Here is a 72,089-nt window from a genome sequence, read left to right on the forward strand (position 1 = left end):
GTGTCAAATAGTTACATTTTGTTACTTTTTCCAACTCAGCTTCTGGACTTGAGTTTCAATGTTAATCTGTCAAGCACAACTAAATGGGGAAGAGAGGGGATGATGTGAGAAGAGAATTTCTTGTTTGTTTCCATATTTGAAATTATTGAATGCATATTTTTGTTTCAATTTGCTTAGAATTCAATTAAAAAGAATTATTTCAGTACCAAATTAATTTTTTCTTGTTTATTCATTCATAAAATTAATCTCAAAAATTTTTCTTTTGACAGATCAACAAAATGTAACATTTAGTCGTTCCTAAATCAAAGTTAACATTTTGTAACAAAATGTAACAAAAACAAATACAACGATTTTTTTGACATAACAACAATAGTTAACATTGTTCAATAAAAGAACGGATCACTGCTGTTTTGCTGCAGTAGATGTGTTTGTGAAGATGTCACTTCTGCGTTTTGCTTTTTGATTTTACCGATTCTTGCAAAATAAAAATTTAATTTTCTATTATTTTGTACATTTTTCGTCTGTCGATCAATTTCAAAGTAAGTATTTTCTTTACACAAATTAATCTATTGTTTACAATTTAATTAAATAAATGCATAATATTTAAATATTGTATTGAATTATTATACCTCAAAATAAAAGTGACGTTCTTCACATCCAAATAAATTAAAGATACACTTGTTTTTCTTCTGTGCTTTCAAGTTTCGCCAAATCAAAATCCAACCAGAACCTACGACGAATCGGAATCAGTTCAAATTGATCGGCAAATCAAAGTTGACGTAGCCCAACGAAACCACCTAGACGTTCAATAGTCTGAATTCTAATTTTTTTTTTATTTTCTCAAGAGTTTAAAATTGAGTGGAAAATCATCTTTTACAAATCAAGTTTAAAAGTAAAGAAACACAATGGCAGGTAAGATTTAGGAATTAAAATATTTAACTTCCATTGCATAATCATGAGTCTTCCTCTCTCTTTAAAAAAAAAGGTGCAAATCCATACGCTCACTTCCAGAAGACATTCAACTATGAAGGAACAGACTACAAGTATTTTGACCTGGCTTCCCTTGACCCAAAATTTGGTAAGTATTGACAACGACGACGATGCACGGGAAAGACAGATAATTGTTATTTGTTGCAATTCTAGTTAAATTAACTTTCACTTAAAATTCTCATTTATCATGTTTTTCTACGTGCAAATTAGTGATAATGCTTATTTTTTTTTTTATTGATTATGAAGCTGAGGGTTGGTTATAATCAAAAAATTAGTCTGGGTTCTTATTGGTGTAGGTACACTGCCGGTCAATAGAATAGGTTCACCCTATAAACGATGCGCCCACAAAAACCGAAGGAAACCCTTTTTAATGATTCAGTACCTGGGTGACCGAGCTTTGCTCGGTATCCTTAAATGTTATAACTTTCAGTGAAAAAATTCAAATGCAATTTGCAACAGCAATTTTTTTGAGTGGGTTTGAGTTTGCAATGACCAGTTTTTTAGCGGGTTACAAAACACCACATTCCCACTTTATAATCCAGTTTATTTAAGTTTGAATATACGATCAGCAATGAATAGAAGGGTTACAGGAATCTGCATTATCGAAAATGCTTACAGCTATGAGATCTCTTTTTGTTCAAACTTTAATTTTCGGGTCAGAAAGTTTTGGATGGTGAATATAAAGTTAAGCTTTTTTTCAAGTTTAGCCTTGTATGAAGAAATACTATTTTTATCTCTGTTTTTTTTTTTTCTGTATCAGTGGATGCTTTACTCCTTTCTTTTTTTTTACTTAGGTATACAGGGTGTCCCAAAAGTATTGGATCAAACGAAATATGCTGATGTGGGAACTTAAGGGCTCTCAGAATTTGGAACCTTGTTCATCCCGAATCCTTACGGTTTTCGATTTAATGCCATTCTTGTGAAATTTCGAAAAATCCCTACTCCCTACCATCCCTCAAAAATTTATTGAAATCGTTGAATCTGTCTCCGCTAAAAAAAAAAACTAATATAAGAGAAAATACTTCCAAAATGTTGTATTTACCTAGAGGACCAGACCCTCAAAATTTCATCGAAATCTTTAAAGTTGTTACCAAAAAAAAATTCTATGTTTAAAAAGTGAGCTTAGCAGTGGGCGGATTTTTCCAAAAAAAAACTTCCAAAACTTTTTACTTTCTTAGATAAACAAACCCTGAAAATTTCATCGAAATCGTTAGAGCCGTTTCCGAAAAAAAACTTTTATGTTAAAAAAGTGGGCGTGGCAGTGGGCGGATTTTCAAAAAAAAACTTCCAAAACTTTTTAATCGCTTATACACACAAACCCTGAAAATTCCATCGAAATCGTTAGAGCCGTTCCCGAAAAAACTTATATGTTAAAAAAGTGGGCGTGGCAGTGGGCGGATTTTTCCAAAAATACTTTCAAAACTTTTTACTCGCTTAGATGAACAAACCCTGAAAATTTCATCGAAATCGTTAGAGCCGTTTCCGAGATCCCAATTTTATATATATATATATATATATATAAACAATTTTAGCTCGTTTAAAGTTATAAGATATTCAAAGATATCCCTTTTTCTAACTTATGTAGATTTTTTCACATCCGCAGATGCAGATGCGGATTTTTGAAAGTTAACATCTGCAGATGCGGATGCGAATGTTTAAGATATTATATACAAAATTAATATAAATGAATAATAGTTATAAATTACATTTTTTTTATTTGTATTTAATGAGAGAAATTAAAAATAGGTGCATTAGACTTAATAAAAAGTAATACCGCCATCTTCTGTGCATCAAGTCAGTTACACAGAGGTTGGTTAATTAAGCCCCACTACTAAATAATTGTTCCCTAGGAAGACTGGCTTGTAGAGTGGGTAGATATTGTCGTTAAGTTCTTTATTGGCACTTTTTTTTTGTCCGCAAAGAAAGATCTTTATTAACCCTCTACTGCATGAATTAATATTAGCGGACGAAAAAATTAAAAAATGCTTTACATGGGTTCTTTGGGTTGTTTCAAAACGGTTTTCATTAAAAAAATTTGTTTAAATTAATTTGTTTAAAAAAATTGTTTATAAGCCAAATTTGGCTTCGTATGCATTAAGGGGTAAGAAATCTTACAAATTTCATTTATTCAGATTATGTAAAAAATACAATTAAAACATCAAAAGATAAATATTTATCATTTAAAAACAAAATAAAGTAAAAAAAATACATTGTATTTCAAAAGGTTACGAATTAATTCAATTCAAATTTGGCTCATTTTAAGACATGGAACCGAGAAAAGCAATTTGTTTTCATCCGTTTTAAACATTTCTTCTGGTTCACATTCTTTCCACTGTCGAAGTTAGTCTTGCTCCAACATTTTCACCCACTCCCAGATCTTACAAAAACTATAAAGTAATAAAATGATTGAAAAATATTATAGGTGAGCCCCCCTCCCCCTAAAATTTTAAAGGTTACGCCGCTGGAAATTTAGTTAACATGAGAAAAATGTCTCTAAAGGCGAAGGGGCTCCATTTCTGAAGCAAAACATAACTTCCAAGCAAAATAACAATGTAAAGAAACAAAATTTTCCAACAAAAAAATTTAAAAAATTGTGTAGATTTACAACTCATAATGCATACGAAGCCAAATATGGCTTCCGTACTTTTTGCCCTCCCAAGACCAGGCCAATAATTTTTTTTCAACAAAAATTGGTTCATAGCATACACAATTAGACAATCGATCAAAAATAAATTTTTAATTCCACTTTACTTTCCAAACAAACGCAGTAATTAACACTTAAAGTATGAATATATTCTACATTTTCGATTTCAATGCACACGACTGATCGACTCACCTGTGATCATAAAATACACCTTTATTTTGTGTCGGACACACGAAAAAACTATCTCTACGGGTTCTCAGAAACTTAAAGAAGAGGATTGTATTTAATCTTTACCATTTTTTTGTGACAGAGAAGAGAAAAGTGCATACAAACAGACAAAACCATATTTGGCTTCGTATGCAGTAGAGGGTTAATAGCCTGCTTTCACCCCAAATTTTATAGTTCGAATACCAAATTCTAAAAATTTCGTAGACAATTTGAAATTTGACTTAAGGCTCTAGTGAAAATGGACTATGTATATTTAAGACTTGCATTTGTGTTTTGTCTAAAAAAAATCAGTAACAGACGTATTACTCGGTGTGACTCCCACTAGTACGCGCCATTCGCTCGCTTCACTCAACTTCTTTCTTGTCGCATCTTCTCTGCATCCGCATCCGCATAAAAATCCGCATTGATTATTGCGGATGTCCCAAATAATAATAAATAAATAAACTGTTCCGACGGTGTGAATACCTCTTTATCCTGCGAAAAAGTCTACCTAAAGGGTCCGAATAAATCACTAAACTCTGAAAAAGTCATTTTGAGAATGAGCTTGCATGAATTTGCATTGAAAGAAGACGATGGAAAATTAAGGTCATTATTATCAAAATATGGAATATCGACTATAACCATTACTTCGATCTAATGGCTATAATCTAGCTGCAAAAGCAGTTCGCCCCTTCCTAAATGAAATTAGAAATGATTTAAACCTTTTAGAACAAGTAAATCATATTTAATTCCTCGGAAAGAACAAATCAAACCAAATCTCTTTTCTAACTCATGTGACACTTTTCGAAATTCAACCTATTTTCGATTCTTTGAGGTTTTAACGGAGTTTCCTATTGGTTTTTAATTCGATCTAGATTTGGGCACTTCTCATCAATCTTTCTACAGTTCAAAGACTAAGAGTACTTGCAGGGGAAGATTTAATTTAAGATTTTAATACGGAAGAGTCGAATACCAACCAGAGGATAGTGCGCTTTTCTTTTCATTTTAGGCTCTTTTCCCCTGCTTTTTTTTATTTTTCATTTGTTCTCGATTTTACACACACACCTTAATTTTGTTCCGTCTACAACTTGATTTTTATTTTTTCTTCGAAATTAAGGCACTTGGACTGTCTCATTTTGCCTTTAAACATATTTAAATAAACCTCACTTTACTCCACCAAAATACCCGCCCACTAATCTAAGTTCCTTTGAACCCAAACTTAATTTAAAGTGGGTGAACCTATTCTATTGACCGATTAAAATAAGCCTTTTTTTAGAAACATTCAAATACATTATATACATTTACCGTTACAATAGTTTTTCAACTACTTCTTTCTGAATTATAGTAAGGAAAAAATACATGCTTTGAAACTGCATTCTCAAAAATGTTTTATTAAAAAGATTTCTTTAAGCGAAAAAAGCTCTTCATTGCCGTTTACAAGGTGAACCTATCCTATTGACCAGCAGTGTACGTGTTGTTGATTAATCTACTCGCGCTCGAGATTTGTACTCAGCGAGTCGTCGTCGGCCATATCTTTGGCTTATCAACAACCTGGAGAATAAAGATTCAAGTGAATTTTAAACTTGCCCAAAAAGATTGGACTTTTAGCTTTTATGATAGCGATACCTTAAATTGTAGCTAGAAGTATGAGTTGTATTTTTTTTTTATTGTTGATATCAATTAAAGGGGGTTTACTTATGAGTTAGTATGCATGCATGCATAATTATAATTCAATTGAAGGCAAATGCAAAATCGGGTTCTATTTGCTGTCTGGATTTGGAATATTTATGCAACAACAAATCAAATAGTCTTCTATGCCATCAACCGTTATAATTTATTTTGATTGTTATGCGGCACAGCGCACTGGCACAAGCTTAAGACTGGTTTGCAAGTGTTTTGTTTGTTGATTAAGGTTTTTAATTGAATGCTTGTTTATTTTTAAATAAATTTGTTTAAGAAAGACATATTTTTTTTTTTCAATTTAAATTATTTAAAATTTTAAAGAGTTAAGAATGCAAATTAGAAAAAAATGTGTTTCTGTTCAAAGAAGAATAAAGCCTGTACTCTTGTATTGGAACCATATCGCATTGATGTTAAACACTTTTGAGTTGTTATAAAAGCCATTTCGTTCAATTTTGAATGGAATTAATTTTATTTTTATGGAATTAACTGGATTTTTGTATTGCTTATTAGAAGTTAAACAAATAGAGTTCTCCAGTACTTATGTGATTCTTATTAAGCTTGTGATGTTCTTATGTTTTCCCAGTTAAGGTAGGTCAGTTGGTCCAAGGTTTACTGATGAAAAAATAATGAAACTAGGGTTTAAAAAAAGTTCGTTCCCTTTGGGTCGATCAATCAATCAATATTATAAATCATTTATACTATTTGGTATTCCCAAAACAAAACTGCAGCGGTTGGGATTAAATCCATTAGCTGTAGAATTAAGTCGCACAGTGCGTCGATTGTATGGAGATGTTGGAAAAAAAATCAAATTTTTGAAAATAAGTTGAGTTTGGAAAAAAAATTGTTTTTAAATGTTATTACAACACGTTTTACAAACTTTAGCGAAATTTCCACGCCCCCTGCCACGCCCACTCCTGAGTGTGCATATTTATATCTAGAAAACGGCTTGCACAATTTGAATAAAATTGAAGAAATTTGATTATCTAGGCGAGTTCAAAAATACAAAATAGTGTCGACCCTATTCGCCCCCTGCCACGCCTACTTTTGTATACATTATTCAATCCAGGAACTTGTATGTATGGGAATTCGGGAAAAAAATAAAAAAACAAGTGTTTTGCTAAGATGTCTTGATTTTCAGGCTCTAAATTTGATTGCATATTTAGTTTTGACTTCATTAACTGCAAAACACCACGCAATCGGGCTGTTGGGTTGGAAAAACAAGCATCAAAAAGCTCCCTAGCGGAACACATTATGTAAAAAATACTCGTAAACAAACACTTGTTGCAAGAGAAAGAGCAGGCTTCTGCAAAAAAAACTTACTTTTTTTAAAAGGTATAATTGTTTACTTTCTTTAAATAAAAACACTTTTTTCCCATCGGACCCTTCCAAAAATATATAGCTTATCGAAGTTAGTACTTAACACGCACAAAGAAGCTTTGATTTGGACTCTCAAAAAAAATATAAATTTACATGCAAAAAAAAATAATGCAGTTAGAATAATTATATTTTCTCTCCTGAATATGAATCTAGCAAAAAAAATATCATATCTTCTTTTTTTCTTCAACAAATGCTCTTTTGACCGTTAACTAAAAATCTTACTCTCATTATTTTTTTTTTTTTATTGATCTTCTGAGCATCTCTGACAACAGAAGATTGAACTTTATCATAAATTAACTGTTGATTCATTCACTCAGACTAATTACCTTGAATTTGGCATACTTGCTCCACATTTTTGGCAATTTTTTTTTTTTGATTTTTTTCCACTAGTCGCCGCACTGTGAGTCGGTGGGATTATTTACCTAGTTTCGGCAAGCAATTGACAACAGGGTGTGTGCGATTTAATCCCTAGCCGAGGCAGACGATAATTACTTTACTTTGTTTCAAAAAAGCCAACGGTGAGAAAGGAGCGGAAATTTAACGACCGAATGCAAAAGTTATTTGGAGCTTCTTGTTGGGCTTTAACACAAAATCATGCTTCATTTTTATAAGCGTATGAGAAACATATTTTTAGTTGGTGGCCAAGTAGACGTGGTGTTCACTGATTTTGTCAAAGCATTTGAAACCGTTTCACATGACATTTTAATAAGTAGATTATATTCTTTTGGAATCCAAAATGGATTTCTAATTATTTAAGAATAGAAAACAAAAAGTTAAATTAGAAAATGCTTATTCAAGAACTATTAAAATGTCATGTGGCGTTCCCCAGAGAAGTCATTTGGGCCCATTGTTGTTCAATATCTTTATAAATGAAATTCCATCACTGTTGAAATTTTCATCCTGTTTAATGTACGCTGATGATTTGAAGATATTCTTACGTGTTAAAAATGTTCATGATTGCTTTTTGCTTCAAAATGACTTAAATGTTATAGTTGATTGGTGTGATCGTAATTGTAATGCTTTAAATGTAAATACATAAATGCCAGTCTTTTTCTGTTCATCGCAACAGAACTCTTCTTGAATTTGAATATAAAATGTAAAATAATGTCTTAGGTTTTCCTAGTATGGTCAAAGATCTTGAATGAGAACCAATTTAAAATGCCTCTCTATTCACCTTTTCTTTGTTCTCTGAAAATAGACTGAGTCTATTGAGATTCAAATGCATGATGCACTCAAAACTGTAAGAAAATTGCCCCAAGCGTTTGTTTATCCAACGATGTTTTCCATTAAAAATGATTACAAAAAATGTAAAGAAAAACAAATCTAATTTGAAATTTATTTTGCGGTTTCATTGTGATTTGATTTTTTGGTTTGGCTGATTAGGTGCGGCTATATTACTGTGTGAAAGTTATTATTGAGATAAGATTTGTATTAAGGAGAAAAAATGTTTAAAAAAAAAAATGATCATAAGATATCATAAAAGGAAATGATAATCTAATAACTAACGAACAAAGTCTAAAGATAACATTTATGGGAGTTTCGGATATGATAGCATCTGTTTAAATAAAATGAATTTATTTAAGAATACCTTAAGATTTTGTGATTGCACATTTCGCGCTAAATGAGATCATTATTGTATGCTTGACAACAATCTAATAATGCTTATTTTATGTAGTCAAAAAATAGGCGTAAATTGGGAAGCAGATTTATTGAGTGAGAGGTTAGCAGTTTATTTTAATATTAGAAGAAGGTCCATGTCGGTCCATAGCGATAAATAACGGCTAAGCCTCTCATTGTTTTGGGATTGTATGTATATAATATGTTTGTACCTTCTGGAATAATGATAGGTACCACAATAATGGAGTTTAAATCGAAACATCCGTTGAAATTGATAATCACCACATCCCTCCATCTGATTATGGTCTGTCGAAATGTTTTTTCTGCTTATTCAAAGATATTCACGTTGTATATACTACGTTCCCCCGAAAGTCGACTACACTTAAGTGAATACAACCAAAGCGTTTGTTGATGTTTAAAACCAGTCTTGAGGGTTTTGTCCACTTCTTAACTGTAAATACCTGAACATATCTATTAGCCAATTCATTTTTATGAAGTTGCAACATTGAAAAAAAAAATGCTGAGGAAATAAATGTAACGTGGATTAATCGATAACAAAAATTCCAGATCAATTGCCCTACTCTGTTCGTGTTCTATTGGAATCTGCTGTTCGTAACTGTGATAACTTTCATATCTTGGAAAAGGATGTTCAAAGTATTTTGGGATGGTCTCCAAGTGCCAAACAAGGAGAAAATGATGTCGAAGTATCATTTAAGCCAGCCAGAGTTATCTTACAAGTAAATTAATTAAAATGTTTGTAAGAAAAAAATAAATATAAATAAATATTAATTTAAAGGATTTCACTGGTGTACCAGCAGTTGTCGACTTTGCTGCTATGCGTGACGCCGTACTAAGTTTGAAGGGAAATCCAGAAAAAATTAATCCCATCTGTCCAGCTGATCTTGTTATCGATCATTCTGTTCAAGTTGATTTTGCAAGAACGTAAGTCTTAAAAGGAAAAGACAATATGATAGATAAATTGTTTCTCTGTTATAGAACTGATGCTTTGAGCAAGAATCAAAATCTTGAATTTGAACGCAACAAGGAAAGATTTACATTTTTGAAGGTAACATTCGATCTTGTAAAATTTTTCCATTTTGATTTTTAATCTTGATTGATTTTAGTGGGGAGCTCGTGCATTCAACAATATGTTAATTGTTCCACCTGGTTCTGGTATTGTACATCAAGTCAATTTGGAATACTTGGCACGTGTTGTTTTCGAAGATGATATAGAAGGCGGAAAGATTCTCTATCCCGATAGTGTTGTTGGAACTGATTCACACACCACCATGATAAATGGTCTTGGAGTACTTGGTTGGGGTGTTGGAGGTATGTTTTTCTTTTTCAATTAAAATAAAACTGTTTAAAAGAAAGTGATGGCAAACTTTCTAGATTTTATTCAAAAATTCGAAAATTCTCTACAAAATAGTTCTTTGAATTGTTGTTTTCCAGGAATTGAAGCTGAAGCTGTTATGTTGGGTCAATCGATTTCCATGTTGTTGCCAGAAGTTATTGGTTACAAATTGGTTGGAAAATTGAATCCACTTGTAACATCAACTGATTTGGTGCTGACAATTACCAAAAATCTCCGACAATTAGGTGTTGTTGGTAAATTTGTAGAATTCTATGGTCCAGGTGTATCTGAGTTGAGTATAGCTGATCGTGCCACAATCAGTAATATGTGTCCTGAATACGGTGCTACTGTTGGTTATTTCCCAATTGATTTGAATACTTTGGCTTATATGAGACAAACAAGTAAGTTCTGCACTTTCTTCAATACCATAAACGATCTCTAAAAAAAATATATTTTGTTATTCTTAAAATTATAGATCGAGCTGAAAAGAAAATTCAAATTATTCAGCAATATTTGGAGAAATCCCATCAATTGCGAGACTTTTCCAATGAGTCTCAGGATCCAATTTATACAGAGGTATGGCAAAATTCTTCTTTTAATCAAATTACTTCGAATAACATTTGCAACTTCTTAATAGACCATCACCCTCGATCTTGGAAATGTGGTCACATCTGTGTCAGGTCCAAAACGTCCTCACGATCGAGTCTCTGTTACTGACATGAAGGCAGATTTTCAATCCTGTTTGACCAGCAAGGTAAGCTAATGAGATGAATAACTTTTCTATTATGAGATAAACAAAAGCCCAGTGATGAGTAGCACTTTAAAAATTCACACCAACTAGACTTGGTTTATCCCATAATCTTGGACTGACTTCATAAAAAAACACTCGGGGTAAAATCTTCAAAAAACAAACTACTGCAAATATTATCGATATCCAATGAAATTGATTGTAGTGCACAAAAGAGCTATCTAAAGGAAACAGCAACTGTGATATGAAAATCAGGATTGAATCACGGCTACTATTTCCTTAGATAACTCAATATAAGTACATTTGTGTTGAATTTGCAGGAGGCTTTTTTCAATCCATGATTGATTGTGGTGAATTCGCGAGAAAATTGAATGAATATAAAAGTTGGTTCCATCAACGAATTGCATTGATGTTCTAGCTTTATGATTGCTTAAGACCATGACCATCATAAACTAGTACACCAAAGCAACTAATTGCAGAAACTCAAACACTTCAAATAACTGTTTCGTAAAATATACAACACTTTGATTTTTTATTTCAATCAACAAAAAAAAACTAAACACGCGAAGATGTTTACAGGGCGCACGAGCAATTAAAACTGTTGACTAACATACCAAAATGAGGTGTTTTTATAAAGCTATAAGGCTTGATTGATTTTTGTTTTAAAAAATTTTATTATTAATACCTAGAATAGGAAAATTTTCTGTAACCCAAATATTTATGTTTTTTTTTTTACTTTATGATGAGTAAGCAATTCTTGAAGAAAATTGGGAACAAGAAGTAAGGCAAATATAGAAAAAAAAAAAAAAAACAACAAAAGGAGGTGCACACTTATGAATGTTAAAATGCAATTGATACAAAAAAATGTTTTATTTGTAACCTAGTTTGTGTTTGTTTACATTGGGTTAAGTCAGTAGAGAGAATCCTCAGATTTTTTTTGTAACTTGAATATTATCTGAGGAATAAATAAATAAAACATTTTGTGTTTTTCGAAGGGATCGTATTTCAAAACAAATCATTTTCAATGTAAATACCACTTTTTTCGAAGCCTTGCAGCTGATTTGGTAATCTTTTTCTCTTCGATTTTTAGGGAAAACTTTAACTCTAGGGTCGAAATCATTGAGGTACAAAATTTGTGTGAGTCGAGTCAATGAAGGCTTCTCTTTGGAAATTCTCAGAACAAATTTTGATGTTTTTTTTTTATTTAAATAAGAAGGCTTTTGGAATGTAGTCTTCTTAAACCGTCATTTGACCTGGTGCGCAAATGCGCTATTTTAATATTATAAATTCAATTCTAAGTGGGCTTGAGGTATAGTTTTTATCATTTCTACATTTTGAGTGTGTTTACACTTTTCTTCAGAGATTCTATTTTATCCTAATTAATCTCTTAATCTTAAGAAATTGAAATCTTTCCTAAATCGTTTAAGAATTAAGTATTTTTACAATGGTTTTTATTTAGAGAAAAAAGTTTTTTGTTTTCGTAAATATACACATTTTGGAGGTATTTTTGAACTTAAAAAAAAAAAAAACTTTACCAAATGTAGTTGTCCTGGAATTGTGAATTTCTACTCATTTGTGAATGTTTCTAGGGTCTTTTACTCTGTTAAATCGTCGAAGTCTTGCTGATTTCACAATTTTTTACTTTTAAGAAAAAAACAAAAACTTTTTACTTTAAAGTAAGAAAAGTACCTTGAATGCATTTCGGAATGTTGTCATTCCATCCTCCATGTGAAATCAATAAGGTGTCGACTAAAGTTGATAATTAAATAGTTTTGTTCTTATGTTGATATACATATTTTGTATAGAAAAAAAAAAAAAAAAAAACAAATAGAAAAAAAACAGCTCTTTTGTAATTCCTTTTTATACAAGAAATCAAAAGGAAAATTTCATTTTGGGGTCACCATCATTTAAAAAACAGCTTTAAATTTAGTCTACGTTACTTATGAAATTCCATTATTTTTCTTCCCTTAAGCCTAGAACATACTTGTGAAGTAAGTCGTGTAGTGAATTCATATAATTTTTTTTGTTTTCAATTTTCATATTAATTTTGTTCGAAAAAATATATAAGGGGAGTAGATTCATGAATGAAAGAGATTCCCGTAAATTTTGCAAGTGAACTTCTTCACGTCGTGAAGCAAAACTCTCCAATTTTTTTTTGTCACCACGAAGGCCAACAGGAAAATTTACAAGTGACCAAAAAAAAAATGTATGGATTTACTTCACGACTTGCTTCACAAGTATGTACTAGGCTTTATTTTATTTTTTCTCTAAATCTTTAGCTTTAGAGATATTACTTGCCACCACTTTGAATCTAGGTAGAAGTGGCTATCACAGAGGAGTAGGATGAATTATGATAAATTAATACTTTTATCTCTCCGTTGTCAAAATGAATCTGAGTTAAGTGACCCAGTCTTTGACTTTTGAAAAAGAAGAATAATATCTGAATTCATTTAGAGTTAACTTGAATTTTTCCGTCAGACTGTCCAGTGCAGTTTTTCAAAATAAGTGTTAAATTACTATTTGACCTAAAAAGATCAAACGCTTTAATAACTTGGGCGCTTCCTGAAAATTGAGTGTCCAATTTATTTGAGTTTGTTCACGAGTCATCTTTAATTTTCAGAAAACCTGACAGGATTTTTAGAAAGTCTTTTCTCTAATGCATTTTGCTGGATCAAAAAATTTTCCATAATCTCTCAAAGAAGTTTTCTTGTGTCTTTTTTTTACTTTTATTTGAGGATCACAAGATTGATTGTTCAAGTTCTAAGGTTTAATTTTCAGTTCGTCTCTATTTTTGGTTAAATCAATCGGTTTTCTAATGATTTAAAAAAAAAAACTGTTTGGACTGTTTGGTAATAGGTTCGTCAAACTGAATTAAATATATCTGCTTTCAGAGCATGCATACTCAAACAACTAAGACAATTGCTTTCCATTAATCTTCAATTAGTCATCGGTTGAATCGTATAAATCAAACTCTAAGTACGTTGTCTAAAGAATTTATTTAAGCCCTTACTTCCTCAAATAAGTATATCAAACTTTTTGTATATACAAAAATATGTGCTTATAGTAAAGCAGTAAAAAATTAAGCAATTAAATATTCGCAAAAGAAACCATATCACGTGAAATATTGATCCCCCTTATCTATAAGAAAAATGCTTTGAATGAAAAAATATGTTTCCGTAATCATTTTGTTTTTACTATTTAATTTTAACCACAAAATAATGTGGTTACGTCAGTACAACACTTGACTCATCAAAGTTGTTAAAAGCTTATCTTTGAGACAATCCAATTTACTAACCGATGATCGTATTCATATTACATCAACTGACCTAGTGTAATTGAAAGTATGTCACTGCACGTTTCTAAACAAATGCAAAAAAATTAAAAAAAAAACACAAAAAATACCTTACATTAATAAATCACTTGAAAATAAATGCAGTGTCAACGTTAAGTCGAGCCTCCCAACACAAACTAATTAAAAAGCAATTACGATCAAAGTTCGTTTGAATTGGTTTTTGATTTTGTTTTTCCTCTGTATTTCGCTTAGGCATATCATTTTTATTGCATAGCGATGAATGTGCTTTTATAGATTACATCGCTGCGTCAAGACTTTTATTTTTAATTAACAGAGACTCAGAATTTTTGATTTTTAATTTGTATGTTTTATTTTCATTCAAGGTCGGCTTCAAAGGATTCGAAATTGCACCAGATACACTTTCCACTTCTGGCACATTCCAATGGGACGATGGCAAAACCTACAAGATCACCCATGGATCTGTGGTCATAGCAGCCATCACCTCGTGTACAAACACAAGCAATCCTTCGGTGATGCTAGGTGCTGGTATGCTAGCAAAGAATGCCATTGAAAAGGGTCTTTCCATTGCTCCATACATCAAGACATCACTGTCACCGGGATCTGGAGTTGTCACTTACTATTTGAGAGAATCAGGAGTGATTCCATATTTGGAACAGTTGGGTTTCGATGTTGTCGGCTATGGTTGTATGACTTGTATTGGTAATTCTGGGCCATTGGATGATAATGTTGTCAACACAATCGAAAAGAACGGTTTGGTGTGTTGTGGTGTTCTGTCAGGTAACAGAAACTTTGAGGGACGTATTCACCCAAACACCAGAGCCAACTATTTGGCAAGTCCATTGTTGGTTATTGCATATGCAATTGCTGGACGTGTTGATATTGACTTTGAAACTGAGCCAATCGGAGTGAATGCTAAGGGAGAGAAAGTATTCCTTCGTGAAATTTGGCCAACAAGAAATGAAATTCAAAAGGTCGAGAATACACATGTTATTCCAGCTATGTTCCAAGAAGTTTACAGTAAGATCGAAATGGGTTCTGAAGATTGGCAGAAATTAGAAGTATCCGATGGTCAGCTGTATCCTTGGAGTGGAGAATCAACATACATTAAGAGACCACCATTCTTTGATGGAATGACACGTCAATTGCCAGAAATTAAATCCTTGAAGAATGCTCGTTGTTTGTTGTTTTTGGGAGATTCTGTTACTACTGATCACATATCTCCAGCTGGTTCGATTGCTAGAAACAGTCCTGCTGCTAGATATCTATCTGAACGTGGTCTGACTCCAAGAGACTTTAATTCATATGGATCACGACGTGGAAACGATGCTATAATGGCACGAGGAACATTTGCAAACATTCGATTGGTTAACAAATTGGTTACCAAGACTGGTCCCAGAACATTACACATCCCCAGTCACGAAGAAATGGATGTTTTTGATTGTGCTGAAAGGTTTTTATTGAATTTCTATATATCTTTGAACTGATTTAATGTTGATTTTGTTTTTTATTAGGTACAAAGAAGAAGGTACTTCATTGATTGCAGTTGTTGGAAAGGAATACGGCAGTGGGTCGAGTAGGGATTGGGCTGCAAAGGGTCCTTTCCTTTTGGGTATTAAAGCTGTTATTGCTGAATCATTCGAACGTATTCATCGATCAAATTTGGTTGGTATGGGAATTATTCCATTGCAATTCTTACCTGGACAAAGTGCAGAAAGCTTGAACTTGAATGGACGAGAGGTGTATAATATTAGTCTGCCAGAGAACATCAAGCCCTTGCAGAAAATCGAAGTTGAGGTAAGAATTTGTCAAAATAATAAAAAAATGACGTTGAAGTAGTAGTAGTGTATGTTTTTATCAATCTATTGGATTTGAGGCGTTCGTTAAGAGTTTCAAAATTTGTTTATTATGTGCGGTTTTCAAGATTTAAACGTTCACTGTGGCGCATGTGCAACATTTTATGTAATTTTTTGTGAAAAGATAAAATACCTATATAATTAAATGGGGCAAGTTCTAATGCTGCCATATTGAACAATTTAAATGGTTATTCGAAATTTTATACATTGGCTACAAGTTTTTTTTGCAATCGCACAAGTTTTTTTCTTTTCTTCCCGTACGAAAGTGGTTGAAACTATGAGGTTCCAAACACTCGCGCTCATAGAAGTGTTGAACTTCCCAATTTCCCAATTTTTATCACGACTCTCGCTCATAGATCGAAGCTTTCCGTGTTAGATTAATTCGATTTGATGCTATTCCAATGAGATCAGGTATATTTGTATCTGATTGCCAATAAGTTCATTCTCCAGAGAAAAGAAGTCATAATTATTCTCCATACCGGATTTATGTAACGCTCTGCGTTTTGATATATGCATCTAGAGCCCCGAAATATATCTTTCGCATTTTATTTCCGATAATTAGTAGTAACTCCTATGCTGACGAAAACAATAGGAAACTATGCGACACTAATCAACCTACATTCCATTTTGTCGTTATCAACTTTTTTTCACTATTTTTTTTTTTTTTTTTTAAATTAATTAAAAATACAAAAATCTTTCAAATCTTATCAATTCTTTTACATTTAGTTTAAATCGTGGAATCTTGTTCACGTGAAATTTATTTTAGTGCTGAATATTTTTCTCTCGCAAAATTATTTCTGATTCTCCAAGCAATGACAAGAATCAGTACAAATATGAGCAGATGCTCCGGAGTCAATGAAACATTCAACATGTTACACATATGACAGAGCAAATGATGTGTACAAAACGTTAGTTCTTCTTTGCTCTGTATTGTTGTTCCGCATATTTGATGAATAGTCTTTGGTAAAATGTCCATTATTATTACATTAGAGATATGTAGGTTCTGAACTGGGACTAATGTCGTTTTTATTTTTGTAAGTTCTTTGTAAGTTGCCCACTCCGTTCATAAAAAGCGATCGCTTCTTTTTATTCTATTTTCACATCTTGAAAAACCAAATTAAATGCTACCGGTACACAATTGCATCGACCATTCGATTGTATCAAGTAATTTTTGTTCCATCATCTCTAAAATCAATTTGTTTTTCTTTTCCTAGCTACATTTTTTTTTTAAATTTTATTAAAAACGTTTATAAAAATACTGTTCTTTTTTCAGGCCGATGGAAGAATATTCGAAGCTATTGTTCGCTTTGACACAGAGGTTGACATTACCTATTTCAAAAACGGTGGCATCCTCAACTATATGATTAGGAAAATGTTGGATTAAGTGCCGACCTCGGCACAAATGTGTGTGTTGAAACAGAGCATTTTTTGTATTAAAGTTAAAAAAATAAAATGGTATGGGTATTGTTATAAACAAAAAAAAAATCAAAAGAAGAATAAAATATTTTCATGTAATTATATATTTTTTTTTTATTTTATAATAAAGAACATTTAAGTGGTAACTACTTTGTTGTTATTTTTGTTTTGTTTGTTTCTGTCCTCGATTCGTCCATTTATCTAAGTAATACATACTACTACTTATACATTACATACATGTTTTGTATTTCATTTTATTTATAATATAAATTTAAAAATTTTATATAAACTCAACAAAAGTTATTCTGGCAAACAGAATAATATAAATATGTATTTATAATATTTGAACTTATTTTCTATCTTTTTTGTTGTTGTTGTAATTTTGGTTTGGTATTAATAAATAACAATGAGGTTTGGAGGATATAATATAACTGAGAATTAACTAAAAAAAATAATTATATAAATAAAATTACATATTTACAGTGGCGTCATTTAAAATGAAAAAAAAAAAAAAACTTTTCTTTGTAAAATAGTAAGTTTTCTTCTTTGTAACTTTTGCTGGTCTTACAATAAATTATTTAATAATATTTTTTATGACAAAAATTTGTTTTACAAAATAAAGCTTTTCAAAAAAACAGCATGATTTTATGAAAAAACAAAAATAATATTTTTTCTTTGAATATGATTGTACAGCAACTTAACTACCACAAAGGGTCAGTTATCCAAGATTGGGCATAAATGTTTTACCAAAAAAAAAAAACAAACCAGTTTTTCAACAATTTTCAATTAAACTGTACAATCTTCATTGATACATATATTTTTTTTTGTTTTCTGTTCAAATAGAATGAACAATCTTGATTGAATGGAATGCAAATAATATAAATTGTTTTCTATTGAAAAAAAAAAAAATAAATCCTAATTCTTATTTCAATAATTTTTTTTTTGTTTTCATTTATGATTTTATTTATAATTTTTTTGTATATAAAATAAATAAATTAAATTAACAATATTTATTTTATTTTGTTGTATTTGTTTCATATAATTCATCGGTGGATGAAAAGTTAATCGGGCGAAACGCGCATTCAAATCTCTTTGGTTTTTTTTTTAAAGATTTTTGTTTAGTATCGTTTGTTATTTTTTTATTCAACTCTCAATTGATGGCAATTTTCTGTATTAATTTGATTCTTCTTTTTTTTATTGTTCTTTGTCATAAATGCAAAATAAATATTATTTTATTACAATAGATTTATAATTATATGTTTTCTTTTTTTTTGTGCTCAAAAATGTTGTTAAAATAGATATTGATGAATTATCATCAAGTCATTTTTTTTTTTGTTAAACAATTTTTAATTTTTGTGTGAATCTGACAGATAGTAAGAGAGTTTTTTTTGCTTTATTTACCAACGTATGAGATGTTTGTACTGTTCGTCTATGGCTATTCGCTTGATTGTTTCATAACCGAGGATTATACTAAACGAGAAGGCTGCTGATTGGACTAGACGGGCAGATAGTCCTTTGAAGAATACATTCATTCTCTCTTCAGCCCAAAGGTCTCGGAAGGCGACTTTCATTGAATCTAATCGCTGCACCTGAAATGAATAAAATATAAAAGGATGAATAAATAATGCTAGTGTTTAAATTGGCTGAAAATGAAATTCGCTTCGAACTGTCAATATTTACTTTATGTTTTAAAAGTCGTTGCTAGCCATTTTAATGGTATCATAACTATTTTAGAAACTGCATCATAATTTTCAAATGCATATTTTACATATTCCAAGAATATCAATCATTTTTTGCTATCACTCACCAAAAACTTGCTGCAGGCTCTTGGTGTAATATTAAATTCCATCCCAAAAAAATCATTGAAACTCAATTTATTTGAGAATAAAACAGTTTTCATTGACCCTCCGGAAATTTCTACAGTTTGATTATGAGGTTTTGGAAATAGTGGGTCTAATGAATATACATTCGGTCTTATCACGAATTCCATTCGTATCGGAAATTTTTTACAAGCAAAACAGTTTAATTGAATTGAATTATCCTGTACAAGTGAACAATTATGGGCGGGATGGCGAAATTTGACATGCCTGGATATGGCCACAAAATAAATTCTTGTGGCCAAATTTCCCTATAGATTCCCAACAATCCTCATTCGTTCTAGTCGCTATTGAAATTTAACTCTTGGTTCTTTAACAAAATTTTTATCTTGTGGTCCATTTGGCCCTTAAAGAAGCCTCGGAGTGATAAGGGGAGACGCGGTCAGCAAAAGTTCTACTATATTCTACTAAAATATCATGGATATCCGTATCCGGACTTTAGATACAAATAACCTGAGTTAGTAAAGCCACTTAATAAAATTTTACGTGTGCACTTTTTACGTCAATAGCCGTGTTGTTTTCTACACAATTATGCAGAGTGAAACCAAAAAATATTTCACGAAAATGCTACAAAGCCGTTACTGATTTGGTTGCATGGATGCTCCATAGTTTCAAATACTATAAGAAAAACAGTGAATAATTAGTATGTTACCCCGGAAGAGAATTTTCTTATCTTATCTTATTGTGAGTTTCACGTGGAATGTTTTCCGCCCGGAATTTAAAAAGCTATCATGAGTTTCACAAGAAGGGAATTTACATTTTCCGCTATACTAGATTCTTGTTCGGCACCAAAATTTTAGTGAGAGGAGAGTTGTCGAATACCTCGCAAATTAATTTAAAAAAAAAATGAAAATACAAAGAGATGTCCGAACGTGAACAACTTTTTGCCCGAAACTCACAATAGGTGAAAAGTGAAATTCAATTTTTCCGGGTGGAATCTTGTTCACGTTAAACTCACAATAGCGCTGAACAATCATTTTCGACATTATTTTGACATTAACAACAAACTGCCTCACCACAAGGTTAGGTGGCCGTACTAATTGTTTGGTTTCAAGTAGTCTGTTTGTGGTGAAGATGTTACCCCGACATACAACCCTAGAAAAAAAAAAACAAAGATCGGGTAGCCAGGAAAATAGCTCATTATTGCCTTACTGTCGTAATATAAATATTAAGTGTTGCCAAGTAGTAGTTCGACTTGCGTAATGGTTGTATGGTTTTAGAGACAACTCTTTTAAAACTTCTTCCAAGAACTACTTATATTTTAATTTTTAAAAACTAATTTTTGTCTAAAAAAAAAAACAAATTTGGCTTACCTGTAATCGCGCTCGAATAATATCCAAAGGATTTGTAATAATAGTTGTTGTAAAACCTCCTAAACTACCAGCTACACATTGAATTAATAGATGCGACACATAAGGTGGACAAACTCGACACAATTCCTCTGAAAAACAAATAAGACTTCATTAAGTCAAAAACTTCCAATTAGAATATTTAAAATATACTCTTACCTTGATACATGTGATAGAAAACCCACCATAAAGCTGAATTTGGTACATAAGCCATCAAACTGGCCGTATAACCACGATAGAATCCTTTGAATCCATCCCTCCGCACAATCTCTTTGGCAATGTCTAATGAAATATTTAATCTACTCCTATTCGGTCCAGTATTAATTCCTAAGGGATTCATATGCGACTTGCCACCCATGCCCATGCCCAGCACCATTGCATGTTGCGATATCACATCGAATGGCACTATAATGGTCTGGCCGACCAACGAGGCGCATCCGCCTCCTATCAGAGACTTCATTCGATGACCAGCACCGAAATCATTCAATATATGTCTCACTCCTTCGTACGTGCTTATATAGAATACCCCCGATACAATTTGCACCGAGGATATCCAAAAGCCTCGATACAATCCTGGAACACCTTCGGATTTGTATATTTTGAAAGCACAATCGATCATGCCTTTGTAGACATCGCTTCTGTGCTGCACTTGGAGTTGTGTTTTGATCACTGTCAGAGGGAAGAGACAACAACGCACCGAGAACGAGCTTAACATGGACAGAGGAAAGAATTTCTTCTTGTCCATCATGTCCCACTCGATGGTTTTGATGTAAGTATTACTGGCCATTATTTCGGGTTTCATTGGAGAGTTTTTTGGAGAATTTTTTGTTTAGTTCGTATCAGTTTTTCTTTTTGTTTTTTTTTTTATTAATCTCTTAGTTTCAAGTTGTTCTCAGGACATCAGACTTTATTTAAGATTTTTTTTTTTTTGCATAAATTTTGTTCAAAATGAAAACTAGGAAGAATCTCTAGGTCATCCTCGAAAAGAGGAGCGTTGAAACTTTGGAGCAAGTTTCGTCGTTTGCTTTGTTGCCCATGAAAAAGTGATGAACGTCCTTGTTGTTGTCTGCATAACTTAGACCTGCGGAAAGAATTAAAATTATCTTGTGTTGTGAATGGGATTTTAAATTTAATTAAATAAAAAAAGCAAAAAGAAAACACTTGTTACTACTGCACTCAAAAAAAAAAAATAAAAACTATAGTCCAGTAATTTTAGGTTTTATCTGCGGAAAAATTCCTACTGGGCTGAATTTTGGTATACAGCTTAATGACGGCTTTGTTATGAAGATGTGAAAAATCGACATTGATATCGTGTCCGCGTTAAGAGTTATAGGGGTCAAAAGGTCACAAAAACTGGTTTTTCACGATTTTCAGCAAAACGGTAAGTCTTATCAAAAAATTTTCAATGCAAGAATTGTAGACCAGATTATTATATATAAAAAGTGTCATGACACTTTTTTTCCTAAGACCCACCGTTTCTTAGGTATAACGATTCAAAAAGTTGAAGTTTAGTTGTAATCGTCATAATCCTATTCCTGAAAAAAAACTCCTAACTGAAAAGTTCTTGAAATTTCATTATTTTTTTAGCTTGAATTTCGTTCCTCAACTGTTAAGAATATGGGGAAACCAAAAAAAATGGAAATTTTCGCCATTTTTCCGATTGGGGCCCTTCTCCCGAAACCATTTCCCTGGGAATTTTTGTTTAGAATATGTCTGAAAATATACAGGGTGTGCAATAGAGAATGGACAACCCTAAAACGGCTTATAGCTACACTTATGATTGTTCTAAAAACAGATAGAAAAAAGTTCTATCGCAACCAGTTCATAAAATATGGACTTTTTTTCGTTCAGTGTATTTTAAATTTTATCATCTTATGTTTTCGTTCACTACAACCACGAATGAATGAATTTTATTTATTTCTTTTTTTATAATTTTCTACAATCATTGGATGAGTACATAAACACTTTAAAAATATCATAGCTATTGCACATTTTCGTAAAAAAAATTTTGAAATCTGTTTTTTGATGCAAAATGTAAAAAAAGTATTTTATGAAAAATTTTAAACACCTGTGGTATAAAATAAATCTATAGAAACCTAGGTGGCCAACTTTCTTAAAAATATTCTGGTATAAGGAGAATATTTTTAAGAAAGATGGCCACCTAGGTTTCTATAGATTTATTTTATACCACAGGTGTTTAAAATTTTTCATAAAATACTTTTTTTACATTTTGCATCAAAAAACAGATTTCAAAATTTTTTTTACGAAAATGTGCAATAGCTATGAAATTTTTAAAGTGTTTATGTACTCATCCAATGATTGTAGAAAATTATAAAAAAAGAAATAAATAAAATTCATTCATTCGTGGTTGTAGTGAACGAAAACATAAGATGATAAAATTTAAAATACACTGAACGAAAAAAAGTCCATATTTTATGAACTGGTTGCGATAGAACTTTTTTCTATCTGTTTTTAGAACAATCATAAGTGTAGCTATAAGCCGTTTTAGGGTTGTCCATTCTCTATTGCACACCCTGTATATTTTCAGACATATTCTAAACAAAAATTCCCAGGGAAATGGTTTCGGGAGAAGGGCCCCAATCGGAAAAATGGCGAAAATTTCCATTTTTTTTGGTTTCCCCATATTCTTAACAGTTGAGGAACGAAATTCAAGCTAAAAAAATAATGAAATTTCAAGAACTTTTCAGTTAGGAGTTTTTTTTTCAGGAATAGGATTATGACGATTACAACTAAACTTCAACTTTTTGAATCGTTATACCTAAGAAACGGTGGGTCTTAGGAAAAAAAGTGTCATGACACTTTTTATATATAATAATCTGGTCTACAATTCTTGCATTGAAAATTTTTTGATAAGACTTACCGTTTTGCTGAAAATCGTGAAAAACCAATTTTTGTGACCTTTTGACCCCTATAACTCTTAACGCGGACACGATATCAATGTCGATTTTTCACATCTTCATAACAAAGCCGTCATTAAGCTGTATACCAAAATTCAGCCCAGTAGGAATTTTTCCGCAGATTGGGCTTAAAAATGACTAAAATGACTGGGCTACTATACAAACAACAGAAAATAAAAAAAATCAAGTAGGATTAGTTTTCGTATTTAATAAATTCTTTCTACTTAAAAATGGCAAAGGCTTAAAAAAAATAATAAAAATAAAAGTAATACAATTTTAAAAGAAGAAAAAATAGATTTTGTGAGCACAACAAAGAGGAGTCATTAAATGTCTTTTAATTACACGGTGTAACACTCAAAATATACGCGGGCGGAGACCTATCAGGTTTTGTTGAGCTAGTCGCACTGAATACGAAACGGTATTTGAAAATCCCCTAACACCCCCAAAATCTGGAGTTACGGGCAAAAAACGGTTTTTTGGACCTTCACCCATTGAAAAAATTCTAGCTTCGACAATTTTTTACCCATTTTCGATTTTTTTACAGTTTCTGATAGAAGATAAATATACTTTTTTAACAATGTATAAAACATGTAACTCGGTTAAACCACTTAGAATTTATAAGATGTCAAAGTTCAAAAATTCAATTTTTTTTGTCATTTGCCCAACTTCGGCATCAATTTAAAGTATATGTTTTCAAAACAACATGCTATTTAAAAAATATATTCTAAAACTATATCTATTTCCCAATTGATCGATGTATTTTTTATGAAAATCACTTCAAAATTGGCTTAGAAAAAAAAATTTTTCGATTTCAACCTAGATACAGAAATTCGAACTTTTAGGTATAGAACAAAAATGTTGTTTCGGCACGTAGTAGGATAAGTTGGACGCCAGGATTTGATTAAGGGTTTTTGTAGAGGAGCTCAATACAAACATTTTTTTTCTTTAAGAGGGGGATCTATCTCCCCCGTTTAGGTGGGAGGGGCATTTTTCTAAAAAAAAATTATCAAAATAAAAAAAAATTATTAAAAAACAACGGCAACACTTACAGTAATAAATGGTACCATTTCCAAAAGGCAAAATTGTGCATTTGATTCTAATTTTTAAATCAATATAATATTACAAATAGTTTTTGAAATAATCGATTTCAAAGTTAAAAATAAGGGAAAAAAAAATTTTGAAAACTCATTTTATACTATTTTTGTCCAGACTGTGAATTTTAGTAAATAAATTACTTAGACAGAAAACTGCCTCAATTAATTCCTTATCGAACAGTGAAAACTTTATGTTTCTATGTCTTCTAGTTTTTGGGAAAATTGGAAAATTATTTTATCAGATTTTTCTTTTTTCAAAATATTTTTTGTTTTTATTTGTTTTTATTTTTCAATTTTCTCAAAAACTAGAAGACATAGAAACATATAGTTTTCACTGTTCGATAAGGAATTAATTGAGGCAGTTTTCTGTCTAAGTAATTTATTTACTAAAATTCACAGTCTGGACAAAAATAGTATAAAATGAGTTTTCAAAATTTTTTTTTCCCTTATTTTTAACTTTGAAATCGATTATTTCAAAAACTATTTGTAATATTATATTGATTTAAAAATTAGAATCAAATGCACAATTTTGCCTTTTGGAAATGGTACCATTTATTACTGTAAATGTTGCCGTTGTTTTTTAATAATTTTTTTTTATTTTGATAATTTTTTTTTAGAAAAATGCCCCTCCCACCTAAACGGGGGGAGATAGATCCCCCTCTTAAAGAAAAAAAATGTTTGTATTGAGCTCCTCTACAAAAACCCTTAATCAAATCCTGGCGTCCAACTTATCCTACTACGTGCCGAAACAACATTTTTGTTCTATACCTAAAAGTTCGAATTTCTGTATCTGGGTTGAAATCGAAAAATTTTTTTTTCTAAGCCAATTTTGAAGTGATTTTCATAAAAAATACATCGATCAATTGGGAAATAGATATAGTTTTAGAATATATTTTTTAAATAGCATGTTGTTTTGAAAACATATACTTTAAATTGATGCCGAAGTTGGGCAAATGACAAAAAAAATTGAATTTTTGAACTTTGACATCTTATAAATTCTAAGTGGTTTAACCGAGTTACATGTTTTATACATTGTTAAAAAAGTATATTTATCTTCTATCAGAAACTGTAAAAAAATCGAAAATGGGTAAAAAATTGTCGAAGCTAGAATTTTTTCAATGGGTGAAGGTCCAAAAAACCGTTTTTTGCCCGTAACTCCAGATTTTGGGGGTGTTAGGGGATTTTCAAATACCGTTTCGTATTCAGTGCGACTAGCTCTACAAAACCTGATAGGTCTCCGCCCGCGTATATTTTAAAACCTCATTTTTGTAACACCGTGTTATTTAATTATATTTCTCGCAACAAACATATCTATTATTTTTAATTCCTTTTCAATACATTTCTTATTACTCAATTCAATTTTTCAATAATATAACATAATTTTCCTTATTACAAATTTTTATATAGTTAATTACAAGTTTCAATTAGACAACGTATTTTCTTTAACGGTTTAGTTTAATGAAAACAAAATGTCTTGATTGTATTAAATAAATTAATTTTACACAACTTGATATGAAAAATTAAATCATTTTATTTGGGGATTGATGGGGTGTCAATAGGTCAAGTGAGGTGAGACGAAAGGAAAGGTATCGTGAAAGTGTGATAAAAAATTATATTTTAAAAATGAAAAACTCTATGTTCTAGGGACCTGACAAAATTCTTTCCTAGTCAGTGAAAAAATGTATGTTATTAGTGCGTTATTATTGTGTTATTTGTTTAATTTTTTTTTTAAATCAATTTTTCCGGAAATGTGAAAATTATAGAGGTATTGCTAAACTGTCTTGTATTCCAAAATCTTTTAAAAACATCATGTTTGACCTCTTAAAAAGTAACTGGAATCAATAGATTTCTCCCTATCACCATGGCTTCACAGAAGGAAAATCGGCAACCACAAACATTTGGTTCGAACACATTTCTTCTCGAACACTGTGATAAAAGATTAGGATGGTTTTCAAACTGATGTTATTTACTGAGATTTCTCCAAAACGTTTGATCGTGTTAACCAAACCATATTATTGAAGAAATTAGCCCGTATAGACTTTTCCGACTAGTTCCTAGTGTAGTTAAAATCCTACCTTTCAGAATGAACTCAATATGTGTTTTTTAAGAATAAAATGTCTAAAATTATAAATGTCTATTCTGGTGGCCCTCAAGGAAGTCACATTGGCCCAACATTATTTGTGTTATGTCTAATGTAATAACTCGTGCAAAGATTCTTATGTTTGCCGATTAAACAAAATTATTCCATTCTTTCAAGAACCATGAAGTTGCGCATTTTCTCCAAAGTTACTTAAATAAACTTTTTAATTGGTGCAATATAAATGATATGTCTTTAAATTTATCAAAATGTAAAGCAATGACCTTTATGCTAGAACTACATTAAAACACAAAGTCAAAAATAGTATACAAATTAAACAAAAGTACGAAATAACAAAAACAAAATTTATTGATGTGACATTTAAAAATATGAATTTTTTGAAAAATTTCTATTTTTTTCACTTTGTGTTTCTATGTAGTTCAGGCTTTACTCGAAAGCTTTCTTCTTTGATAATGAATTATACCATTGTTGATAAATCATTGGAACGTGTCAGTTATTTTTGATGCTAAGTTAACTTTTAAAATCCATTTTGACTATTTATGCAGATTGTAAACTTGGTTGCATACGATACACGGTGGGCAACAGATTTTAACGACCCACAAATACTTAAAACTTTATACTGTGCTCTTGTGAGATCTGGGCTTGAATATTGCAGCAGTGTATGGTGCCTATGTTACACTACAAATATAAATCGGATCGAATGTATTCAGAAAAAGTTTTTTTTTTTTCTGTTTGCGCTGCAAAATCTACCTTGGAACAGAGATGTTAACTTACCTCCCTATACACATCGTTTAAAATTATTAGATCTTGAAACTTTAACAGCCAATTTCTTCACATGAGTACTAGCCCAGCTTAGTACCTGAGCATTTCTTCACATTTATAGGACCTGATCTAAGTTCACAACGCAGTCCTAAGAATTAATTCGTATAAAACTGGTCTAACTGTCATTTTGACAATATTTTGAAGTTTTAAATAGATTATTTGATAATTCAGTAAATCAAACAAAACAAAATATACAAAAAACGTTGAAATTTAGTGAAATCATAATTTAAAAAATAATTTAAAAAAATTATAGTGACGCTTAAGAAGACCTAAGAAGAAAAAATGAAAATAAAAAAAGTTAAAATTCAAATTTAATCAAGAAGTGTCACCATCAAAAATGGGATGTCATGTCTATTTACTACGAAGGTCGCCCGCCGGAAGAAGAATCATTTTAAGTTAGCACATAAAAAAAATAGTTTCCGTATTAGACGTTTGTACCTTTATATTTCAATAAAAATAACAGTTTTTAAAAGTGCAGTCTTTTTTTGTGTGATTTCAATGAAATCATCGGTGCGAGTCGCGTTATTAACTTGAAAAAGTAAAAGGCGCTGACTTTTTGTTAAAAAAGTCTACCCACAACATTTTTAATTGCGGGACAGATGTCGTTTACCAAATCTGCATCAAAAGTTAAATCCATTTTCTTCAACAAAAAAAAAATACAAAATGAAAAATTTCGACAAAAAATAAAATTACAAAATCAGAATAAAAATCAATAAAAGTATCTATTTAAAAAGACACCAAATCTCAAAACTGCTAATTAAATTTTGGAATAAATGGATTTTTTGCAACCAAATCAAGTATTATCGTCGCTAGACTGTCGATTTTTTGGTTCTAACTTTTAGGACGTCCTAAGCAAAAATCGGTACCAATTTGACAGTACTAGGGCTTAGAACTTGTGTGAAGAAATCACTTGGTACTTGGATTTGAGTACTAACGATTGGTATAATAACCAGGTACTAGCAGATTTTGAGGAGCTAGCTAGTACCAAGTCCTAACTAGTACTCGGTCCTAAATTGACAGTTCTAGGGCTTAGTACTTGAGTGAAGAAATGAGTTGATACCGATTTGAGTACTAACTTTAGGACTAGGACCGGTACTAGCGCTAGGACTCTGTGAAGAAATCGGCCGTAAGTAGAAGAAGAACCATTTTAAATGTAAACTCAAGTGAATTATTGTGTAAAATCAACATAAATGTCCCAAGTAGATCTTTTCGAAACTTCAACAGAATTGTATATGGTCAGCATGAACCCCTTTTTGCAGCATGTGTCGATTTTAATAATAGCCCTGTTCCATTGGAAGTGGTAGTTTACTTCTAGTAGATGTTTTGGTTAATCTAGTACAATCATCTACTTATGCTCTTCTTCCCGTGTAGATACGATTTGTATTGAACTGGTTGAAAGTGCGTTCCATTGAAAATCGCTAATTAACTATTAGTAGTACTTTGCCACCTCCCAATGGAACAGACTAATTATAGTGACTAGGGTAGAGTTGCTAGTAGCTCCTAAAATAAAGCACAGAAACGTAAAAAATGAACATTTGAAGTAAAATGTACTTTATTAATTTATTTTTTGGCGAAATTTAAAATAAAGTTAATAATAGTTTCCTGAAATAATTTATTTAAGTTTTTGTAAACAAATGTCCGATTTTCCTAAATCCGGCCTTTGTTTCCTATTTTCAGCTATCTAGTGTCCCATTTCTGGGCACTGCATTTATTAGGTCAAGCTTAAATAAATTGATTGTTTTTTATTTAAATTTTTGTTTTTTTAAGAATTAAGAAACGATTAAACGGTAAAATTATAAAAAAAACCTTACCCGATTGGATCACGGCACAAAAAGTTATTTTTTCGAAGAAGACTGATTAACAAGAATAAAAAGAATATTGTTACTTTAAAGAGACATTTAAAAGAACAGCATAAGAGCAAACATTTGGAATAAATCCTACGAAATTACTAGTTATAACGATTTTTTCTGAAAGGTGATCGGATACTGGAAACGGCCGGAATTAGGTTACTCTACGACTCTACCCTACTCGGTATTACACATCTATATACCCATTGCCAATGTCTAACAATGTCCGTCCGCTAAAACATAATATTTAAGAAAATAAAGGATGTCTATGAATGTCCAGTCCTGGCATGATTATTAAATAATTTGTTATTCTTGAGATTCACTTACTCGCAAGAACCCTCCCCAACGAAGAGCTAAGTCATTCAAGGATTCAAGCATGCCAACGTAAGTCAGTAGCTCTAATAGGAGCACTAGGTCTCTTTTTATACCATGGCACTAGGTATGTTTATATTTAAATATTATATGAATAAAAAAAATGGAATAATACTTGTTTTATTTGATTCTGATGGCAAAGATATCTCATTGCCATGGTTCATGAATCATTTCAAGGTTTTCGTTAGTAAAATATTGAACTTGAATAAAACATTTCTATTTCATGCAAAATTGATTCTATTTTTTGTATGCACCTAATACATTTCTGTTTTCTTTTGCTTTTTTTTTCAATCTACTTATATAATTTTGGGGGTTTATTATGCGTATAAATAAAAATACTTTGGCGATTTTTTTTAACTAATTTACCGTATTGACAACTTTAAAATATATGAAATTTATTGAAGATATTGTTAATGTAACTTTTTCTCACCATTTAATTGAAATTTGATTGAGATTTAATTGGATAAAAATAAATTTTCTTCTTAAATTTTTAGTTGAAATTCTGAAAGAAATGATGCAAAGTTTTGCACACTTTTGACATGTTGAGGTAAATTGACGTTTTGAGTTTTGTGACGTTTTTGTTTTAGCATGACCTTTGGATTTTTGTTGTTTTGAATTGTTCGAAAGTTTTCATAGAATTGAAGTTTGAGGAGTGTTGGGACAAATTGTTAATTTCGAAAGAAATCCGAAAAAATGTTTCCGGTGAAAAAATAACGTATTTTTGGATTTAAATTATTTTTAAATAATACGAAAAGTTCTTTGAAAATTCATTCTTTGCAAGAAATTGAGCATTTCAATTTTACTTAGTTCCGTATAGTATTGAACATTTCTTTTAAATCATGAACAATTCACTTTAGCGGTTTTAGTACTTCCGGCGCCCCTGGGAAAATTTTATTGGGATGAAGGGAAGTCTAGACTCACAGGCTCCATAGCATATTTATAGCACGGGAAAGTTAGACTTTTGCTGGGAACAAATTCATAAATGCATTTCGACTTCAGGACTCTAAAGAGTATCGAGAGCAAGACCCGACAAACAATTTTGGTTCTATAAAGCTTTACAGAAGCAATTGTTGCTTCTGTAAAGCATTATAGAAGAAGATTTTTATGGAATTCTGAAAGTTGGTTTTTTTTTGTTCTTTTATATCTCGTTTAGAACGTATACCTCCCATACAAAAAAATACGATATTACGAATTTCTCGAAAACGGCTCTAACGATTTTGATTAAACTTTGTATACGTAATATTTAAAGCAGTGGCAACAAAACTGCATTTTTATTTTTTCTCAAAAAAGTCAAATAACGAAACAAAATTTTTTTCATTTAACAAAATTTTGCCTTAAATGTCGGCTCTTCCATAATATCAATTTTTTTAAAATTTAGATCCAGCTTTTAAAATATACAAGTAGACAAGCATAAAAGTGCTTTGAACTGCAAGAGCAAGTACGTGCGACCCCAGTCGTGCATTTTATTTACTGTAGGTTTTATAAAAAACAAAATAGCGACCAAATGACTTTTGTGCAAAATGTGGTTTTCGACTTCTGTCTTGGTACTTTTTCTAGTCCTGAAGTCAAAATTCCTTTATGAATTTTTTCCCAGAACCTCATATAATAAAATTTAACTTTCCTGTATGATGAAATAGCTACTGCATGGAATGAAATTGCCTTGAACTTCATATCTTTACCATTTTTATTTACCATTTTTTATAAAAAAAAATCGAGAGATTCTAAGGACAAATTTTAAATGGCCTAAGCGAAGCAACGAAGTTGTCTGAACGGCACAGAAGACCCAAAACGAGAATTTAAATACTGAGAAGGAGAACCCGCGAAGCGTGCCAGGCATGATACTTTTAAGTTAAAAAGCTATTCATACTGGCGAAAATAGTACGAAAATCTGATAAAAAGGTAATTTTCTTATTTTCAATTTTCTCGGTAACTATAAGGCATACAAAGTATATGGTTTTCAGTATTTGATAAGAAATTGATTGGGGCAGTTTATTTCATTGATTACTTTCATATTTAAGTTGTCCCCGGCCCCTCCCATAGAAAAAAATTATTGTATTGAACTATCCTCTACAAAATACCGTTATCAATTCTTGTCTCCTAAGTTATCGTAATTATGTCAGGGTCAGTCCTAGGTGAACATTTTTATGTAGTACCTACCTCTCAAGTAGCACAAAAGTCTAAAATACACCAAAATATTTGTTTTTTTTTTTTGCACTTTCGTGATATACATTTTAAATATAAAAAATACACCATTTTCTCGTATATAATAAACTCCGTTGGTTAAAAAAATATACCGATTTTTGGTGTATAAATGGCGCTAGTGGTATATTAAATGATCTGGTTTTTGGTGAAAATTATCCCTTTCAAATTGAAAAATACACAATACCTAAATCTATGGATAAAATACACCATTTAAATTATTCTGATTTAAAATTTGAGCCAAAGTTTATTTTTTTACCTCAAACAGTTTGATGAATTCTATTTCACACCATTTCTTATGAAATAAATGAAAATGAATTTTTATTCACTTTCATAATATTGCCATAAGAAACTAATGGTTAACTATGAATTTGTTTGCCAAATTTAAAAACGAAACACATTCTGTCTACTAATTTTAGATACTACCCCCTCTAAAAATCGAAGGCCTCAAAAATGTCAGTGAATTAATGATTTTTGTTTTCGATTTTAAAAATTAGTTTTCAAAAATTATAATTTTTTTGTTGTTTTTATATTTTTTTAGAAGAGTTCTTTTATAACATAATAAATTGAATCGAAAAAAAAAACAAGAATACGGGATAATTAGGTCGAAAAATATACTATTGTAATGTTTTATTCCGGGTTCACAATAAAACTTATCTAATTTCCACTTATATTTCCGTTCAAATAAGAACACACTTTATTTCAACTCAATTTACTTTTATTATTCGCTCAAACAAATATCACTTTATTTACTACTAACAATTCGCAACACTTTATTTCACTTTGTACTGTACTCTTTCACTTTCAAGATTAAACTGTGTCCCATAGAGGAAAGAATACCTAGAGACGCGACTTCGGTTGGTTTTTCTCTTCCACCCTACAAGCTGCAATGAGAGGAAAAACTCCACAGTGCTTATATGTGGTAGTTTTCCCGTGCATTTTAAATGGCACCAACACATTCAACTGTGGAGTTGAGCTCAAAACAATTAAAAACAATTTAAGTGCTCAGTAGAGGAATTAATTCATTAATTCATTCATTAAAAAAATAATATAATAAATTCAAAACACGAACCTTTTTTTTTTATTTCTGTACATATTTATTGAAAGGTGGGTGTCTGGAGTGAGCTATTTGAGCTATTCAAGTTCATGTACAAACCAAAATCATGTTTAAATTCAAAATTTGTGAGGACATCTACTGGTGAAAGGAACATTATAGCTTTCACACGTATTCACAGATAGGAAAACAAGAGAAAAATAAGAGAGATGTATACCAATTATCTGAAATTAAATTTGCGGGTGTTTTAGGCAAGGGGGGTACGAGTCGGCTCTCTAGGTATTCCTTCCTCTATGCTGTGTCCGGTCGGTGTTTACGCTGCCCTTTTATACCGGAATTTCGAGATTCGAGAATGTCTTCGAAGGTTCTCGTCTTTGCTTCTCGAAAATTCCTTTCCAAGAGGGGACGCTTCATACTTCCAGTCTAGTTGGATATTTTGGGATGTGTTCAGAGAGTAGGTAGTTTCTTGATTATTAAAGGTATGTTCACATTTCTACCTTTGCAGTAGTAGGTAGTGTGTTCAGACTTTTATCTTAAAAGTAGTTCAGTAATTCATCGTTACACTATTATAGTAAAATAATTAATCGCTGTCTTCTTTTTTAAATGGCGGCCATTGAAAAATATGTCGTCTCCCACCTATGCATTCTGGTGAATTTTATGTCCACAGGGTGTACTTCCTACACCAAACAGAGTGTACAAAATATACCGTTTTGGTTGATTTCAGAATCGAATAATTTTATGCACCGTTAACGGTATATTATAAAAACAACTGAATATCGGTGTATTTTTTACACGGAATCTTAAAAAAATGTTTAAACTTTTTACAGAAAAGACAGTGGTATAATTTTTATACCAATAATTTTGAGAAATACACCATATTTTTTCAATTTCCTCAATTTTACACCAAAATTAATGAATTTACACCAATTTATATAGCAGGGTGCTACTTGAGCTACATTAGGGTGGGTAGAAAAAAATGGAAATTATTTTTTTTTTATTTTATACTCCGAAAAATCGATTGCTCGACACCTCTAGAATATACTCATACTCACCAAATATGAGCTCTTAATATTAATGGGAAGGCCCTTCGTTTCGCAATATTCAATTTTTACATCAAGCTTCAACGAAAGAAAAATATTTTTTGTATGTATATAAATCGACTTTTTAGATTTCTGTACATATTATTATAGGAAATTGAACACTCTACAAAAAAAGCCTTATACACTTTTTTCGTTTATCTAACACCTAGTTTAAAAGATATTTGAGTTCCAAAAATTGAGAAAATCTTTTTTTTGTTATTAATTTTGTAACAAATTGAAACATTATAAATTATAATAATCAAACGGGCAAGACATATTCATGTAGGAAAAATGCCATTTTGCCCCTACCTTGCCAGACAAACCCGCACTTTGAACAACAATAAAATTTTATTTAATCAACTCACGGAATTGGTTTGTATATCATTTTTAAGATAATTTTATTGTCACCTTTCTCAGTTTTTGTTAAAATTAACAACAAAGTAGCTATTCAATAGAAACGATACCAATTTCTTTTCCAAAATCTTCGTGTAGACGTTAGAAATCATCAAACTTCTGTAAATTCTTAAAGCTACAATACAAGTTGGGAACGTTGATTGGACAATTTTATCTAATTTTATTAATTTTCTTTTTTTGTTGTTCTTTTTTCTTATACAAATAAAATGCTCTCAGGGCGTATGGCCCCTAGCTGAAGTGGGGCCCCTAGGCAGCTGACTAGTTTGCCTTGAGGCTAATCCGGCACTGCCCATAAGGGTAGTAAACGGGCCGTGCATGGATACAAAACGCATTTTATAAATCATTTAACTATTTTTTGATCCAGATAAGACATTGTTTCTCAAAACTTGACTGTCATATATCTGCTTTGGAGTACCAACCTAAAGCATCTTAAGCTTTCTCGGATAATCCAGAAAAGAGCCTTAAAACTGGTTCATTAAAAAATCGTAGAAATGTCTCTTGCATAGCGAAATAGTCAGATAAAACCTCTCCCGGAAACTATTTTCCTGAAATACCCGCTCCAAAAGGAATATGCTCATCGTTATACTCCTGAGGCCAAACTTCGGAAGAACGGTTAAGTTAGGAAATTCTTTTTACAGTCGAATTACACGAATTTGGAATTATTTTTCAAGACCCAGACTTAACTTATTACACCTTTAATTGGTAGGCATTAATCACCATTTGTCTTAAAATCTGAAATATAAATGATTTACTTCAATAATACCTTAACTGGCCCCCTTAAACAGAAATAAATGCCTTTTAATTTTTAAAGTTAAAGTTTTCCTATGTTCATTGTTGCGTAGTTAACTACAACTTTTAAGATTTTGAGGATTAGGATAACGCTTTTAAAGTAAAAAAATCCGTGTTCTACATTGAAACAACTGACTTAAAAGAACTGAAAATCAAAAGGTTACAAAGTTCTTAGGTTCGGTAAATTTAATAAGCAAAGCAATATTAATTGAATTTTATCATTATTCAAGAAATATTTTACTTATTATTTATCATCTAAAAGTTTTCTTACATCAAAAGTTCTAAATACAAATAAAAACTCCACTTCTTGCATTTAAAAATACTTCAAAGCAGAAATGTTAAAAGCTTAAGTTAATTGTTTAACAATCATATTCTATCAATATAACTACACTTCAGTTAATTAAAATCCGCAATATAAAAAATTTATGAAATTCAAATAAAAAAAAAAATGCTTTACAATCGATTTTTTTGGATTCTATATAAATAAATAAAAAATATTAAACCTCTTTTTTATGTACCCATACGTACTCATACCTATATACAATCTGTTAATCAGTATAATTCGGATCATACTCTTACCTTACTCCCTGCCATTGCTTATTTAAAATTAAATTCATCTTTAAATAAAACTATAATTTTTTTTTTCATTTCAACAAAAGCCAATTAAAGCCACTATTGCCAATAATTTAAATAAAAAACTTTGCATCTTTCAATAACTCAAAAGAAAAAAAAAAAAAATAATAATATCCTCAAAAATAAATAAATAGTCCTTATGTATATGTACTCTCTACTTATATAAAAAATTTTACATAAAAAAGGTTAAATAAAAACCAAAATTCAAAAAGCAATGGCGAAGATTCATCAAAAATCACTTGTATCTCATTCAAAGTGGGTGTCAACGTTCCTGCGCACTAACATTATCCTCATATCAATAAATCTCTTAAGCTCCTCCTTTAGAAATCTTATCACAGAGGAAAAAGGACATTGGTGGTTATTTCAACTCAACTGTGCCGAAGCATCTTATCAACGCATCCCTCAGGATTTATGATTTCAGTTTATATCGTGCGCTCGTTAACAAAGGTTCAAATAAATTTAAAAATCGCGGGTGAATCTTTTCAAAGACTTTAAAACTTTTAAGACTTTTTGGTGCTTAATTTTTTGAATAACAATGGAAAACTTAAAGGATTATCACCACAATCATCATCATCATCACAATCTTACAATAGACACACCAAAAATTGTAAGAATCACTTTCCTTCTTTTTTTTTCTTCTATAAATATCTTTGTTTAAACAAATTTTTAATTAAATCACAATAAAATCGATATAAAAGTTTAAAAAAACAATCAAATAACAGAGTTAACCATAACTTAACGTGTAACCCATATTTTCCATTAGAGTTTCCTTAATTGCTGGCTGCAGCGCCCTCTGCATATATTTTGTTAGCAAACCTTTAACTCCCATGGAGAAAAGTGTTTCCAGTTCCTTGGTTAAAGCATTATTAATACTATCGTCGCTATTTGTATTTGTAGAGCTACCAAATTCAGCTACATTGAGCCATTTTGATGGATTACTTCTTTCCAAATTCAAATTCTCTGTGAAAATGTCTGCAAAAGCTCTTGCATCTGACTGCAATTCATTCAAATTATCGTTAAAGTTGAAAATATCATCTTCAAATTGTACAAGATCCTCGAAATGTCCTTCCGAAGGTGCTTGTCGAGTATACCGTCTTCTATTGTAGGTTGGATCTTGATCCCTGGGGTCATAAGGTGGTCGATAAGGATTGTAAAACTTTCCCCATCTTCGTTGATTATTTGCATCAGGATACATTTCTGGAGAAGGACCTTCGTTGTCTCCGAATCCAAATCGCCTCTTTGAATTCTGTCGCAGCTTGATACCCGTTGGACCTTGACAGCCATGTGCAAATACCGAAATAAAACCCGGTTCAGCAAAGTGCGAATCCGTTCTCACAGAAGCTACTGGTCTGCTATTCCGGGACTCATCCAAACCCGCCATTGGGACAGTTCGAAATTCAATACCCGCGTGTCTTAGCCTCAATATCATATTACACTTCCCACCTGTCGGATAGAGGACAACCTTTCCACTGATAGTCAAGTCGGGAAATATAAGCCTCGTATCCAAAGTTCGATTAACGGTACTAAATCTACACTTGTCCACCTCCACCCATCTTGCAGCTTTCTGCGGTAAACGAACTTTCATATCCTCCACATCGACCCTTGACACCGGCAAACTGTGAGGTTGCCTATTTTTAGGGTCAAAGTCACCATCTAACAGTGAGTGCTTCTGTGAACGATCGAAGAGCTTACTTCGTGATCCACCATCGTCACGGTATTCATCGTCTTCCTTGTTATTCCCATAAATAGATTGATAAATCGAATAAGGTGTTTCATCGAAGGATCTCCCTTTTGGTTGGCTACTTCGACGCCGCATATGTTCCAAGGCACTTTCAAGCCTTCCCGAGCACTGTTGTGTCTCTGAAAGAGCTAAAACCTTTCGGTTACAAACTTTTATCGAAAACTAAACTTCTTATAACTCACCAATAAATGTGAATAAAAATATGAATAAAAGTCGTAAGAACTTCGTCCTTGTTTGAGCTAAAAACTGCATATTTTCAAGACGGAAAGAGAGTCTTTGTTTATTATTTTTTCTTAAAACTTTTTACTATCGCACTAAAACTATTTAAAAACACCAAAAAGAAAGACAATGATGCGCTCTGGTTAAGGTCACAAAATGAAATGATCAAAGAAGTAAAGTAGTGAATATGTGGAGAAAGTGTTTTTCTGTTAATGCACACAACTCCCATAATAACTGCTATATGGGAACAAACCAACCTTACCCATCAGGCTAAACCAACCAAGCCAAGCTAAAAACAAACCAACGAACCGACATCATAAACGCACCGAGAGTCTTCGAGACGTAAAAAAGTCTTGAGCCCTATAAAGCTAAAGAAGAAGAAGAAGACACATCGTCCAATTACGAAATGCTTGGCTGAGTGGGAAAATGTTAAGGTATTGCTATACACATCTTGAAGACGTGAAAAGAAAACACTCTGCGTGATGCATGGTTTTGAATAGGCTTTGAAATTATATATATTATTGATCAAAGAGTGTGGGTACATTTTTTAACTTTAGTTTAAATTAATCTTTATAGCACTTTGCTATAATTTATTTATTAGCCAAAGTGAAGTGAAGATTTTTGCGGCGAATTCAATTTTTTTCAAACAGAAAAAAAAAATATAATTAAAAATTTGCCAACGACACAATTTCATGGTCTAGTAAAAATAAAGCAATGCAATAAATTTCACTATGAACAAGTTGAATTGAAAAATAATAAAAGAAGAAAAAAAAAATGTCAACATTTTTATCGAGATTAAATAAACGAATGCTAGAGGCAATACCTACTTAAAGCTTGTTCATAAAGTCATGGTTTACTTAGCAGATTGCAGATTGTATAATTTTTTTTTTTTCTTATAAAAGCTTTAAACAACTATCAAATCAGATTTATGTTACCATTATCTTCTTCTTCAATTTTCAATTTTAGTTTTAAGTTATTTATACTCAAGGTCATCAAACTTTGTTAAAATTATGATCGATTTAACGGTATAGTGGGTATAAATTTGAATATACATAAAAACTGGGGATTTTGACCTTTTCTTATTTTTTTTTTGGATGAAAACGAAAAGAATAAATAATGAAAGTGTAAGCTAAGAGCATCTTTGGTGGGATTTTTATGTCGCATCTTGATTTTTGCATGATTCGGTGATTTGAGAAAATGTTTTTGTTTTCATGGGTCTGTAGATACTTGTGTAAGTGAAATTAATGGATAAATCGCAAAAATAAGAGCAAAATTATTGTCATGCTAAAAATTAACGTGGGTAGTTTTCATACAAAAAGTATATGTTCAATAGATTTATTTTCTAAAAATAAAAAAGGTTTAGTTACATACATATATGGATTAGTATTTCACGTTTCGCGGTCGTATTGAATCGTTGTATGATATTGCCTTTTTGACGGGGTCAGGATCTCTCTTTTCAAAATGGCAAACCAACTCAGTCGGTCGTGTTTTATTTGTTGAAAGAGATATTTTTAACATGAATGCTTCCTTCATGGAGAAAAAACGTAGCTACTTTATTTTACCAGTTTGTATAGGGACAGTGAAGTTGTTAAAATAAGATGATGCGCACATTAAATTTAAAATAAAAGGATATCCGCTTAAAATAAGGTGATTCCTTTTAAAATCATTTAAATTTAATGTGAACTTCATCATATTTTAATGCGAATTTTCATCTTAAAAAACCGACAAAATATAAAAATTTTAAAATTAGAATCACACTTTAGCTTTATAATACTCATTTCCAACAGAGAGATAGCACGATGGTAAGGCACTTGCCTAGTGACTTAACAGTTGTAGGTTCGATCCCCAGTGGATGCCAGTTCTTTTTTTTTTAAGTTAAGTGTTTCCACATAAAAATTAGACGATCTCCCTCTTTAATTAAGTGGGAGATCATTCTTATTTGCGCATTTGCACCTTAAATTAAGACGGAAGTCATCTTAGCAAAAAACCATGTAAAAATCCGCTTAATTTATGGTGGGATCCGCTTAATTTTATGTGGTATTTTTTCTCCGCATTGGATCTTCGTTTTTCTAATTCGACCAAGCTTTGTAGCTATAAAGCAAACTACACTGAACTGAAAAATTCCAACAAATAAAAAAGATTTAAGCAATTGGATTCCTTAACTTTCTAGCTAGCTCTCTGATGTTATCAAAAATATTATCTTGACTCTTCAATGCGCTATCAGTGATAAAACCTTAAACTGTCAGACAGCGTGAGTGGTATCGTAATCGTCAACCTTGTAAAAGATTTTGACGTCACAGAGTCAAAACGCATTGACCGATTTCAAACCTAGCTTTGTAAGTTTCTCCTTACAAAATACAGTTTATTTTTGTTCATACAAATTATAGAGATTACGTACACACCTCGTTTCATGAATACCCCTATTAGAAATAATACTGATATTTTTTTCATGCACATAATTTCAATTGATGAATGTCGTTTAGGTTACCCAAATGTAGAATTAGAGGTTTAGAGGTTTTTTCAAGTTCAACACACTGATTCATTTAATTTATGTTATTTAAATAAAGCTTTAGAAAAATAAAATGCACGACTGGGTCGCACGAACTTGCTCTTAGAGTTAAAGTTGCTTAAATTTTTAAGACTTTTCATATAGAAATTTGGAAAAAAATAAAATAAAATTCCTTCTTTAATAAAATAAAATGAAATCTGAAATCAAATTGCCCTCCAAAACAAGTATGCAGTTTTGATTGATATATTAACATGCACTTTTAGAAAAAAAATTTTCAAAATCGTTAGAGCCGTTTTTTAAAAAAACTAATTTTTTATAAATAATTTTTGGAAAAAAAGTTTTAAAATAAAATTGGTATGCCATTTTGTACAAATCACTAATCAACATCTAAAAACATGTTGAAACATGTCCCGTTTTCGAAAATTTGATTTTTCAAAAATTTTGTGAAAATTTTATTTTTGGTTTATATTTAAATTATATAAATGCTTCTTTACAAAAAGTTTCGTTGAAATCGAATAAGCAGTTTCGGAGATAATCGGATTTAAAAAAAAAAACGGTTCTATGGCAGGTACCGTTAATAATGATTTTCAAACAAAAATTTTTTCATTAGAAGATAGACTTTAGCTTAAAACTAACATTTAAATTTTTTAAACAAAATCGTTGGAGCCGTTTTCGATATATTTTAATTTGACTAAAATCGGTATATCACAAGTACCGTTAATTTTGGTCCAAAAAAATTAATTCCAAAAATCCCTCTGGAGAGTCGCCAAATAACGCTACATACCAAATTTGACATTAATCGGTCCATCCGTTTAGGCTGTAGCTCCTTATACAGACAGACAGACAGACAGACGGACTTCCGGGACCCACTTTTTGGCATTGTCTACCATCGTAATGTCATGGAAAAATGTTATCTCAACTTTTTTTTTGTACGAATACATAACTTGATATATAGTACCTATATCGCAAGTAAAAAATACAATACAGCATTTTTTAATAAAATAAATGTTCCACATACGCCACAGTGACCGCCTCTAATTTAAAAGGTAAAAATAAAAAAGTATCGCTAGCTTAAAAAAAAAATGAATTCTTCCTTATTTCGTGACCTTTCTTTATTGAATTAATTTTATCTCCATCGTAGGCTATATAAGACTTATTTTGATTTTAACTTAACTTTTCTGCGAATAAAAGTTTTCCCAAGAAATATGAATTTTTTTCATTTCTTGGCGTAGGTATACAATATAGTTTTAAAGAAGATAGGATTGTGTTGCAACGTAATTTTGACCGGAATTCTAGAAAAATGATCGGTTTCGCAGATCATAGGAGACCTGCAGAAAATTTGTTAAACTGTTTTTTTTTTTTTTTTTTTTTAAGACAAGTTAGAATTTGAAAATAAAATTGTTTGGCATAATTTTATAAAAGAGACAAGAAAAATACCTTTCATTTGATTTCAATATGAACATATTTAATTCAGAGGTTATGAAGTAAAATTATTCGAAAAAAATAATTGAAATCGTTATTTCTCAATCAGCAATTGCAATATCTGGAATTGCATGAGATAGATGAACGATGTTGAATAATTTCAATCATATAAGAACCAACTTCTGCAAGTTTTTTTCTGTAAAGCCTGAAGTGGACAGATCGCACTTAATTTTAACTGCCATTTTGTTTCTTCTAAGGGCTATCAATATTTTGTTGGAACTCTTGGAAAATGACGTAGGACATCCTGAATGAATATTTTTAAGTAAGGCAAAGAAAGAATAAAAAAATAAAGTTCGCTGCTCAACTCTTTTGTTTAACCAAAATTTTTAATTAATTCATCTAACAAAAAAAAATGTTTCAATTTAAACGAAAGTATTTAAATTAGTGTAATTAATTCGTTCCCTATCTGTCCATTAGCACGAACGTTGAACTTAATTTTTTAACATCTGTTTAGCACTCATCGAATTTTTTCCGGAGAGAATTTAAGAGAGAATTTGGTTCTTGAAAACGTTAATCTCGATTTTTATATAAAATAAAAATACTCTCAAAAATCCTTCTTGCATCTAATAAATGCGTTTTTCTTTTCCAAGGATGTTTTGTACCTTAAAAAAATGTCCTGTATTTTTGTTTACTTGAAACCTTACTTATAGGTAACTTATAATAATTTATCAATTTATCTTGACCAGAATAACAGAAAAGACATAAGTAATCTAAATCTAAAATTTTCAAATATACATTGGTAATCAAAGTAAATTTCCCAAACACCTCTTATATCTCATCAAACTTTTCTCCAGTAAATTCCTGTGATACATTTTAATTTCGCTCATCATATACTCTTACCAAAATTGACCTAATGATGTAGGTAGGTTACATTTTTATTTGTTCTTCTCCCACAGTGCTGACAAGTTCATTCTATTGTTTTGAAAGTGATATGTCCAAAACAAAAGCACACTTTTACGCACTTCAATTGTCCACACCGCAATCCAGACACTACGGGACACAATAAAAACCTAGCACCAAACAACGACATCAAAAACAAGACTTTCTTTTGTCGACAGAAACTAAAACACCGTCATCAGTCCATCTATATCTACTATATAACCTTTCTTGTACTTTTGATCTAATTGCATTTCAAAGACATAAGTACACACAATTAGACGATTGTAACAGGTAACTTCATCATCTGTTTGATGTTCGTGCACTAAGGTGTGGATAGATTTCCTCATTAGGTAATTGGTTCTTTTATACATATATGCTCTCTATTTGTGTGGCTGTGGCCTGCATTTAATCAGAAACCTTTAGACAAATAAACAAAAAAATTGTAGTGTACGATTAAGATAATGTGTAGCTTAATGAGTAAGTGGATATTAATAATAACTTTCATCACAAGCTTTAATTTTGAAGACTTGACGAAGAATTCAGAATTAACTAAAAAGTGTCTTAGGTCCCTTTTTTCAAAGTATTTACTCGCAGAAGACTCATTTGGCCTTCGACTTTATTCCGCATAAATCTCATTTCTTTTAAATTACATTTGGGGTTTATCTTTTGGTTTACCTGCCAATTTGGAATGTTTATTTCCTCATCGTCATCATTGCAAATAAATTTAACAGCCATTTCCTGCTCAAGATTGTTTCATATCCTGATCAAGAATCCTTGGAAAATTGTTTCGCGAAATTCACTTAACACGCCGCAATATTTGAAATGTAATCTACTTTTGGTTTTTACTGATTTTTATGATGAAGCTGATGATGTGTCTTCATTTATTTTCACTTTTCTTTTTTTCCAAATTAAAGTAACTTGTCTTTTATTTTGATTAAATTTTCTTAAAGACGATAAATTTTTGTTTTTTTGTTTTTGTTGAAAACAGCAGGGATACACAAACAGCAACAACGGCAGTGGCAATATCCATCAAGTTACAATACCCAGTTCGAACCACCTGCTGACAAGTGAAGAATCCTTACATCCCTCACCCACAGTGACAATTACGAGTTCGCTGAGTAAAAAGGAAAATAGTCTTGTGGGTCCAGCCGAGGCACTTACCCCCGCTCAATTACTACAAACAACCCCAAAAGTGTCATGTTGTAGCTTGGTTGCGACGACCTCGACGACATCATCATCATCGGCATGTTCTGGTATGTAGCTAATTTTTTGTGTTTTTTCAATTTTTATATTTTTCTTTTGACTTTATATTGGTGTGAAAGGGAATACGATTGAAAAGCTAAGATAAAGTTAGTAGAGTTGTCTAGTTTCTGTAATTGCTGAGATTGAGTACTTGAAATGTGGGAGTGGGAACAAATAAAATATGCATTATTTAACAAAAAAAGGTCTTACTCACTTTTTTTCAAATCATTGGAAATCACACTCAATTAAATCCTTGAACAACCCAAAATATTATTTTAATTGATATTCGCGTTATAGCTATTAGTCAATAAACTTTGTTGAGCAGTGAGCCAAACCGGTAGAAGTAAGTTTTGGTATAGTTGCCAATTTGTATTACCCGAATATTTCAGTCGTTTGGTGATCTTATAGTACCTACAGGTAAAATAGGCATTTATAAAAAAAAAATTGTTCCACTCATAAAAATTGGCAAAAAGTTTACTTTTGGGATAAGAACCAAGTACAAAAAAAAGTCTATAAAAAAAAGTTGGATGGAAGGGTGTTTTTTCGCGGACAAGAGGGAGGCGGTGAAGGTCAAAAATATACCTACTGAAAAAAATTGTTTGTTAAATATCATCATATGACACATGTTTTCAAGGTATTTTTTGATGCTGAATCTAATGACATAAAAATAAAGTCAATACGATTGCTCTAAGAAAAGTTATTTCCGATTAAAAACCAGAGTGCTTGTTTTTTGACCTCAACAGGTAAAATATAACCGAAACCCATGTGAAAAACATGCTAAACTGACAAAATTTGGGATGAAGGTTTAAGATAAAATAGGGACAAAGGATTCATAAAGTTTTTAAAAATATTTTGGGTGAAAGGGTGTTTTTTTGATAGGTTAAGTTGTGTGTGAGAAAGGTATCATAACAGCTTATTTATATTTTATTAATTTTTAAAACTTGGTGAAATAGTTTTGGTTGGTATAAGAATTAAGAATCTATATAAAGTAAAAAATTATTTTGAGTGAAAGGGTGTTTTTTTTCAAGAAATGATGAAATTCGGAATTAGTAGCACAAAAACTGGGAACAAATTGTTACACCAATGTAAATTGGTAAAAATGTTTCATTTATAACAGAAAGCAAGAACTCAAAAAGTCTATACAAATATGTTAGGTTAAAGGGTGTTTTTTTGGGAAATAGGGAAAAATCCGCGATAAGTCCGATAAAATCAATGGTATAAATGGTACCCTTACGAAATTCATTAAATATGTTCTCTTTCAAATGGATACTACGAATAATGTAAGTCTATAAATGTTTTTTATGTGAAAGGGTGTTTTTTTTTTAGAAGTAAAGAAAATATGGGTTTATTTGAAAAAGTGTGAAATACTAGAGTAATATTAGTGCTACCCTATTGAAATTTAGCAATTATGTTACTTTTAAGATAAGAAACAAGAATCTTAAGTCAGTATAAGTTCAAGTGACCTCAACTCTAAAAATTTATAAAGCGCTTCGCCCAGGTACGACAGTGGGCTCATCAGTTAGATCTGTCGTACCCTTACTAAGACGCCTTATTTTAGTCGATGTTTACCGACACTATATAAAACTCACAGCATGAATATAATGTGAATTATAATATTCTAAGGGAATTTGTTTAAATTCAGACACTTAGAAAATGTATGCCCGTGCCCCGTGGTCTGAATTTAAACAAATTCCCTTAGAATATTATAATTCACAGTATATTCATGCTGTGAGTTTTATATAGTGTCGGTAAACATCGACTAAAATAAGGCGTCTTATTAAGGGTACGACAGATCTAACTGATGAGCCCACTGTCGTACCTGGGCGAAACGCTTTATACATTTTTGGAGTTGAGGTCACTTGAACTTATATTGAATTATATTCAATCACTCCACTTAAAATAAAAATAATTTTAATAATTTTTTATTATTTTTGTTATTTTTTTCTTCGTTAAGAATCTTAAGTGTCTATAAAAATATCATGGTCAACAGGGTGTTTTTTTGAGTGAAAACAAAAATGATGGGTCACCCTAATGAAATATGGTAAAAACATTGATTTTGGGATAGAAAGCAAGAATAAAGAGTTTTCATAAAAAAAAATTTGGTGAAAACTATTTCACCAAGTTTTAAAAATTAATAAAATATAAGTTAGCTGTTATGATACCTTTCTCACACACAACTTAACCTATCAAAAAAACACCCTTTCACCTAAAATATTTTTGAAAACTTTATGAATCCTTTGTCCCTATTTTATCTTAAACCTTCATCCCAAATTTTGTCAGTGTAGCATGTTTTTCACATGGGTTTCGGTTATATTTTACCTGTTGAGGTCAAAAAACAAGCACCCTGGTTTTTAATCGGAAATAACTCTCTTAGAGCAATCGTATTGACTTTATTTTTATGTCATTAGATTCAACATCAAAAAATACCTTGAAAACATGTGTCATATGATGATATTCAACAAACAATTTTTTTCAGTATATTTTTGACCTTCACCGCCTCCCTCTTGTCCGCGAAAAAACACCCTTCCACCCAACTTTTTTTATAGACTTTTTTTGTACTTGGTTCTTATCCCAAAAGCAAACTTTTTGCCAATTTTTATGAGTGGAACTATTTTTTTTTTTTATTTCTTGATTTTATGTACTATTTTACCTGTAGGTACTATTAGTTCATAAATAAAGGCTTGGCCACATCGGAGGGTATGCGGTATAGCGGTAACGATATTTGTACTAAAAAAATTCCACACCTGAACGTTGATGTGTCAGTTTGGAATTTTTTTCATACAAGTACCCTCACCGCTACCCGTACCGCTACCGCATACCCTCCAGTGTGGCCAAGCCTTAATAGTTGTTGAAAAAAGCGATGAATAAAGGCCTTGAAGTAAATAACATGTCCAACACACACTTGGACAGACAGTGTATTTAGGTTTTCACGTCGAAAATATTAGTCACATTTTTCTAACCTAGACATTTAATCACTTTCCGACCCAGAGAAACTGGAATTATTTTTAAAAAAATGGATAAAACGGGTAGTGAGGATACAAATACATACAAATTAAATTGTATAATTTTTCTGCCCTGATCTTCTAAAGCAGTAACTACAGAACGTCAAACGCTGGACATAAAGTGTTCAAAATTTGAATGTGAAAATTAATTGCTTTTCATTTGTAGAAAATGAAGAATTTAAAGGGGGAGGGAAATAGGGCTCAACCGTAGTGAAAAAGGGTTCAATCGTGAGGAAGAGCAATACTCCAATTTATATTTTTATATATTACACTTCAAGGAACGATAAAATGCAAAGAAAGTCTTGTAAATAACACTGATATGCAAGGAAATTCGGCTTTGAACTAAACCCTTTTTTCTAAAGGATTTTCGTGTTCTAATAATGTTACAACTGCTTCGACGCTAACACCGAAACAAGTCAAAAACACGGTTTTTGGCTACTTTTGAGAGGGATTTACATCACCCTTATTTTTTTTTTTTTGGAAAAAAATCTTCGCAATCTCAAAAAGCTATATTTTATCATTTTAAATAGTAATTGTTTTCTTTTCAAGATAATTTTTTTTTAAATATATTAGATATAGGAATTTATGAATTACATAACTTAAAGTCAATTAAAATTACATTTTTAAAGATATAATTCTTCTTCAAAGGTGAATTCATCCCAATTTCTTTACACGTTATTTGTATATTGATACTAATAAAAATTGCAATTTTCCGACACAGTTCAATATTGAAAAAAAAAAAACATTTAGAGCTTACAATTTCTTATGGAGACATTCCAAAATTTGGTACAGTAATAAAATTTAGCAAGAACGAAATTCAAGAATTGAATGAGGTTATTCCAAATTCTATCCTTACTTAGTTCATTGAAGGGTGTTTTAACATACTTTATTCCCGCTTCCCAGAAACAAAATAAAGGAAGATTATGTACTATGTTATTGTGCTGCTGACATTAGGGAGAGTGGCCTGAATGCATTTTATTTCATTTGTTTGTTTCAGAAGTTTTCTTTGCGATCAAATTCGAATATGATTTTATCAAGATCCTCCTTTTTACAAGACTGTATCAGCTTGGTCGGTTGTGCTGCAAAGATGATATTTTTGACGTGACAGTTTCTTCAAAAGAAAAATACGGAAATTACGATTTGTTGACGATAAGTTTTGCAATTTGGGTTTTTTGTCGTGGATTATATATTAGTTTGAGTTTATAAATTTATGGTCAGCTGTAACAGGTCTTTTTTCGGTGAAAAATGACAGGTTAAGTTTTTGCCGTTAAAAAATCGAAAGACGACAAACCCAAGGTATTCTATTTTGGGAGAGGTTGTACAATGAGGAGACATTTTGATAGTTAAACTTATTTTTTTTTTTCATTGTCAAGACTAGGGATACTGTAGAATAGAACTTCTTTTACGACTTCTTTGATATCGCTTAAAATATTCTTTCCAAGAAAAAATAATTACAAGAAACAACAAAACGATTGGAGTTTAATTTTTCATTTATTCTATCTCTTATTTTGATAGTAAAATATTAAACTCTGATAGAATCGCTGATTGCATATAATTAGATGGAATCACAAATTTTGCAATGCTATAAGAATACTTACTGTGCAGCATCATTTGAGTTAATCATCCATATTTGTTTTCGTTCATTTCACTAAAGAAACCAATGCCTTATTATAATAAGCACTGCCAAAACTACACTAAGCCTAAATAATGTCCCTCATCATCTACTAAAACAAAAGTGAAAAAATACTTCTGCCCTTAGGTTCAGATTTTTTTTTCAATTTGTAATAGAGAATTATTTTTTTTTATTATTTATATTTAATTTTTTACGTAAATAGTAGAGTAACTAAAGCAAATTATTAGGGAACCCGGCCGAACAGCTCTGATTTTGACGATTTTTTTTTCAAACGTAGGTAATTAAAAATACTTTAAAGTCTATAGATTAAAAATTGCTGGTGTTGCCGCATTGTTTTTTTAAATTAAAATTAATTTTTTTTAACAAAACCATTTTTTTTTGCTTAAATTTCATAAAACAAATGATAGCAAAAGACTCTCTAGGTAATTTAAGGAAATATATAAAAGGCAGTAAAGGACAATCTTCCATCTTTTAAGCGATAAATGCAATTTCCTAACATTCTGACCTCAATTTCAATTTGTAATAGAGAATCATTTTTTTTTATTATTTATATTTAATTTTTTACGTAACTAAAGCAAATTATTAGGGAACCCGGCCGAACAGCTCTGATTTTGACGATTTTTTTTTTCAAACGTAGGTAATTAAAAATACTTTAAAGTCTATAGATTAAAAATTGCCGGTGTTGCCGCATTGTTTTTTAAAATTAAAATTAATTTTTTTTAACAAAACCATTTTTTTTGCTTAAATTTCATAAAAAAAATGATAGCAAAAGACTTTCTAGGTAATTTAAGGAAAATATATAAAAGGCAGTGAGGGACAATCTTCCATCGTTTAAGCGATAAATGCAATTTTCTAACATTCTGACCTCAAACACAAAAAAAATATTTTGAAAACAACGGCAACACCTACAATATTTTAAAATACATTTTTGAAAAGCCAAAAGCTCATTCTTATCTCTTAAATTTAAATCCACTAAATTTAATCAAGACTTTTTGAAAAAATGGTCCTCAAACTCAGAATTTAAAAAAAAAATGTTATTAGAAAAATTTAAAATGAGTTTTTTCCAAACTTTGAATTTATTTAAAAAAAATTTTTGGCCATAAATATTATCAGTTGAATTTCGAAGCAAAAAAGGTAAAATATATCACACTTTTGAAAAAAAAAATTAAAAATTACTTCAATTTCAATGTTTTTTTTTATTAAAACTGAATTGAAATTGCATTGAAATAATTAATTTTTCGCAAAGACTGTGGTAAATAGGAATTTTTTATTTTTGCTATTTAACTTTCAACAGTAAGAGTTATTAAATGAATAAAAAATAATTTTATGTTTAGATGTTGAACTTTAAAAAAAAAAATAAGTTACATTTTTTTTCAAAACTTTTATTAAGAAAAGTTCTTCGAAAATGAAATACTTTTTAATTTTTTTCATAAACCGTAATACATATTGACATTTCCTTTTATAATTTGAAATCATAATAAATGCGGCCAAAAAAATTTGAAAATAAATGCATTTTATATTACGACCAAGTTTAAAAAACGACATGTTAAAATTTTTTCAATAATTTTTTTTTTTCAAAAATCTGAGTTCAATTACCATTCTTTCAACAGCCGTTCATTCAATTAACTTATTTTTATTTTACATATATGACTAAGCTTCTAGCTTTTAAAAAATGTATATTTGAATATTGTAGGTGTTGTTGTTGTGTTCAAATATTTTTTTTTGTGTTTGAAGTCAATTAATAAGAAAATTGCATCTATCGCTTGAACTATGGAAGACTGTCCCTCACTCCCATATATTTTTTTTCCTTGAATTTCCTAGACAATCTTTTGGCATCAATTAATTTATGAAATTTAAGAAAAACTTTTGAAAAAAATTTGTTTTTGTTCACAAAAATCTTCAATTAAATTTAAAAAATCAAAACGGCAACACCGGCAATTTTTTATCTATAGACTTTAAAGTATTTTTAATTACCGACGTTTTAAAAAAAAGATCATCAAAATCTAAGCTGTTCGGCCGGGTTCCCTAATATTGCCAATTTTTGAGCTTTAGTTACTCCACTAAAAGTCGCGGTCGTTAAGCATCAACTAAATGCCTTAATTTTATAAATGTTCTTTCAGATTTACAACGTGATAGCTGGTTTCATACGCATCATCACCATTCACACCCGCACCACCATCATCACCACCATCACCATCATCCGCAGCTGGAAGATCTCGTTTATCCAGGACAATCTCACCATCATCCCTGCAAATTCGGATTAGAATCCTCCGAAGGCTATTTAAACTCAAGGTATAATGGTAAGCGTGTGTATTAATAAAGCGTTAAGGTTTGCTCTCCCATAATATCTATGTTTGTAGATAAACAATATTGATAAACCCTATAGACTTTGATAAACTAATTAAGAAGTGTGTTCAAACAAAAGCCAGTCGAAGCTCCCATACCAAAATAATGCATATACTGGTTGTATGCTAAGTTGTTTGTTTTAGTTTTGGCAGAAAACTTATGAGCTCTGAAATATTTGATGCCATGGGCTGTTTGCCTCCGAAAAAAAAATACTAATATTTTGATATAAATTAATTTGATAGATATTGAAGAGATAATAAAGATTTAATATGATTATATGAGGAACCAGTACTCGTCTATATTTGCTCATGAACCATGATGTACCTCTTCATGTGATTTTTCATATCCGGTAGATATTTTTATAATATTCGATTCGAACCTTTTCTATAATCTAATCACAACAAAAACATTACTGTTAAAAAAAGAGCCAAGTTCTCCTATGTTGAAATTATGCTACCACAAAAAGTACTGAAATGTAAAAGTGTACAAAGTTCTAAAGCTTGGCTTTAAATTTGTATAAATAAAATTTTGGTTGTTCCCTTGGCAATTAAACTTTAAATTACCGATTTTTAAAGCTATTTGAAAAATTCCCAAGTAAACAACCAAAATTTTATTTATACAAATTTAAAGCCAAGCTTTAGAACTTTGTACACTTTTACATTTCAGTACTTTTTGTGCTAGCATAATTTCAACATAGGAGAATAGGAGGAGCTGTAGAAATTAAAATCTCTATAATTGATGAAAATTCAGATAAAATGGGCGGTTACCATGCCCCTTTGTCTAAAATTCTCAAATTTAAAATTTTTTCTTTTGTAAACTACTAGATCTAACATTTTACCAAGTTTCAAGATTCTACGATAATCAGAAGTGCTCTAAAATATTAGATGTAAATTAAGCGAAAATGGGCGGTTACCACGCCCCTAGCTGAAATTCTCAGATATTAAATGCCCTGTTTGACCCTTGGGTTTTAAATTCAATATGATATGACTAGACTAAGGCTAGGCGCACACATGCGATTTTGATCGCGCGATTATTCAGTCGCAAATTAGATGATAAGAATTTTTAATGACTGTAGACACAATTTTCAAATTTTTAATCGCGGGAAGCATGTGTGTGCACAGGCATTGAAATCCTTGGGATCCATTTTTGCGGGACTAAAATCGCATGTGTGTGCCTGGCCTAACAAAACATAATGTAATGGCCTATTTGTACAACATTTTAATGCAACACTTTCTTAATCCAAAAACAAATATTTTAGCTCCTAATTGACTAGTTTTTTTCTGCTGAAGTTACTAATTAATTTTAATGTTTATTTAAAATTTTAGTTTTATTAAATTATATTTATTTTACGTTTGAATTTAAGAAATTTATCACAACATTTAAAAGATTTAATTAGAGACGCGTTTCGGATATTTGTCATCCATCATCGGGCTTAATTTGTTAACTTATCTAGTCAGCAAATTAAGCCAGATGATGGATGACAAATATCCGAAATGCGTCGCTAATTAAAACTTTTTAGTTGTGATAAATTTAAACATAAAATTAATATAATTTTAAATAAAACCAAAAGTTTAATTATTTTAATTTTTTTAAATATTTTTAAATTTTTATTTTATTACTACACACATTCATATATCAGTACCTGGGTGACCGAGCTTTGCTCGGTATCCTTAAATGTTATAACTTTCAGTGAAAAAATTCAAATGTAAACAGCAATTTTTTGGAGTGGGTTTGAGTTTGCAATGACCAGTTTTTTCGCGGGTTACAAAACACCACATTCCCACTTTATAATCCAGTTTATTTAAGTTTGAATATACGATCAGCAATGAATAGAAGGGTTACAGGAATCTGCATTACCGAAAATGCTTACAGCAATGAGATCTGTTTTTGTTCAAACTTTAATTTTCGGGTCAGAAAGTTTTGGATGGTGAATATAAAGTTAAGCTTTTTTTCAAGTTTAGCCTTGTATGAAGAAATACTATTTTTATCCCTGTTTTTTTTTTTTCTGTATCAGTGGATGCTTTGCTCCTTTCTTTTTTTTACTTAGGTATACAGGGTGTCCCAAAAGTAATGGATCAAACGAAATATGCTGATTTGGGAACTTAAGGGCTCTCAGAATTTGGAACCTTGTTCATCCCGAATCCTTACGGTTTTTGATTTAATGCAATTCTTGTGAAATTTCGAAAAATCCCTACTTGGCAACAGTATTCTGCTTCCTGCGGCCATTAATCAATAATCGCAAAATATTACAATTTTAATTCAAGAAAACAGGATTTTTCAGAACAAAAAACAACCAACTGAAAAACCCTGTTTTGTTGAATTCAATTTGTAATATTTTGCGATCTAACTGCAACTTTGGAAACTTTTATACTTTTTTGAAAACTACAATAAGAGGGCAACTTTTTAAAATAATAAACCATTCTCACACCGAAAAATTTTTTTTGTTAGAAATAGATTTTTTATAAAACTTGAAACTGTTAGTTAATTTGTAGCGAAATGGCGTATGGAATAAAAAATATTTTGATTAATTAATTGTTCCTAATTATTTGACAATGTCGTAAAAGAATTTAAAAAAAACAAAAATTAATAATGGGCGCAAGAAGCAGAGTACTGTTGCCAAGTAGGAATTTTTCGAAATTTCACAAGAATTGCATTAAATCGAAAACCGTAAGGATTTGGGATGAACAAGTTACCAAATTCTGAGAGCCCTTAAGTTCACCAATTAGCATATTTCGTTTGATCCATTACTTTTGGGACACCCTGTATATTATAAGATTGACATTAGGTCAACGGTGTTGCTTTTTGTGAGTTATTTTATTCTTATACGTTAACAATAGTCGCATTAAAACGAAAAAAAACGTAAAACAAAGATAATTAGTGATACCAAATCAACAAATTACTTAAAAGTTTCAATACATGATCAAAAAAGTCATGATCTAAAAAATGTTGTTTAGTTATTGTAACAAAAAGAAAAAGAACAATGTGTAACACATGGAATCATCCCTCAAAAATTTATTGAAATCGTTGAATCTGTCTCCGCTAAAAAAAAACTAATATAAGAGAAAATACTTCCAAAATGTTGTATTTACCTAGAGGACCAAACCCTCAAAATTTCATCGAAATCTTTAAGGTTGTTACCAAAAAAAAATTCTATGTTTAAAAAGTGGGCTTGGCAGTGGGCGGATTTTTCCAAAAAAAAACTTCCAAAACTTTTTACTTTCTTAGATAAACAAACCCTGAAAATTTCATCGAAATCGTTAGAGCCGTTCCCGAAAAAAACTTATATGTTAAAAAAGTGGGCGTGGCAGTGGGCGGATTTTTCCAAAAATACTTCCAAAACTTTTTACTCGCTTAGATGAACAAACCCTGAAAATTTCATCGAAATCGTTAGAGCCGTTTCCGAGATCCCAATTTTATATATATTTATATATATATAAACAATTTTAGCTCGTTTAAAGTTATAAGATAAGATTTACACATAACATGAAGACAACAACACAAAATAAAATAATATCTTATACTTATATCATAGTACATAGTATTATGGTTCTTTTCTCCGATGAGACTTGAGTGAGCTTAAATTCAAAGGATCGAATGAAAAGTGTGCGGGAAGATATTTGAAGTCTGTCTTTCAATTCCCTAACACTTTAAGGGTGGGTTTAAAACTTTTTCTATACCTACTTTAAGGGCCCAAAAATACCATTCAGTCTTATGACTCGTCAACAATTTATTATGATGGACGATAATGCATGCACAACCTCATAACTTTTAATTGAATTTTAACATTATTGCCGATGGCTCAAAACTTTTGAAGTTCTGTTTTAACTGTTTATATAAAGATCTTAAGGTGTAATAAATACTATTATTATACATTGAAATACAAAAATATCTTAATTTCGACCTGGAATGGCCGAAATTAATTGAAATTGATACACATCATTAGTTTTTCATAAAGCGGTCACTTATTTATCTTTCCGAAAGGAATTTCGGCAAAAATCCGTATGTGCATATTGCATTCACGAATCACGAGATTCTCAATCCTCTCATTGCCTGTTCCAAACGAGATAAGCTTTGGCAATCTCCTTAGGCGATCCGTACTAATTTTCTTTTTGAAAATAATACAACCAAGGAAAGTTTTTGTAATTTTAAAAGGAAATTTTATAAACTCTCTTCGATAACGGCCAAAAAATTTGGAGAAAAAGAATAGTTCTTCCCATTATTCGGTAAAACATAATTTTAGAATTCCAATTTTGAACGTAAAAGTTCTGTAAGTTTGACATTTTTTACAAGCTTTCAAAAATTTATAAAAATAAAACACCCTCAAAACTAACCCAAACAAAATAGCTGTTTTTCAAAAATTTATATTTTAAAAATAAGAGCCCTGGAAACAAATCTGTGCCAGACCTCTAATTTTTTTTTGTTATCTTTCCATTGTTGACTTTAGTTTCTGTAAAAAAAATTTCACCTAGCTTTAATAACCCCTTGCATTTTTTAAAAAAACCTTTCATAACTCAGTGTTTAACTTTTTTTTTAAATTTGTATTACTAATTTCCATAAATTACACTGGTTTACAAGGGTTTTGTTGCCGAAACAAAAATATACTTTGCTGAAGGTTTTCGGTGTGCTGAACTCGATATTACCGTTAGAAAATGCAAAAAAACGTTTTTTTGAGTTCTTCGGACCTTATTCTTTTGTATAAGGAAAATTGTTTGAGCATATATAGTAACGGTTTCTATAAGAACTCTTTCGATACCTGTTTAAATCTTTTCAATATCTTTTGTATTGCCCGAGATTTCTTAAACTGAAGTCAGTGGGTTTGGCTTCATATATCATAAAGAAGATATGACGTTATAAAATTTATAAAAATACCAAACAACTGAGGATATCTCGGGCAGTAAAAAAGATATCGGAAAGATTTAAACAGATTTAAAAAGGTGGTAAATAGTTCTTATAAAAACCGTTACTAAATATGCTCAAACAATTTTCCATATATAAAAGAATAAGGTCCGAAGTGCTGCATTTTCTAACGGTAATATTTCAAAAACGGGAGCTGATTAATTTTTTTTGATTTCGGGTTCGAATTCAGCACACAGAAAACCTTCAGAAAAGTATATATTTGTTTCGGCAACAAAAAAAAGTTTAATTTTGTTAACCAGTGTTATCTATGGATTAAAAAAAAAGTCAACTCCCTACAACTTACCGTTGAGAAAATAATTTGTTTTTACCATGCCTTTTTACCCCCATTTACCCTATATCTCGATTAAATTATAAAAAACCACGAAGCTAGTAATAAATCTGTTATACTCGGCCAGCAAAACTTTGAGCTATTGAACCATGAGAATGGCTTAAAGTCAACCAAAATCTAGTTGCTGAAATCCGAGATGAATTGTAAAGGCTGTTTGTATTTTTTTAATGGAATTTAAACCAAGACAAGCCGAATGCCCAGAAAATAGTTTTTTTTTTCAGAGAAAAAACATTTAAATTTTTGAAATTAAAAAACGTCATACTAAGTTTGGGGTTGGCTAAAAAAATCATATTTGCTGTTTACGATTAGGGCTGTAAAAGTAACGACAAAATGAGTACCCGCATGTATACGTTACTTTTGATATTAGTACCCGCATCAATAATATCGTTACTCGTTACTTTCGTATGTTTCGCATTTTTTGCATATTTCGTGTGTTTCGCATGTTTCGTTACTTTCGTTGCTTTCGCATGCTTCGTGTGTTTCGTACATTTCGTATATTTCGTGTATTTGATACGTTTCGTATTTTTGGTATTTTAAGTATGTTTCGTACATTGGTATAAGGGTGTAAAAATTTTTTTTTGAAAAAAAACCAAAAACAATTTCTATAATCTAAGCTACATTTTAAGGTCATAAACATTAAAACTAGTTGCGGCATTCTCATGTAATAAGAGTTTAAAGGTAGCTATATTGATTTTTTTTCGTTTTTTTTTTAATCAAACGTAGAAACTTTTTTGATTTTTTTCCAAATTTTTAGACAAAACTTTTGTAATTTTTTGTTTATATTCTTTCAGTAATCTTATCACAATTCTTTAGATACCTTTATTTCAAAAGTGCAACTCGCAGATCTCGAAATATTAACACTTCAATACAACCATGTCGAACAATTTTTCATTTATTTTTTCTATTGAGAGTGATTTTCAAACCTCGTTTTCTCTGCTTTTTTTTGTGTTGAAAATTTTGCACCGAAAATAAACTAATTTTTTGAAAAACCAAAAACCTTTTGTACATTCTTAAGCTAAATATCAATACCATTAACACCAAGGCCATAAACAGATTGGTTGCGTCGTGGATATGCATATTTCGGCCAAATAGAGAAAATACAAATACGTCTCTTCTGATATTTCTGTATAAATTATCGATAACACAATGATTATTGAACCTTGGAACTACTGTTTTAATCGAGACAAAAGTAAACTCCAGATAATTATCTGCAGTTAGCATTCTGACTATGGTTACGATACCGACACGAGATGCGAAATGCGACAAATTGAGTGTATCACTTCATTTCGTATCTCTTACATCGGATTTAGTATTGAAACTGGAATCGCGTCGTTACTCGTATGTTTCGTATCTCGTACGTTTTGTATGTTTCGTTACTTCAGTACCCAGTAACGAAACATACGAGTAACGATACTGTTTAGAAAGTAACGTTTCGTTACTCGTTACTGAAGTGAATACCCGCATTTTAATAACGAATACATACGATTTGCTACAGCTCTATTTACGATTGATGTCTATTAAACGATATAATGTCTTTTATTTTAATCGATTCTGATAAATTTTTTGGGTATTATGAGTCAACCCACTGAATGCTCCAACTCTACATACCTACCAAAACCTACTTTCTTATAGAAATTCCATAACGAAACAACAATCAAATCAATTTTCCCCCGATCAAAATCCATAAAACGTCTGCTATTGAGTTGCAATTTGCAAAGTATTCATCGCGCTATTAACATACCCCCAAAAAACCTATAGCACGTGTTACTTCATTTTAAAGCTAACTCATATATATCTTCTTCTTATTTTTTTCTTCTTCTTCATCTATTTTCCATTAATAAAAAAATAAAATAAAAACCATCATATTGCAACATCATATAGCTAACGTCAAAGGAGTTCGTAATGAAAGAACATCATCTTTTTTCGACATACCTGCTGTGACGCATCCCTATTGCTACAGGTAAGCAAAAGCATCAGTTTTTATAATAAGATTTCCCGAAGATTTTACGCACAGCTTCGGCTTTTTGTGTCTGTTAAATGCTTTTTTATTTAAGATCAAAAAAGTAGTGCGGTTTTGAAATCATAATAATAACATGTTTTTTTTTCTCTCTCTCTCGATTTTTTTTTTATACAGATTCCCATCAGCAACTCCAACTGGGATGTTAAAGAAGACCGATGATGGTAAGATTGATTTTGATATCAAATAGGATTTTTATGAGCTTTTTATTTTTCGATTAAAAGCAAACATGTTTTTCATGAAAGTTGTTTAAAACCTTAGGCCGAAGAACAAATTTGCATAAATATCTTATTGATGAGAAGTGAAAAAAAAATGCTCTTTAAGTTTCCTTGCACGTATTTGAGCGATGATAGCATCAAGTATCTGCAAATAAAAATCAATCAGATTAATAAAAAATTGAATAAAGTAATCCCTAATGAAGTTTATCAGCGGAAAAGCGACTTTCGTTGTCGGAAACCACTAATCCACTCACGATAAAGGTGATATGCTCGCAGGTACATATTAATCAAAAAGTACTGAAGTTTTTTTCAATACTCACGATTTTTTTTAATATTGTTATAAATTTCATATTCAATTTGTGCGTGCAACTTATTATGAATACAAACAATCATTTGTTACCAGTAAAAGTAAGTCATCGCGGGTATTCAGCATCCGCAATGGTTATAATGATATGTACACTGCGCGTCACTTGAATAGAAACAACATTTTGTCTTTAGAAATTAGCGATTGGCGCTTTGGTGAGGTAACTTAGTAGATTTTTGGTTTTGCATTTTCAAAGAGGAACTTTTAACAAACATGTTGTAAAAACAAAAAACCCAAAACAGAAACCGTATGGCTACTAGTTGCGTTTTTTCGCATAACTTCACAAAAAACAGTATTTTTTTTTTGCGTCACTTGAATAGAAACAAGCTCTTAAATTAGATAAAAATGATGAAAAATCATGGACAACACTAATTTTAGTAAAGCAGTATTAAAATTTGACATTATTTGCACATTATATCCAATTGTGGGCTACGAGCTACCATTAAGCACCACAGAAAATGCATAAATAGAATTTAATATTGAAAATGCACTTGTACTGTACACAATCGTGGAGCTAATTGAAGAAAGTGATAAAAGTGTTTGGTAACTTCTTACAAATGAAGAAAATGACATTTTCTACAATTTAAGGATTGAATAAGTGAAATAAACTTAAATAAACGTCCGGAATGCATCTGTTTTGTTTCTTTTGCCTTGTTTTTCTGGAACTATTCTTGTGCAATCTCTAAGACGGTTGTTTTTCCACGTTCCTAAACTTCCCAAGAGCTTCTACCATTATTTCTTTGTAAAAGTTTGCATCTTTTTTCGAAGCGTGAAGCTTCAATTTTGCTATTGCACATCATAAAGAAAAGCGTATTACTATAACACATTTTAGTGCCCTTTGGTGGCTATGCGATAAAAGTTATTCTTTCATAACCCAATAAAATACGACTAATATTAAAGAGGTCCATCTGAGTTGGTATGTTTTCCTTTGAAAAACCACTCTTTACCTCACTTCTTTTCAGTTCGAATGCAACTATAAAATAGTTAACTTTTTTGTAATCTTAGTAGAACTTAAAATGTTGTTATTTTGCATTTTGAGGCTTTTTTAATGTTGTGCACCTTTTATAACTTCCATGATGGAACAAACCAACACATTATCATCGCACTAACACCACGTTTTTGACCGATTTTAGCGGCAAAGTGAAGGAAATTGCAGCTAGTTTTAAAATTATTTTTTCTCTGCTCTTGATTTGGGTCTCGCCTGTCTTATTTTTACTTGCGATATAGGTACTATAGGGCAAGTTTAGGATTCGTAAAAAAATTCGAACTCGAGATAACAATTTTACATGACATTACAATGATGGAGAATGCCAAAAAAGTGGGTCCGGCAATTCTGTCTGTCTGTCTGTCTGTCTGTCTGTCTGTCTGTCTGTAAGAACCTCGAGCTACAGCCTAAGCTACTGAAGCGATTTTCTTCAAACTCGGTAGTTAACAGTTTTGAGTGATTCCCTAGAGGAGAAATTGAAGTTTTTTTTTTAGGACCAAAACTAACGGTACCTGTCATACAACGGAAACAGAAAAGTTGATTTATTTCAAAAACGGCTCTAACGATTTTGAGTAAAATTTTTCTGCTTACTGTTACAGATAAGAGCCTCCTTTGACAATAAAAAAAATATTTTTTGTACCGTTATTAACGGTACCTGCCATAGAACGGTTTTTTTGATTTATGAATTTCTCATAAACGACAAAACAGATTTCGACCAAATTTTTAATACAGAAACGTTTAAACAATCATTATTTTAAAAAAATTAAAATTTTTCAAAAAACACATTTTTGGATTTTTAAAAAATATTTCAAAATTTTTTTTTGAAAAATCAATTTTTTGGAAACGAGTTGGTGAAAAAATTTGAAATTTTGTTTTTATGTGTAAATTAATTATTTATTCAAAATTGCATATCAATTTTTTTTTTGAAAAATGCTAGAAAATTTTTATATATAAAAAATTATTTTTTTAAAAAACGGCTCTAACGATTTTCGAAAATTTTTTTCTAAAAATTCCTTTTTATACTAGAAATAAAATGGCATACTTTGTTTTTTGTAAAAGATCATTTAAAACGGTATTTAATTATTTATAAAAACGGATTTTATTTTTTTTTGTACCACTAACGAAATTCCGTGAAAATATCAAATTTTAAATTTTCCCTTATTTCGTTCAATGAAAAACTTTAACATTAGAGTAACTTTTACCATAAGAGCAAGTACGTGCGACCCCAGTCGTGCAATTTATTTTTATTCAATCACTAGTTTACGATATGTTAAAAATATTCTCATCCAAATTTGGCAAATTTTCCAATATCTTTCGCGATTTTGCATAGTGCAAGTGCATTTCCAATGTTAGCTTCTATTTATGCATTTTCTGGGGTGCCTAATGGTAGCTCGTAGCCCATAATTGGTTATAATGTGCAAACAATGTCAAATTTTAATATTGCTTTACTAAATTAGTGTTGTCCATGATTTTTCATTAAAAAAAAACACTGTTTTTTGTGAAGTTATGCGAAAAAACGCAACTAGTAGCCATACGGTTTCTGTTTTGGGTTTTTTGTTTTTACAACATTGTTTGTTAAAAGTTCCTCTTTGAAAATGCAAAACCAAAAATCTACTAAGTTACCTCACCAAAGCTCCAATCGCTTTTTTCTAGAGAAAAATTGTTGTTTCTATTCAAGTGAAGCGCAGTGTATCTATCAGGTACACTCCGAGTCACTCGATTAAATTTGACAATAAATAAATACATTTGCAACTCGATACATTGAACGAAAAATTAAAGCCTTTGTTGACTCGAAACAAAACGGTCTAGATTAGACTGATTCAAAAAATTTTTTTTTTTTTTTTCAAAGCATTGTTGAAAATATTGTTGGAAATGACGAAAAAAAATACTGTAAAAGTTTCAGCCCTTAATGTTAACATTTAGTACCGCCGCATCGCAAATTTCTATTTCCCATACGATTTGTATGGGAAAGATTGTGTATTTGTGTTTATAATTTTTTATCTTTTTAATGGTTCATCCAAAAGGCTTGACAAAATTATTTTCTTTTATGAAATTGTCCGCTCTACAAAAAAGCTCTTATTAATTTTTTTGATTTACCCCCGCGTTTCGAAGTTATTCAACTTTAAAATATAAAAAGTAGTTTTTTCTCATTTTTTTCCGATTTTTTGACGAAATTATTAGGTTTTTCAAAAAATTTGGCAAAATTTTCAAATATTTGTATTCTATGTTGTGTTTTGGTTTCAAATATCCTTTTATATAACTCTCAAACCCCTAATACTATCATATTATATTTCTTCAATAAATTCGAATTATTCATTTTTTCAACTAAAAATTATTTTAATCAATTTTTCGCGTCTGTTTTTTTTTAAATTTTATAAATGCAATTTTGTAGAGCATTCAATTTTATACAAGAAAATGATTAAATCTATCCTTTTTGATGAACCATTAGAAAGATAAAAAATTCTAAACACAAATACACAATCTTTCCCATACAAATCGTATGGGAAATAGAAATTTGCGATGCGGCGGTACTAAATGTTAACATTAAGGGCTGAAACTTTTACAGTATATTTTTTCGTCATTTCCAACAATATTTTCAACAATGCTTTGAACAAAAAAAAAAATTTTTTTTGAATCAGTCTAGTATAGATAATGATATCAAAAATGAAGAGTTTCTGGAAATTTTTTTTTGAAAATCTGTGGAAACCAGCTATTGCGAAAACTGCTTTCAATCACTCTGCTCTTCCACTCCAATATAGCTGCTCACTGCTCAGTCGGGCAGATTGCGCAGCTGCAGAACTCGCAAGGAAATCTGTTGGGAGTCATACGAAATTCATAAAAAAAAAAAATATCACCATGAGACTAAATCTCCAAATTGGATAAAATCTCCAAAGAAACAATTTTATTTGCCAAAATCTCCAAGAAATCTCCAAATCTCCAATGCCCAGTTTCGTCTACTTACACCGCTGCTCTTGTGGCAGAGACATAACATTCTTTTACCGTTATTACATGATAACGATTGTGTTTCTGAAGAAAAAATTATGAATCCTCTTGAAAATTGTCAAAAGTATTCATAAACGGAAGTGTCTGTTGTGTTTCATAAGATCAAATAAAAACCTAATTTATAAATGGACCAGCCAATCATTTTCATTAAAAAAAAAAAAAAAAACAAATTATTATGTCCAAAACAAATATGTTCAAATATGCGATTAAATGGCATGATTACTAATTAAACATATTTTTTTGGAGATTTTGACTTGGAGATTTTTGCTATGGGGAGAATCCCCTTTGGAGATTTCGCCGCTGGAGATTTTGGGTTTACGGATTTTAGTTTGGGGATTATGTCTTGGGGAAAACGTCAACAACCCAAATTTATTTGACTCTTGATTCGATGTTTCTATTGTTAATAAATGTAAATACCTATTGTAAAAAAAAATTGGATTCTAATGACACTGAAAATTTCTACATAGTGATTTTGAGATAATAATAATAATGATGAGCTTAAATTTAAATTTTTCGTATAAAGGGGGCTCTAAAAATGTGCCATTAGGTGCTTCAATATTTGTTGTTTTAATTACATTTATGTAGTTGAAAAGAAATTGATTTTTACTACAGAGAAAGGTTTTTAAAACATGGTTTATGAAATATAATGTAAAATTGAGTAATTTCGTAACCTGTTTTGGACACGCAGTGTTTTACAGTCGTTATTTTCGGTCAAAGCACTGAAAGGATAGGTTTTTGGACTATGCTAAAACGTAGTCTACTAACTATTAATTTAAGAGTATTAATTAAACATCTCTTATCTTTTAAAAAATCATCACTTTACTGCTTTAAAAAATACAAATTGAGTTCTGAAAAGGCACAAAAATTAAATAATATAGAAAAAATACCTAATAAAAATATTCGGATCTTTTAGGAAAAACATTTTTATTTTCGTTATTTTTAGAATATTGTCAACAATGTTATACAATTTTGAAAAGAAAATTGCCGCAATGACATAGTGCATTTTTTTTACACTACGGTTCATTGAATTCGGGTCATGTACAATTTTTGAGTACCTACTTAGTTGGGCAAAAAAGTGATATTTGCTTTAAAACTGATGAGTCTGAGTGAAAATTTTTGAATGCGTTTTTGAGCAGGTTTATTCAAGGTTCCGTAGGAAAATTGAGAAAACCTAAAATTTGTAGTCACAGCATATTAAAAACCGTCACAGGGTGACCATTTTTTTCGATTTTTTTTCGAATGCCCATAACTCACAAAGTATATTGCTACAATTGTTTTAAATTATTTTTCTGATAACAACTGTCACCACCTACCCTATCTACTGTTTTCGTTTCGACGTTGGCTTTTGGGACACCCTGTATATCTATTGGCTTCACCTTAAATTAAGTCGATTTTAAAATCATAGCACTTTTTTTTAATTTTGAAGAAAGGAGATGTACTAACAGTACATTATGTTTTATTTTTGTTTTAAATCGAGCTTTCGCTAAATTCGGGTCTATTACTATGGGCCAATACTGAAATAGGAAATAGAACATTTTGAGTTATTTCATGGTTAAAGATTTAAATATGTTTTTAGCCATTTTGAGTAATGAAAAAAAGAAGACATAAATCAGATAAAAACGACTTAAAAAATTAACCATTTACAAGAAAAATTAGAACTCAATCTAATGACATTGATTTTTCGAAAACAAGGATAACATTTAACCATTCTTAAAAGTATCAAAAACTCTCAGCAAGGGTGGTATTTTCAACAGCATATCTGTGTGTATAAAGTTTTGGGGGAAGTAAAAAAGAACATCATCATCCTCATAGGTATGATGAATACTTACCCAGCCAACAAAAAACAAACAGGTATTTGAAAGCAAGCAGACATTCCCTTATTGCTATACCATAAGCTAGAGAGCAGCTATTAGATTATGCAAGCAACAATCCTTTTTGAATTATTAACGTCTTGTTATGATGATGGATTGTTGTATGTTTTGTTGTTTTATATGAGTAAGGGGGTTGGTTGTCAGTGATCATTTAATAATGCAACACTGCTAAATACCTCGACCTATTAAACAAAACAAGTCCTTGGGCATTAGTTCGTCATGTTTCATTGACTACTCTGAAGATTAAATCAAAGCAATATAAATTCATTCTCATAAAAGTGTTGTTGTGAATTCATTCAGTTGTAATGAGAAGGCTAATTGACGTGGGTCATGAACCGAATCTGAATCCCCTAAGCTATCATTCTCCAGAGACAATATCTCTTCTTTTTTGGGAGATGATGATACTTTTCTGAAATGAAATTAAATAAATCATGGGGCTGATAAAGATTTGGTATTGTATTGTTTTTTAGATATTTAAGTCGTTTTCGATGATTTTTTTTTGGAATCTTAAGAATTTTTCAGTGACTTTTCTTTAAAAACAAAGCCTTTAAGGATCCATCAGAATACATAAACGTTTTCAATCATTTCTTTCAAGGTACCAATTTGGATGTGTCCTTCGGAAGCAACTCCCCCACATCACTGTCAATGTCCCACCATTTCCATCATCATACAAAAATTGAACATCCTGATTCAACTACAGCGACGACAACTGTAGCGACGTCAGTTAACAACAATTTGAACTCCTTACATCCTTCTGCCCATCTGACAACCGCGAATGCCGCCGCCGCCAAATCGTCTGAAAATAGTTACCCGTCCTACAATAGCGGATATAATATTCAACGAGTTGGCGAATCCTCGACTGTGAGTTCGTCTGAAAATGAAATTAAATATGAAAACGCCTACAACCCTTCTGCGTATACATTGCGTCCAGTCGAGTCTTCCCTCGTCAGCTCCACAGAGTCCGAGATAAAATTCGAAAATCTATATACAAGCTGTAATCCAATATCGGGTAATACAATCAACCAACGACGTGGTTCCCTGCAATTGTGGCAGTTCCTAGTTGCATTATTGGATGAACCTTCAACCAGGTAAATAAGGAAGGGGGAGAATTTCTTTTTCGAATATTAAAAATGTTTTGCTTCTTTTTTTTTATATTCACAAAGTTCTAGTTGCATTGCATGGACTGGACGAGGAATGGAGTTTAAGCTAATTGAACCGGAAGAGGTTGCCCGTCGATGGGGAATACAAAAGAATCGACCAGCCATGAATTATGACAAGTTGTCCCGCAGTCTACGATATTACTACGAGAAGGGAATAATGCAAAAAGTCAACGGAGAACGATATGTTTATAGATTTGTCTGTGATCCTGAGGCATTGTTTAACATGGCTTACGGGCATCTTAATGCGAAGGGACAGTGCGAGAGTCATTTTATGACTGCCGCTGGTGTGAAGTCATCAGCCAATTCTCTGGATCACATGCATTTGGGCAGGGAGCTCGAACATTCGGATGTTAAGTCAGTGGAGTCTCTTTATTATGGAGAGACTTTGCAAAATAAGTACTAGATTTGTAATGAAATGTAATAGATTTTGTGAAAATGATAAGTTTTATAAAAGAAGAAAGGACGCAGTTGGAAATAAATGTTAGTGTTAATTTTAATTAATTTTGGTTATGTAGTAAAGATTGCATTCGTTTTTAGTTTTCTTCCAAAAATTTCCTAGAAGACTTGAAGTTTTCATAGATTTTAATGTCAGGCACCCAAAATGGTTGCCGGTTGGACAAAAGATCATCGAAAAGAGAAGCCATTGTGGACTGTATAGACAGCAATCCACGTCAACAATGACTGTTGATTGTTTTATAGCCAACACCTACCTCTCCGCGTACATCATCAACGCTAACCTTTTTCTTATCATCTTCCAGCATAGCATAGTCAACATACAAAGTTTGAGAATTTTAGCTGTGTGGCTCATCCATCAGATTCAGACCATCTTTCTGTAGACCTAATCCGGAGTTTCCGAGGCAAAAGGACGTGTCTCCAATATAAAGAGGAAATAAGTTAGTCCATCCAAGAAGCTCAAAATAGTCAAATGGACCGGGGAGAGTCTCCAACTTTATTTTGAAAAAGCTGCCGAACATCGCCATCTTCCTATTGACAGTCATCTTCAACAACAGCGATTTTTCTGCCAACGAAAAAACCAGCTAGGATTGTTCCAGTGCCTAAGAAGGCGGACAGACAAACCGTGGAATAATTATTTCACTTTTTCAGTGAGGCAAATCCTGCTAAGTGGAGCTTAGGAAAAATTTCTATGTAACCACTTGCAGTCATATTTGTGGCACAGGGACATAAGGCCCATGGAATAACAGCCACTATTTATTTGTGGGGCTTACGTCCCGCTTGAGTGAGACATAAGTTCCAAATTAAATGTGAGGCTTATGTCAAACTCAGGTTGGACAAAAGATACACAAATAAAGGATGGTCGTTATGTCTCACTAACAAAGAATTTACAAATTATAAAATTATCTCCCAACTGGATAACTGTATTTGGGATAGTTACATAATTCGATTTTGCACTTATGTCCCACCTTATTGGCAAATAAGCCGATTCAATAGTGTATCCAATCAAGGGGATTGCAGCAGAGCAGCATGCTCCCAGCCTCCAAACATATTTCACTGTTTATAAACCTAAGTCCTGGGTTTTATTATACCAAACAACAAAGATATGTTTGTGTTATAACTTGGCGCGAATTTTTATTTTCACATCTCAAAATTGATTCTCCCGTGGGCAAAATTTTTTTCCGCTTCGCGTTTGGGTTCCAAAAATTAAATAGATTCTTATGTAAGAATTTATTTTTCGCTTTGCTTTCCACCAATTAAAACAGGTGGGATCTATTTGTTTCTTATCATTATCTTATTCAAAGTTTCTTTTGCATTTATAAATATAACAAAAGTTATAATTGTTCATTATTGTTTTATATTTCGAAAAGTGTGGGGCTTATGTCCCACTTAAATGAAAAATATATGGAGCTTATGTCCCACTCAAGTGGGATATAATTCTTAAATTAAATGTCAACCCACTGAAGTGGAACATAACTCCAATAAATAAAAAGTGGGTATATCCCTGGGCCTTTGTCCCTGCGACATGTTTTTGTACCTTCTTGAGACTAATCTGTTAATGAATAAATAAGAGGCACATAAGACAAAAAACTTTTTTGGAACCTATACATCGATTGGATGGACATAAGTCCCAAATTGGTATTAGGGCCATTCTGCCTTAATAAATTAGGGCCTTATATGCCTTTGAAAATAAAAAATGTTAGCATTTTAATATACGGGTTAACTAAGGTCCACTTCTATGCTCACTTTTCTAGCATTCGGCCTTATTTCTCACTTGGGACTTGGCGTTATTTCACTTTGACAAAGCGCAATAACAGATAGAGGATTGGGGTCGATACAATGAATTCTCTATTCAACCGATAACAAGTTAAATGACGCATTAAAGTGAAAGTTTCCCAAAATACAGATTCGCGGTTTTGGCTTTCTGCCGATGACAAAATAGAAATTTCCAGCTGAATTTTGAGGAACCTGGATTACAAATCGAGTAGTGCAACATCTATTACAGGAGGAAATTCTTACCTCCTTGGCTGGTTAGAGCGTTACGACCGAGAGCGATCATCGATTCCAGAATATCCCATTCAACGAAGGGATATCACTTTCGTTCCTTTGAAGCTACATATAATAATACAACTACTAATGCTTTTTCGCCCGAGTATATGGGCATTGCATTCAATTTCATATTCTCTTGTAGTAAATTAAATAGACAAAAAAACGTGGACGGAGTACGTGATTTCTTCTACACTCAATAACGGCCGTATTCTGCTATTCGATTCACGTAAAAGTCTAAAATAAGAAGCGTTTAAATTGGGGTTAAAATTAAACTTAAACAATTTTTTTTCTTTAAAATTTCTAAAACAGACGGAAACAACGTTTTGATTTCGAAATTTAGCGTTTTTTCAAAGCCATGTTGACGTGGTACAGGAAGGAAATCTTTCGATTCACGTGAATCGAATAGCAGAATACGGGTGATAGTCTCTTTGAACTCTCTTTGGGTATTAAATAGATTGTTTTAAAAACGTGGCGTATTAACACAATTTTTATTTATAATTACATTTTTATTTTTATTTATTATTATTTTTTATATGTAAAATCTGTAAATAACTAAGGGAAAACATAAAATTTCTATGCACTTCTAAAATTTTAACTTGTAAGAACTTTTCAAGGAATTTTATTTTTTCTGATGGGCGCTATTAACAATGCTTACTTTACTTTTTCTGAAAATGCACGATTTTTACAATTTTTTTTCTTATAATGTTAGTATCTTATAATCTCATTGTGTATTTTTTTAAGAATCCCTTCTCTTCTTCTTGGCGACCTCTTCGTCACTATCCGATCCAGAATCACTCCCACTGCTCGAAGATGCTGCTGACTTCCGTTTCAAAGCTTTGGATTTTTTCAACTTTTCAACATAACTCTTAACTTTGTCTGGTTGTGGACTGTAGGCCCAGTGAATCATTTCCATATGAATCTCTGTTGGTTCTCCAGATTCATTAAAAAGCTTTGCATCTTCTTCCTTTAACTTTGCACTCAATGTCTTCAGGTTATTATTTCTGATAATATCCCATGATGTGGAATCATCATCTTTTGGGTACATTGTTCGTAAATGCTTGTAATTTCCCTTAGCTTTTGATCCACCATATGCGCAAAGGAATTCTGTGACAAGGTTATCCTCGGGACCTGGTAGGTTTTCAATCACTGAATAGGCCAGGTAGGCTTTGTTTTCACGCATCATATTTTCTTTGTCGAATTTTTCAAGAAAATCTTCAAGTACTTGTACGCCTTCTTGAATGCATTTGACTTTTTCTTCATTTTTAGTACCGGAAAGTACACGTTTTGAACTACCAATTAATCCTTTGATGGCCAATTTTTGATAATCTGGATCACGGCCTTCTAGAATTCTGTAAACAAGAAAAAAGAATGTATTATATTGATTGGATAAATAATGGTACTAATTCATCAGTTAAAAAAGTAAAAAAAAACATTCATTGAAATCAAGTCATACACACAAAAGAAAACAAAAATGACAAACCCCATATTTGAAAGTCTATTAATATACCCATTTATTTATAACTATTACCCATTTAATCTAAACCTGGTTTGAATAAGATACAGATTATGTTCATACACCTATGACCTAATCTTATTTTTGTCTACAAGATACTTAATATAAATCTTACAATTAATTCAAAACGGTGTCCCCATCAGAATATAATTAAATTTGGGGCCCAAATTAAATATGCGTGAGCCACACCACAAAACATGAATCTTCCCATTCTATTTTCGGTAAGCGTAAGGTCACATCAAAGCCGTAGCAAAGGGGAGGGAATACTAATTTGAATAACCCGCTGACCAATTTTGGTGTTTTAAACAACTTAATTTATTTTAGAAACTTATTCGAATTAGAACAAAATTAGAAGTACAAAGATCCGAGGAAGCCTTCATGTTAAAAATACCATCTCCCAAAAAATTGAACACGACCGACTCAGTTGGTATTGCCATGTTCAAAGGAGAGATCCTGAGAACCCCGTCAAAAAAGCAATATCATATAACGTTCCAACACGAAATAAAAAGAAAGGTAGGCCTAAAAACTCCTGGTACAAGCAAATGCAAAAACACCAGCATTCAGTTGGCCTCAGAAACGGAACAATACAAAACCGGGAGGCTTGCCGCCGATTTCTGAGGTCAACCCGGCGAACCCCACAGGCGGATCACTAGTGTGAAGCAGTAACGTGGGAAGGTTATGATCCCCTCGACATCGAGATCATAACAGCGCCGAGAAAAAAGGAAGAAGAAGATTCGAATTAGAACAAAACTGCTAAAAATATGTATAAAATGTAATTTGTTTATTTATACGGTTAATGTTCATATATGTACCGTACCTATTTAAACATCCTATATCGAGATGTAATATTATTTAAAATCTTGCTGGTGTATTCCACGGAAAAATAGACTTTTTATCGTATAACCAATAATAAATATCTATATTTGTTTCTTAAAAAAATTATTAAGGAGTTTAATTGTTTTCTTAGTTTTTGTCGAACATGAATTATGGTTGCAAAGTGTACATATAATAGTTACTTAGAATGACGCAACGAGAAAATATTTTTTTCTGGAAACATTTTCGAAATTTTTGTCCCAGAAACTAGTCTTAAAATGTTATCCCATTTGATGTAGACGTCTTCCATATTAACAACTCTTTAGAGTCGTTTCCGAGAAATCAAAATATGTATATGTATGAGAAATGTTAGTCAAGAGTTTTATGATTTTTAAAATTTTGCTAATGCAATTAGATATCTTGCAATTCTTTTTTTAAATTTAAATTTAAAAATATAAAAAAAAATATAAATTTATGTAGCCTAAATACACCATGATTTACCCGTTTTTCTGATATATTTGAACGAAAATGTGCAAATATGTGTAGATATGATTAAAAATCTTGAGTAAAAACGGGAATTTACCCCTTTCTGTCGTGCCAAAAAATACAAAAATAACCACTAAAAGGGTACTCTCAGTGGATTGAAGGAAAACGACATTAATTTTAGCAAATGGAGTCAAAACTGAAAAGTTTTTTTTAATTTTCAACATTTTATCTTGAAAGCAACTGAGAAGTGGAATTGGAAATGAAACCACGACATAATGTTATTTATTTTTATAGAAGAAAAAAGTTGACAATAAGGAAAGAAGAAGAAATAGCGAAATTGGAGCGATTTGTTTATCATCGTCTTATTTCATTTCTGACAAAATTCAGATTATGACATTGCTTTTTTGTATCACAAAAAAAAATACAAAAGCTTGTCTAAACCTAAAATAAAAGTTATTTGCCCAAAGTCCCAAAAACAAGACATAAAAGAAAAACGATCTGCACAAAAAAAAAACAAAAAACAATAATTCGTTGAGAAGAAACATTCATTGGCACCAAACATTTAAAGTTTTACCAAAAACATAAGTGAATTTGTTCAATGGACAAATAGATAAATAAAATAGCTTTAAGTTATATCAACTTATCCGAAAAAATGTTACAATTTACCCCGGCATGAAATCTTACACAATACTTAAAATAAATTAAAGAAAAAAAAAAAAACAAACATTTGCAAAAGTTTTTTTTTTTATTACCATTCGAAGAACTTAATATTATAATATATGATTTGGAATTTCCTAATTCTAAGAGGAACAGTTTTTTAGATGTTACTTCTTGCCCTTGTTATTTCTAATCTTGTTCAACCCTACTCAAAAAATACTCATAACCTTTTCATAAAATGGGTTATAAACTTTTTTAGAGTGTTCGTTTCGGTCTAACCATTATAAAATACTTTAAATTAATTTGGCCATATGGCATCAATTTTCTTACTTGATGAACCGGCTTTTCCGCCTCTACTTTTGCATATATGCGGTTAAATAAAAAAAAAAACAAGTATACGCCCTAGTGTACGTGGACAACGTTCAAAGTATAAAAATGTAAAGTAAATTACAACT

At 31.1% G+C, this 72,089-nt stretch overlaps 5 protein-coding genes across 5 annotated transcripts in view; 2 read left to right on the forward strand and 3 right to left on the reverse strand.

Moving 5' to 3' along the window:
• Nucleotides 1-399: 399 nt before the first annotated feature.
• On the forward strand, nucleotides 400-17,348 carry LOC129913528 (cytoplasmic aconitate hydratase-like). The gene is made up of 13 exons (XM_055992260.1): nucleotides 400-539; nucleotides 703-912; nucleotides 986-1,078; nucleotides 9,086-9,255; nucleotides 9,315-9,460; nucleotides 9,515-9,584; nucleotides 9,643-9,847; nucleotides 9,971-10,273; nucleotides 10,348-10,448; nucleotides 10,510-10,626; nucleotides 14,296-15,383; nucleotides 15,445-15,727; nucleotides 17,060-17,348. Exons 2-13 carry the CDS (start codon nucleotides 906-908, stop codon nucleotides 17,168-17,170), a joined length of 2,694 nt encoding a protein of 897 aa, XP_055848235.1. The 5' UTR covers nucleotides 400-539; nucleotides 703-905; the 3' UTR covers nucleotides 17,171-17,348.
• On the reverse strand, nucleotides 17,289-30,160 carry LOC129913530 (solute carrier family 25 member 44). The gene is made up of 4 exons (XM_055992261.1): nucleotides 30,010-30,160; nucleotides 20,588-21,509; nucleotides 20,393-20,520; nucleotides 17,289-18,791 (listed from the first exon to the last, which is right to left on the reverse strand). The coding sequence occupies exons 2-4, from the start codon at nucleotides 21,228-21,230 to the stop codon at nucleotides 18,600-18,602; spliced, it is 963 nt and encodes a 320-aa protein (XP_055848236.1). The 5' UTR covers nucleotides 21,231-21,509; nucleotides 30,010-30,160; the 3' UTR covers nucleotides 17,289-18,599.
• Nucleotides 30,161-36,471: 6,311 nt separating this feature from the next.
• On the reverse strand, nucleotides 36,472-37,610 carry LOC129916081 (uncharacterized). The gene has a single exon (XM_055995861.1). The coding sequence runs from the start codon at nucleotides 37,561-37,563 to the stop codon at nucleotides 36,472-36,474; it is 1,092 nt and encodes a 363-aa protein (XP_055851836.1). The 5' UTR covers nucleotides 37,564-37,610.
• A 5,949-nt stretch (nucleotides 37,611-43,559) lies between these two features.
• Nucleotides 43,560-66,160, forward strand: LOC129913221 (ETV5-related protein Ets96B; the record flags this gene model as incomplete). Its single annotated transcript, XM_055991780.1, has 6 exons — nucleotides 43,560-43,830; nucleotides 50,575-50,754; nucleotides 57,927-58,005; nucleotides 58,180-58,226; nucleotides 65,099-65,591; nucleotides 65,667-66,160. Coding segments are annotated over 6 exons (1,470 nt in total), but the record flags the coding sequence as incomplete, so codon positions are not given.
• A 2,546-nt stretch (nucleotides 66,161-68,706) lies between these two features.
• The window catches only part of LOC129916094 (uncharacterized), a 5,128-nt gene continuing 1,745 nt past the window's right edge, over nucleotides 68,707-72,089 (reverse strand). Inside the window, exon 3 of the mRNA XM_055995875.1 lies at nucleotides 68,707-69,514. Coding sequence (XP_055851850.1) covers nucleotides 68,902-69,514 — 613 coding nt within the window. The 3' untranslated portion in view covers nucleotides 68,707-68,901. The remainder of the gene's footprint in view (nucleotides 69,515-72,089) is intronic.

Source organism: Episyrphus balteatus, chromosome 3, assembly GCF_945859705.1.
Source record: "Episyrphus balteatus chromosome 3, idEpiBalt1.1, whole genome shotgun sequence".
Classification (NCBI taxonomy): domain Eukaryota; kingdom Metazoa; phylum Arthropoda; class Insecta; order Diptera; family Syrphidae; genus Episyrphus; species Episyrphus balteatus.

Bases quoted from the DNA above. Each gene is read 5' to 3' on its own strand.
- LOC129913528 (XM_055992260.1), top strand. The intron at 10,627-14,295 runs GTAAGCTAATGA...TTTTCATTCAAG, and splicing joins AATCCTGTTTGACCAGCAAG to GTCGGCTTCAAAGGATTCGA. The intron at 15,728-17,059 runs GTAAGAATTTGT...TTCTTTTTTCAG, and splicing joins TGCAGAAAATCGAAGTTGAG to GCCGATGGAAGAATATTCGA.
- LOC129913530 (XM_055992261.1), bottom strand. From the start codon at position 21,230: ATGAAACCCGAAATAATGGCCAGTAATACTTACATCAAAACCATCGAG. The intron at 20,521-20,587 runs GTAAGAGTATAT...TTTGTTTTTCAG, and splicing joins TTTCTATCACATGTATCAAG to AGGAATTGTGTCGAGTTTGT. The intron at 18,792-20,392 runs GTAAGCCAAATT...TATTCATTTCAG, and splicing joins TTATTCGAGCGCGATTACAG to GTGCAGCGATTAGATTCAAT.
- LOC129916081 (XM_055995861.1), bottom strand. From the start codon at position 37,563: ATGCGGCGTCGAAGTAGCCAACCAAAAGGGAGATCCTTCGATGAAACA.